The sequence below is a fragment of the Amphiura filiformis genome, chromosome 17 (assembly GCF_039555335.1).
Source record: "Amphiura filiformis chromosome 17, Afil_fr2py, whole genome shotgun sequence".
Lineage (NCBI taxonomy): Eukaryota > Metazoa > Echinodermata > Ophiuroidea > Amphilepidida > Amphiuridae > Amphiura > Amphiura filiformis.
This window is the reverse complement of record NC_092644.1, coordinates 35,532,798-35,603,897: the sequence shown is the minus strand read 5'-3', so window position 1 is coordinate 35,603,897 and position 71,100 is coordinate 35,532,798. Positions and strand designations below refer to the sequence as shown.

Sequence of the window (71,100 nt, the reverse complement as noted above, 5' to 3'; positions counted from 1 at the left end):
GGCCTGATAGACGGCACCCGAAATCATGCGATTGTCCAATCAGATTATCTGTCTACAAACTAGACCACTCCCACTGACTAAGAATACATGACAACTTTGAGATACGGAACTACATTCACAAAATGTAAATAAACAAATTCATCAGGTTCGGTAGAGTATAAGCCTTAGTGGCAGTTGAGATTGGATTAAGCACTTCCTTTCTCTTGACCCAAAGGCTGACAGTAAAATTGTTATTGATTGTTGGGAGTGGCCTTCTTTTCCTTGTTCTTTGTCTTCATATCTGTTTCTCACTTCTCTGTCCATACAGGCCAGCATGCTTATAGGCTTTTTAGCCCGGCTTGAGCATTTTCACGGAGCGACCGTTTAAACAAACAAACAAACAAACAAATGCAGCAAATCTGATCAAGCCTTTGTCGACACTTGATGAGGTTAATGAGGAGTGATTGCAGCTATTGGCAACCGACGCTAGAAGGATTTTTTTTTTTTCTTGTGGGGATTTTCTTGACCTATGCTGCCGAACTCATGAAAATGTGCGATAATTGATGCTGTCCATCATTTCTGTTCATATTTATACGCCCCTGTTTCTTATTTCTACAGCCTCCTCAAATTATCCAGCTTTTATATATTATACCTTGCTCCGTGCCAATGACCTGGCTCAGCTTCCCCAATCCAATGACGTGATTCCCCAGGGGGGTTTGGTTTTGGTAGGGACGTGCCGCTGAGATTTTGGAAGTAGACCCATAAATATACCAATTTGTCAAGAAATTTGGACCCATTGATATACCAAAAGTCAAAATTTTCGGCCGAATTTACCCAAAATTGTCTTAGTTTTTACAAATTTTCCCAAAATTTTGGGAAAATTTTGGCTAGATTAAGGAAAAATTGGGCTGTTTTCCGAAAAATTGAGAAAATTTTGAAAAAGGACCCATTCATATACCAAAATAGGCTTTGAAAAAGGGTCATTGATATACCAGAAGGCTGAAAATGCTACCCATGTTTGCGGCACGTCCCCGTATGGTCATTTGTACTGAGTACCCCCCCCCCCGGGCGTGATTCTTGGTCTTTGTTTATTCTATCACAACCATTTTACCGTCAGAGATTTTTCACCAACTTTCCTATGCTTACACTACACAGCCGTTTTTGCCAAACGTTTGTCAAACAATTTCGTAAACACCCGTAAACGTTTGGCAAACGTTTTGATCGCTAAATGTTTGTCAAACGTTTGGCGAAAGCGGCTATGTACATATCCATGTAATCATCTACCATGAATTTTTTTTTCCGATTTAGACCTGAAATATCTTCATCCGGAGGTACTCTGCCTCCGTCTCATGTTACGCCACTGTTTTAGTTTGTTTTATTGTCGTTTGCATTCGTGGTTTTTTTTTATTGTATTGTGTAATTTAACTATGTGTAATGTTTGACACACGTAAAGCCTTCTTTGACACATACCTGACATACGAGTTCATACCAGCTGTAAAGCTCTGTAAATAGCTCCCATTGTTCAGTAATATCATGATCAAAATGTATAAGCCTACACCTTGCTAAATGACATCAGATGAGAAATTGCCTGATTTGTGGAACAATTATTCCCGACTTGAGCACATTTTAAAGCCCGACAATAATACACAATCAAGTATTTGTAGTCACCACATACTTGTAGTCAAATGCTGACGCATTGAAATGTTATTTTCTTTTTGCCCTGATTCTGCTTTTCACATCACTCAATGAATGCCCAATTATGTTCGATAAACTGTTTTTCGAGTAGATTTATAAAAATAATTACATATTATAATAAAATATGTATGTTATAGACTACATAAAAAATTTTTTCCTTAATATTATTATATTTTACTACTAGTTGCGACAATGTCATTAAACAATTGGACACATTTTTAATCTTTCGTTCGACTACATTTTGCATTAATCAGGTGGTAATATACATTTCAGACATTTTCTTGTAAATATATTGCCACTTATTTTTACCATGTTTACCGGGCTTCGACCAATTATGTGGCAAATAATTAAAAGAAGATAATATTAAATGATTGATACCATGATATCACAAACAGAAGACACTGAAAAAACTTAATTCCCAATACAGAGTTTGAATAATCAGAATCATGTCACTGCAAAAACCTTTGACCCAATTCCAAACTCAGCCGTACATCTGTCCTCCCAATCAAGTCAATAAATACCCCTACCAGCTGCCTTATTGATACTTTCAAAAACCTGGATCAGCGCCTGTTGCAACCAATAATTGTTAAACTAAACGTCTGTACATTACGCTCTAAAAATAAAATAAGAGGCAATTCGCTTACACTGTTTTTCAATATCTCTCAACAATTAGATGAAATCTGGCAAATGAACTAAAATCTCGTAATTCTATTTTTTTTTTCAGTTTTCCCGATAAATACATATAATTATTAAAATGTTCGAGTCTTACTTTGCTTTCTTTTACTGCTCATTAGTTACGAATTTGTGTATCACTAGTATCACTTGTACATGCGACCACCTTATCATGTATTTCACAAATCAATAAACAACAATTAAAATCAGTCACGTTAATCATGAAGTGACCATTATAAAGGCTCACATTTGACTCATTGACTCTATAACGTCAAATATTATGTATATACATAGTTATGGGCAACATGGGCACTACCACGTGACAGACAAATCGGTATTAATTTGGCTTTAAAGGTTTTTAAAAATATCTCCGAAATATCTACTGTGTGTCCCTGCTTTTTGTAGAGGAAATCAATACGATGCCTAATAATACAAAATACACCCAGCTATCGGAAACACAAGGCGTGGCCACATTGACATGATTGACAGCCTGGCAAATCGGTATAGTATCCGTGAACAACTTAAACATTTAATTTAAAAACATTTAATATCTACCATTACACAATAAAACTATCTACTGTCACATTTTGAATTGCCCAGATAATGGGGAAATCAGCATACTTCGTCTATAATGCGACACATATACACGTTAATTACTATCTGCATCACATGGCGGTATCAGTGATGACAGATGACGCGGTGCCGCTACCAGCATCAAATGTTGGCTCCCGCTTCGGCTTCACACACTTGTGGATGCCCAAGAATCGTGCAAAGTTCCGTCGGTAATGAATGTTCGTAACCGCATACAAAAACGGATTGATAGTAGAGTTACACCACAACATGTAATTTACAACAGCCCAAAGTCTAGCGGAGACACAATCGTCACAAATGGCAGCTGTGTAGATGGTAACCGCGAAATATGGGAGCCAACAAATTAAAACACACCTACAATAATAGCAAGAGTTATAGCTGCCTTACGATGGCGATTGTATTCCTTTTATGATCGTCTTTTACCTTCGGTTTCTGTGATGTTTGATTTGCGACTAATGAGGAGACTGACAAAGAAATATTAGAAACTCCACTGCTTCCATTGTCTTCATTCATTAAGTTTTTATTGGACTGTTCCGTGACAGGGGGTGGTTGCGGGTTTGGGGACGGGCTTGGGGACGGGTTGGTAGGGGACTTCACCATACCTTTAGAACGTCGCTTTATGTTTATATATACTATTAAATTTAAAACAGAAATGACGATGAAAGGTATGATGAATTGTATAAACAATATAGCGATATTGAACGGTGCGTTGTAGATGAACTCCATCTCGCAATTCCAGGAGTAGTCAATCACAGATTCTCCCGCGATATGTTCCCAAGTGACTGCCACGACAGCGTAAAATGAAAAGCTAAAGATCCAGCAAAACGCTATCATGGTCTTCACTTGTCGTTTTGTTTGAAAATCGCGATACCTCAACTTTTTTGTCACCAACCAAAAACGATCCAAACTTATCAAAGTGATCAGGAGTACAGACATATAAGTTGCGGTGAAATCGATTACAAGCCAAATCTGGCAGAAAATTTTACCGTACGGCCAAATGTTAAGGAGTACCCAAGAAGTGTCGATAGGGAGAGAGGTGAACCCAATTATACAATCTGTAATGCTGAGGTTCAGTATAAACAAATTGGACACCGTATTTCTTATTTTAGGATCTGTTGCAAAAGCTATCATGACGAAGATATTACCTACGATGGTGACGATGACAATTGCCCCCAAGACTATGGATATCCAGGTTATGTCTTCTACATCGAATGTCTCCCTGTTGAATGGCTCCATGGTTGCTGTGACAGAAAACGACGTCATCTCAATATCCACTGAGTTGTCTGTAAAAGTAGCAGCAAAATGTGAATCCTGGTTGACACGTCCTACAGAGTTGAGTTGAGCCCCGGAGTTGACCTTACAATGCTCCTTCCCAAAGGTTACTTGAAAAGGCTACAGTAACGCAATTGTTGGACTACTGAAATGCCTATGTTGTTTGTTCATTGAATAAGATTAGTGTTCTTTTGATGCCAATAATTTCTCAACAATATGCACCCCAGCAGCAGTGAGTTAACATTGACAATATGTATCCATGTAAATTTACCCCGATGAAAAATGTTTAGGTGTGACGGACCGTGTGACGATCAGGCTTGAATCTAATTTACACACTTCAAGTGGCGATGAAGTCACAATCAAGTAATATTGAAGTCGCGTCGTTATGATCACGTGGGTGATGATCACGTGCATCTATCAGTAGTGTTTCTATCCTCGGTAACATTGCACATGCAAACAAGCATTATTAATGTTACAATGTCTCGTACAAAGATTCTTGTCATTTGATTGACCAATTCGTCGGCTTCAATCCATAGTGAAGCGTCAACGCCAGGTAAATAATGATTTTAGTGTCAGGCTATACTCCCTGTATCGAACCACATGTATCTACTATCACACCATTAATTGCCAGCTAAAAGTACGTAGTTGCATTTCCATTTCGCTCCTAATCAATGATTACTACCTTGTTGTTAGTAACGATCGACAAAACAATAAAATAAGTAGAGTCTCCTTGTCTCTATAGAATTCCTGAACGATCAGACCACATGGTTGCAATGAGATAAATGTCAAGTGACCGCTCGCGCTCTTGTCCTTTCCTTTGCTCACACATTTCAGACAGTTGCTTGTATATAATTGATAATACAAATTCTATCAAAATGATTGATACCATATGATTTCCCAAAATTATGAGAAGACGCTGAAAAAATTTAATTCCAAATACAGAGTTTTAATCCATGCACATTGAATAATTAGAATATTATGTCACTGCAACACATTTTGAAGGGTTTTAAAAAATCTTTTAAAATGGTGCAATGGCGATTTTGACCCCAATGCCAAATTCAGCCGTAAAGTCAACACCCCTACCAGCAGCCTTATTGGTACTTTGAAAAACCTGGATCAGCTCCTGTTGCAACCATCACCCGGCTGTCATTATAGCTAGAGACAGTATATGGCACACACAGGGCGGATTTACCTTTATGGGGGCCCTGGACCAGGTCAAAATTTAGAGACCCCAAACTCACCGTAAGGAAAGCATGTGCAATAAAATAACCAAGTTTTGCTTTCGACAGTGGCTGCGGGAGCATTCAAATTCAGAGGGAGACGAACATAGATTTTACTCATTGCGAGCAAAGCGCGCGAAAAAAAAATCAATTTCAGACTATTTTAACTTTGCTTTCTTCTACTGTTTCATTACAGTTACGAGTTTGTGTATCGCAACTACATACGACCACCTGATTGATTGATTGATTGATTGATTGATTGATTGATTGATTGATTGATTGATTGTTTGATTGATTGAGTGGGTAACTGCTTGATTGCTTGATTGATTGATTGACTCTATTTGGTTCCATACAAAACAGAGCATTATAAAAATAGGAAATACATAAATATACAAGTTTAAAATACATTATATATAACACTAGACAAAATAACAATAAAAATATACTAGATCGACAGTGGCTGCGGGAGCATTCGAATTTAGAGGGAGACGAACATAGATTTTACTCATTGAGTGCAAAGCGCGCGAAAAAAAATCTATTTCAGACTATTTTAACCCAAAATGAAGGTGAATTTTGCTATATAATGGGCCAAGTCGCGCGAAGCCCCCAAAATGTTACAATTTTAGCCCAAAACATGGTGGTTTGGGGCTAAAAGGGAATATGCACAGGTCAATTTTGGGGGCCCTGGGCCCGGGCCCAACTCTCCCAATGGTAAATCCGACCCTGGGCACACATGGGTCAATGAGTTACAAAACAATGACCTTGTGTGGAATTTAGTTCCCAAGATATGAGTTTTGCCTGAGGCAAATATTTGTGGTTAAATGTTGATCCCTCACTACAAGAGTTATTACCGTCGATTTGGTTGAAAAAGGAGGTGAGACATGATCAAATCTCTCCAGGTAACAAAACGTAATGAATACATTCAGTCTTGCCAAGATGTTGATACAGTTTGTTGTCTACCAGCCAATTGCTGCAAGACTAAAGAACTTGACCTAATTTTTGTGAAATGACACTAAGATCTTTATGAGAAAATAGGATTGTACTGTCGTCTGCATACAACATCCATTTACAGTCTGGTTCTACACTTATTATATCATTTATATAACATAAAAATAAGAGTGGCCCCAGTATGCTACCCTGGGGCACCCACATGATGTATTAAGAGATTGAGAATCAGCATAGTTAATTTTAACTATTTGCTGCCTATTTGAAAGATGTGAATGAAACCAGTCAACTCAACTCCCATTGCATTTAATTTCTCACATAAGATTTGATGGTTGAACGTTGTCAAAAGTTTTTTGGAGACCAATCATGCCAGTATATAAACCACGGGACGATTGGTGTTTGATATGGTCCATCAAATGGATGACACAATAATCTGTTGAAAACTTGCTTCTGAAACCTGATTGGTGTTCATACAGAATTTTGTTTGATGTCAAAAAATCTTGAACGTAAACTGATTTTTCAAGAATTTTACACTTAAGATACTTAATGGTCTGTAATATCTTACATCTGTATTTTTGTTTCTTTTTATAAAGAGGAGTAACCTTAGCCAATTTTAGCTCGGGTAGGGATAGTGTTGGTCATAATGGATAAATTAACAATATGAGATATAGGGACCTTCAAAACTGAGGCACAATCCCTTAAAAATGGAACGTTATCAAGCCCAGTACTTTTATTTGGGTTAAGAATAAGCAGCTCCTTTTCAATAAACTCTTCACCAACACACCTCAAGGAGAATGAGCCGACAGATTTGTCATGATAAAAATTCTGAAAAACGGCAGAGGTGGTAGTGAACAGATCATGTGTACTCTCAGACATGCATGTAGTAAAAGTGCAATAACTTTGCAATTATTCGCGCAAGACATATAAAAGTATACATTTTTATGAAGGCAAGACATCAATAAATCTTAATATAAATACAGATTTGGGGTAAAAACAACAATTATGAAGAAAATCACAAAAAAGAGAGTTTTTGGCAATATTTGTTTAGGTACATCATAACTAAAAACACTCTTTCCAAAATATTTTATTTTGTTTTTGGGCGAAAAATGCAAAGCATTTTTCGTCCTTATTGCGATGGGTTTTGGCATACTCATTTCCTCACAGCGTTGCAGAATAAAAATAAAATAATCGTGCTGTCTATGTAATCAGGAAACTACAGAGGCGATAGTGTACATTTAAATTTGTCATTACTACTTCATGTTGATATTCAAACAGTGCTATAAAGTTGTCTTACCAAGGCATGTGTTTGTATTAAAAGAAATAATTGTTTTACAACTTGGATGAACTAGAATTACTTTTATGCAAATCCGAAAATTGCAACAGATATTTTTCATTTCTTTAAGATTTAGCGGTATTGCCAGATTGTACGTACAGTTGGGCTACATTAATAGCCTCATTATAGTTTTATTGATACTGGCAAAATACTTGCCTGTATGTGCTTGTTGTTCTGCTATAGCATATAGAATCTGTTAATGAAACTATAAGCAAACAGTCAATTAATTTATGTCAACATGTCCATTTCACGAGGCTGTGTTTATATAACTGAATTCATTTATACAAACACAACCTTGAGTAAATTAAAGAGAGTACTTAAGGGATCTGGAATGGGTGTTTCGATAGTATTTTTTGTGGGACATGAGAGCACATCAGACATATGGAATTGCATTCCTAATACGAAGAATGTCTTTCTGATATCAAATAATTTTCATTTTTTGAAAATCACGATGTAATACAAATTTTATGACAAATTATTAAAATTTGATATTTTTCATATTTTTGATATATAACAGTCCTCGAAGTAAATTTTATAAATCTAATGACATTTTCTTAAAGTGTATGTAGCTGGGAGGAAAAGCCGGTCAATTGAACATTTTTGACCTTTTCATATTGAAAATATGGACTTTTTTTTCCCAAAATGACCTAATTTTTTTTGGGGGGGGAAAGATCCATATCTTCAATACGAAAGGTCAAAATTTTCAATTGATCGTCGGCTTTTTCATCCCACCTACATACAGTAAAAATCATCATTTGCGAAAAAAAAAAATCAAAATTATTTTATATCAAAAGGACATTCTTCGTATTCAGAATGCAATAATTCAACATGTCTGATGTGCTCTAATGTCCCACAATAAATACTGTCCAAACGTTCATACCCCATCCCTTAAATGGGGAAACTTAGGCAGGCGATAAAGAGAAAATATATTTACTTTAGCACTTATAGATCCTGTCAATTGAGACTTAATGTCTGTTAAGTGAGGGCTGTTATTTGAACAGTTAAGGGATTAGTTAATAATATTATTCTAATAGGTTCCAGGTGGTGGTCGCAGTGCATTCTCTAAATTCAGTTAATTTCCACCGTCAACCGTATATTGAATGGGATTATTTTGAAATTGTAAAACGCTTGAAATATCACAAACAAATAGGCCTATGTTAATAAATAATATAAATACAAGCTAAAACCGTTGGGGTTCGATAATGAACCCCACAAAATTAACCGAGTATATTGGAAAATGCCATACGGCCGGGCGGTGTCACAAGTTACCGGCTCTATCATGCCACTCGCCGCCTGATAGGTTTCTACCTCTTACAAATGTTATTCGGGTCAAATTTATTGTCAGAACACGGAGATAAAATAGCATTGAAATAGAAATAGATGTATCAAGGACGTTTATACATTAATAAGTAGATGTATCGAGCATGTTACGTTTATGAGCATTAAGACATAGATGTAACAAATTGTTATACCTTTATGAACATTAATAAATAGATGTATAGAGGATGTTACGCTTATGAACATGATTTTCAACATTGTTAACAATATTGCTAGTATGTCAATAAATGAAAGTTCTGTAATTTGTTGAAATTCTTCAATACTAAATTATTTTGAATGTCATCAAATTGTAAATCTCGAGTCACATTTTTGATGTATTAACAACTAGCTATGTAGCAAAGACGTTAACTTCATGTACAAAACATTAACGCTCTTATTTTGTAAACATTGTATACCCATTAGCAAGTAGATGTATATAGTATAACATTCGTTTGTAAACACTTTATTTCATAAACATAGGATACCCAAAGCTACTTATTATGCTAACAATGAACGTTCGTTGACTGTTAGGCTAAGTAAACGTTACAGGATAATATGTATTCAAATTCTGCCTCAAGGTTCCTGCTTAAATTTTATTTGGCCCACGTTTTGCCAGTAAATAGGCTGTCATGAATTATCCAGTGTATTTTTATTATACGTGCCCGGTCTTATCACTTGGTACACAACAGCTCACCAATCTGAAAGCCTGTTTTAATCACAATGGTCAGAATTAAATAGCCAAAATGACCGGGCAAAATGATTAGACAAATAGGCTACACTGTCCATACACTGAGTAGTGCAAGATCATATAGGCTAAGTACCGTAGTCCTTGTCATTTGAGGTACGTAAAACATACTCATTATGATCGATGCGAATTATAGAAACAGTTCAAACAATAAGATTAACTACACCTTTATCTTGACACTTCCTCATTTGTTCGCCCTGTTCCTTTTTAAAGGAATTTTTATTAGCTCAATCTTGAGGCTCCATTCCAAAAACTTTTTTTTTATTTTTTGATATTGGCCTTATTTTTGAGATATTGACCATATAAGGCATCAAATTGAACTTTTAAAATTCACAAACGCCTATTTGCACAAAATGATGCCTAAAATCGGAAATAGACCAAAATATAAAAAAAAATGAGAAAACCGTTTCTTGAGTCGATCATGCTTTTTACGATGATCATATTTGCTTACCTATAGATGCTGTATTTATTGAGTTATCGTGTACCTAAATCGTCATTTTACCGAGAAAATGAACATTGAAATAATGGCCGTTGAAGTTTGAAGTGGTCACATTTTGCACTTTAATCGAATCTCACAGGAGAATGCGGCAGTTTTTATTTTGCTACCTTACATTACATAAACATTGGGTAAATCCACGGCCCCTTGAGAAGTTTGAGCGAAATCCATTCATAACTTGATATTTAAACCGGGGGAAAGAACTTGAAAAATCCCACATTTTATCAGCTAAAACGGAGCCATTTGACCACTAGGTTTTTGTGCTTCCGCGGTGTTTCCATAAGATGCGCCGCGCATGCAGATAAGCGTCGCGTATGCGTAGCGTATTTGTGCGTTAACAAATTGCGCAATACGCAACGCGATGCGTTGTTGCCCGCGTGTACCCTGCTGGTACAACAAAGATTTTCTTTCCTTTTCAATTTCAAACACGAGTGGAATAGTGAAATAAAATCCTTAAAATATTGCAGTTGGAGTTTACAAATCTGGATTTTCATTCCTTGTATTTATAAAAAACATAACAAAGTACAAACATATCAAAAAACTCAATTTTGCGAAAGAAACAATGTCTAGAGTACACAGCTGCCTTAATTTTAAAACATTTATTATTTACCTTTATGCAATAAAACTATCTACTGTCACATTTTGAATTGGAAAATCGGCATACTTTGTTTATATTGCGAAACATATACACGTTACTATCCGCATCACATGGCGGTATCAGTGATGCCAGACGACGTGGTACCCACATCAAACGTCGGCTCCCGCTTCGGCTTCACACACTTGTGGATGCCCAAGAATCGTGCAAAGTTCCGTCGGTAATGAATGTTCGTAACCGCATACAAAAATGGATTGATAGTAGAGTTACACCACAACATGTAATTAACAACAGCCCAAAGTCTAACGGAGACACAATCGTCACAAATGGCAGATGTGTAGATGGTAACCGCGAAATATGGGAGCCAACAGATTAAAAACACGCCTACAATCATAGCAAGAGTTATAGCTGCCTTACGATGGCGATTGTTTTCCTTTTATGATCATCTTTTACCTTCGGTTTCGGTAATATTTGATTTGTGACTGATGAGGAGACTGACAAAGATATAGTAGAAACTCCATTGCTTCCATTGTCTACATTCATTAAGCTTTTATTGGATTGCTCCGTGGCAGGGGTTGGTTGCGGTTTTTGAGACGGGTTGGTAGGAGGCTTCACCATACCTTTAGAACGTCGCTCTATGCTTATATACACTATTAAATTTAAAATAGATGAAGGGTATGATCCCGGGTATGATGAATTGTATAAACAATATAGCGATATTGAACGGTCCGTGGTAGATGAACTCTATCTCGCAATTCCACGAGTAGTCAATCACAGATTCTCCCGCGATATGTTCCCAAGCGACTGTACAGTCGCTCGCGACGGTGTAAAATGAGAAGCTAAATATCCAGCAAAATGCTATCATAGTCTTCACTTGTCGTCTTATTTGGAAATCGCTATACCTCAACTTTTTTGTCACCAACCAAAAACGATCCAAACTGATCAAAGTAATCAGGAGTACAGACATATAAGTTGCGGTGAAATCGATGACAAGCCAAATCTGGCAGAAAATTTCACCGTATGGCCAATTGCCAAGGAATACCCAAGGAGTATCGATAGGGAGAATGGCGAACCCAATTATACAATCTGTAATGCTGAGATTCAGTATAAACAAATTCGACACCGTATTTTTGATTTTAGGATCTCGTGCGAAAGCTATCATGACGAAGATATTAACCCACGATGGTAACGATGACAATTGCCCCCAAGACTATGGATATCCAGGTTATGTCTTCTATATCGAATGGCTCCCAGGACTATGAGGAGCTATTGGAATTGTAGTCATCGATGGATGGTTCCATGGTTGCTGAGACAGAAGACGACGCCATCTTAATATCCATTTTGTTGTCTAAGGTATCCGCACAATGTGAATCCTGATTGATACGCCCTTCAGAAGTAGCATAAGTGCAGATGAAAGTTTAGTTGAGCACCGGAGTTGATCTTGCAATGTTCCTTCCCAACGGTTACTTGAAAAAGCTACAGTAACGCAGTTGTTAGACGACTACCGTAAAATGGGGTAACTTTGGGCACTTTTGAGAGTTTTTAAACCACTGTTTCCAAACAAAACCAATTATATTTCTAATTATCTCTTTTTTGTGACATTATGGCTCCCTTCTTCACCTTGAAGTTGAAAAAAAAATTTAAATAATTTTTTAAGGGTGCCCTAGGGGTTAAAAATAGCCTGCCCAAAGTTACCCCGCATTTGGGGCAACTTTGGACAGAGCATACATTCCATGAAGAAAAAAATATCAAAAAAATTGATCTCCGCTGAATATAGGCAAGTTGTTGTTTTTGTGACATTTGATACCTTGCAAATTTAATCAAACACACGTTCTTGCTCACAAATGTCGATTTTTATTTTTTCTGAAAAAAATGCTCATTTTTGGTCAAAAATCCTGATTTTTTCGTAAATTTCGAGGAAATTGGACATGAGTGAGTATTAATTCTTCCAAATATATTTCTTAACAAATTGACACCAAATATGACTAAAAACAATATTGCTGTACGAAAATATGAACATTTAAAAAAATATATTCGACTGACCAAAGTTACCCCGCTGACCGAAGTTACCCCATTTTACGGTACTGAAATTCCTATATCGGTTTGTGTTCATTGAGTTAGGTTAGTGTTAAATTTGGTCAACACTATAAAATTTATTGAATGAAATAGCCAAACAGCATTTTACGAGTACCCGGTTTCTAATTTGCTGTGTGCGTAAAAACAGAGAGAAACGGCTACATATTGTGCTACTTACCGGACACAAGTATTCTATTTATATAGACCTAATATGAAAATTCTGATTGCGGTTGCATGTTTTACTCACAAAAGTCACCGTATCAGTGTGGATTCGCTATTTTTGTGTCAGTTCCTGCAGAACTAACACCTTCTAGTACAGGTTTGACGATCACGTGACAATTCGAATCATCATATCGAAATATCACGTGATCTGTAAAAATGTCAATATCGATATCAATATTATTTGCAGCAACGAAACGTAACAGCTGATCATGTACTATAATTAAAGACAAAGATAAAAAGACTAGTTTGCGTCTGACGTCACTGTCAATCAAATTCTCTACGATCCTTGATTGGCTAATAGCGCGTATAAGGAAGGTCGATTCATCTGGCTGGTGCCGATCGGAGAAAAGGAATAGCAGTGAATGGCTAAAATTACGTACTCTTACAAGGCAAAAAGCAACTTTTCTAGGCATTGTGGACATGATGCCTTCGGTTAAGAAAGTTTCCTACTATTAAGACCTAACTTTTGAGATGGTTTGTATGTTGGATGGTGCAAAATTAACAATAACTTGAAGGCGCCCGGTTTTACCGCCGTGTTCAGCAACTGATATCATCACGACACTTGTAAACAAACCGTGCTCGGAGTTTGATTGACAGATGACGTCAGACGCAAACTAGTCTTTTTATCTTTGTCTTTCATTATAGACTGTCTATTTCAATACAAGTATCGGGAGCATAGCCGTGCGCGTGCGCAGAATCTAGTCTCAATTCTAATGTAAATCGGGACAAACCGTATCGTCAATTTAGTCCCAAACCAATTCGCCCACATGCCAATTCGAACCCTGTATAATCATGATAATTGATGTACAAAAAAGTTGGCAAAATTTAACTTTTTCGCGATTTTCTCCATATTTAGATGCCTTGATGTCTTGCATTCGGTCACAAATCATTTCGTTGTACTTTTTGCACTTAACCCTCTATCTTTTTAACCAAATACCCTAGAGAGTCGTGCGATATGTCAAACTTTTCATCTGGTCATAAGGAACAAAAAAAAAAGTCAGTGGTCGCATATCTGTAGGATCATTGGTTAATGAGATATAGTCACTTTTTTTTTTAATTTTGTGCACTTAACCCTCTACCTTTTTAACCAAATATCCTAGAGAGTCGTGCCATATGTCGAACTTTTCCTCTGGTCATTAGGAACAAAAAAGTCGGTGGTCGCATATCTGTAGGATCATTGGTTAATGAGATAAAGTCACTTTTTTAAAATTTTGTGCACTTAACCCTCTATCTTTTTAACCAAATGTCCTAGAGAGTCGTGCCATATGTCGAACTTTTCCTCTCGTCATAAGGAACAAAAAAGTCAGTGGTCGCATATCTATAGGATCATTCGTTAATAAGATATAGTCACTTTTTACCTAGCTGGGGGGTTTACACCCCCCAGCTAGGTATTGTAATCGTTCGGTTCTTCCGCTGGAAACAAACCACTGTAATCTTCCCGTTTTCTTCCGCTGGCAACTAAGTGAAATTGCACATGTTCTTCAGTGCTCATCTATCAGGGCACAGTTCTTGAACCCCAATATATTTGTATATTCATTGAATAACCTTTGACAATAATGGGTACAAAAACTCATACCCTGTTCTCAAAATGCATTTATCATCTGTTCGTCATCCAAGCCCAGGGAATGTGTGTATGAGAGGATTGATGGCTAATATGATTTTGGAAGGGCTCAGTGGGAATTGAAAGGTTATTGCAAAAAACTTGAATAATAGTGACAGTGATTGGTGTACACTCTAAATTAGAAAGACTTAAAATCTTAGTTGAGACTTGTAAATTTTTAAGTCTTTAAGATTTATTTTACGCGGGGTTTGATTTAAATTTTACTTTTGGGATTGGGAAAAAGAAAATCTATTTTTAAATCTTTCGAAACACTTAAACATTAAACCAATCACAACACGATGGTGCGTGCACGTGATCAAATCAAAACGTTTTCCTGGACTGCTCAGCCGCCATCTTTCTTTTGCGATTTCGTGTGGTGGCGAGCGAATGAATGAAGTGATATGGACGAATTTGTTTTGCAGAATGGCATCCCAAATGCTGTAATTGCCAATGTCAGTGACTATATCTTCCAGTAAAAAGCTTACATTGTTGTGCACGAAGGGCCAATGTGAACATTATCTTCAATCGCCGAGGTAGTAGTCTGTGCTTCTGCTGTATGAGCTTACCTATACACATAATATAATTTATAAATGGGTAAGCTTATTTCCATGAAGGATCACGCTCGGCCACTGCAGTGACACTGGAATTATCATGGCACTGCAGACAATTGCTTGAACTTTATGAAAGAAGTAGTCTTGACTTGGTATTACTGCCGTGAATAGACGCATTACTTGATAAGAAGTCGCACAGACTTGTATTTAATATCGATATTTAAATCCCCATAAAGATTTATATTATTTTGAAATAAATCCCAGATATGCTTAAAAGTAAATCTTAAAGGACTTGAATATTAAATCCAATGGACTTGCTGTCACTTGTATTTTTAATCTTTCAAGGATTTGACATTTTAAGTCTAAGGATAGTCTTATTTTTTAATCAAAAGGTTTTGTCACTGATTACAGTCCGTCCTGGAATTAAAAATTAAATCTTTTAAACTTGAAAATAAGTTTTTGAAGTATTAACATTTGCTCTTTGTAGATTTAAATTTTAAATCTGAAAGGTTTTTTTTTAATCCCTGTGGGACTGAAATTTATAAAACTTTGTAAAGACTTATTTTAATCCTATATTGATTGGTCCCTAACTAAGTTTTGAAAGTAAGTTTTTTGGATTTGAATTCAAATCCCTGTAATTTAGAGTGTAGTAAGCAATAGTTAAAATAATGCCATTCAAGGTTAAATGTCAATGTAGTGGAAATAATGAGTGGGTCGATCCAGATGGGACAATACTTCCATAGGGAATGGCAATGATGAATTGCCTGCACCTGGTTCATGGCAAATTTGTATGGCACGCCACACCAGACAAAAAACGGCGAGACTAAAAAAAATGACGTCCAGTTTAAAAAATGACGCCGAGAAAAAAAAATGACGTTTAGAATGAATTGATAACGTCGAGTTTTATAATACGACGTTGAGTTCAAAACGATGACGTTGAGATTGTAAAACCAACGTCGAGTTTGTAACGCCGAGTTTCTTCGTGTCCAGATTTTTTTCGCGTCGAGAAGCGCCCTCTATAGTTTCTGATAGGCCATGTTGACATGGTACAAATAGCTAGTCATTTTCAATATCTGCAATGACGGAAATAAAAGAATGTATGGTGAGTGTGGCAAATCTTATGAGTGAGATTCAGAGGACAGACATTGATTCCGAGGTTAATTCCGTGGAAAGACTAGGAAGAATGGTAGAAGAGCATTTGTGTAATTAAGTTACGACCTTTCTAGCTAGCTGTATTCGCTACTTGCATGGTTCCGCCATTATGCACTATGTGCGGGAGAGCCTCGAACTGGCAGCATACATGAAAGGAAGAATTATGTAACCTTACACAGAACGTTATGACTAGTTCAATTCCCATTCATGTATGCTGCCAGTTCGAGGCTCTCCCGCACATAGTGCATAATGGCGGAACCGTGCAAGTAGCGAATACTTGCCGTAGTCAGTTCAATGGAATGAATCTTATGTCGTGTGAAATTTAAATTGCAGCATAACATGATATACAGGGTGTCCCAGAAATACCCTGGTGAATGAATTTGGACATAAGTTTAGAAATAGGCATCGAAAAAAAATGTAAAATTATATTTTGATTCGGTTGACTGCTTGCAAAGAAATGAGCGATTACATAATCATGATAATGCCCGCATCAGTGCAATTCACGGGGGAAGTGACGCGTATGTAGGGCTGTTAAGACCCCATTTTTCATGCAGCGCCGCTGTCACCCAAAGACCCCATCTGTTTTTTATTATCACATGCTCTGTCACCCAAATACTCCTTATTTTTTCCTTTCGATCTGTCACCCCAAACTTCACTATCTATGATTCAACCATGGACTTATACAAACACGCATAGCAATTACTTACAATGAAACATGAACAATATACTGCCAAAAAATCACAGTTGCTATCTTTATCATTGTTGTTTCTTTAATCAATATATTGCATGGTTTATAATAATTATTGAGATAAATATATACAGAAAGATTACAAAACTATAGAGGGCGCTTCTCGGCGCGAAAAAATCTGGACGCGAAAAAAATCTGGACGCGAAAAAACTCGGCCCGTTACAAACTTGGTGTGGGTTTTACAATCTCAACGTCATCGTTTTGAACTCAACGTTGTATTTTAAAACTTGATGTTATTATTTCATTCTCGACGTTATCATTTCATTCTCAACGTTATTTTGTTATTCTCGACGTTATTTTTTTATTCTCGGCGTCATTTTTAAAACTGGACGTCATTTTTTAAGTCTCGCCGTTTTTTGTCCGGTGTAGCGTGCCATAAATTTGAAGACAAATTTGATCTGTGACTGCTACCTTATGGTCAAACCTTTGACATTTTGGGGTTACAGAAATGTCAAAATAGTTTGCAAGAAAATACAACATGTTCTATTTTCCTTTCAAATTTTACAATACCAAGGGACTCATCAGTGAATTATAGAACAAGAATGTGGGTATAAATGCAGGGACTTTCACAGAAACTATTGACCTAGTCATGATATAATATCAGTATAGGTATATTATACTGTAAATTATTCTCTGTGTGAAGTTGCTCTGTTGTTCATCGTATTCAACATGTCTAAAAATAAAACAATTAAAACTACCTGTGATCTAATTGATTTCTATCGAGATGAAGAGGTACTTTGGAATATTCAAAGTGAAGAATACAAAGATAAAGGGAAGCGGTCAGTAGCTTTTAATCGGATAGCACTTAAGCTTGGAGTGAGTGGTGAGTAGTGAACTAAATCTTTATGAATACAAGCCAACTTGTTTATTAAAAACAATTTATAGTGGGACATGCACATTTTACTTGAAAAAACTCATTTCGTTAAGTTGACAAGTTGTACTTATTATACAAGATGTGTTTTACCCTCACTTTGGACAATGCTTAATCATGTTAATAGGCTTCATTTAGTAGACCTGTACTTTTAATGCACTTTTGGTGTGCTCCTCGCCTTTGTTCCGGCAATGAATAGTTTGTCTTGAGTCTTTGTAGGTGGAAGGGGGGAGGGTCATAAAAATTTTCGACCCAAGATAGGGGGGGGGGGGTCGTAAAAATTTTTGCCCGCGATAGGGGGTCATAAAAAAATTTACTCCGGTCACCGACATATTCATGACCCCCCCCCTCCGCCGAAGAAAATGATATCCCACAAACCCTAACCCGCAAAACACAGGGTGTACAGGGTAAGCCAGAATTATACCTGGTAAATAATAATAATTCCTATTCGTGTTTAAGTCGAAGACACCATGTTTATCATCACCGTTCACCATCTTTATTGACCACTGCTCGTTTACTAAACTGCTCCTGTTTACTCTACTAGCTCCTGCTAGTTTTGAATAAGATAAACACACTATCTGTGGTCATCTTGTGACTCCCTACATTTTGGTCATCAAAAGTATTATCCACCCCCGTATTTTTCTTTCCGAAAATGTATGACCCCCTGTATATTTGGGACCCCTTCCGAAGAAAATGATAGCCCCTAAGGGGTATATGGGGCTCAAACTCAGTGACAACCAACCTCACAACCAGGGGAACAATTTGCAGGGGTCAGGTCAAAGATCATGCAGAGGTCAAATCTTAGAAATGCTGCATTTTCTGGCCATATGTAAGGGGTACGGGGCTCAAATTCAGTGACAATAAACTTGGTGACAAGAGTAACATTTTGGAACATTTTGCAGGGGTCAGGTCAAAGGACATCATTCTGGGGCCAAATCTTAGAATTGTGTTATCTGGACATCTGTAAGAAGTACAGGGCTCAAACTCCGTGACAACTAGGGGGGAACTTGATTATGGAACATCTTGCAGGGGTCAGGTCAAAGGTCATCTGGGGTCAAATCTTAGAATTGCATTTTCTGGAAAAGGAGTACAGGACTCAAAACTCGGTGACAACAAACCTCATGACCAGGTCAGATACCTCCACAACACCAACATGCCCCAGCTAGGTTTGTGGTCTATGACCATCATTTGCCTCTAGTTTAATTTTGTGCACTTAACCCTCTATCTTTTTAACCAAATGTCCTAGAGAGTCGTGCCATATGTCGAACTTTTCCTCTGGTCATTAGGAACAAAAAAGTCAGTGGTCGCATATCTGTAGGATCATTGGTTAATGAAATATAGTCACTTTTTTTTTAATTTTGTGCACTTAACCCTCTATCTTTTTAACCAAATACCCTAGAGAGTCGTGTCATATGTCGAACTTTTCCTCTGGTCATAAGGAACAAAAAAGTCAGTGGTCACATATCTGTAGGATCATTGGTTAATGAGATATAGTGACTTTTTTGTACTTTTTGCACTTAAACCTCTTTTTTTTACTTCTGGATATCGTTTGGAGACAAATGATTTTTTATTTTAAAGCTTATGATATATATTTTCTAAACATGAAATAAAACAAAATTGACCGAGATCCGACTTTACAGCCGTTTCGTGGTGGACTGTCAGGGGCGTAAATCCGTTTGTGAAAGTGGGGGGACACACTGACAGAGGGGGAAATCAATAAATACAGTAAAAATGGCCGCGAAGCGGCCATCGCGTCGCGCGTGTGCGACGCAGGGGGGTGTGTGAGGGGGGATGTGCCCCCCTCAGAAGTAAGAAACTTTTGCAAAATGAATACCTAATTGAAGCGATTTGATGGCCCATTTTGGCACTATTAGTGTGTAAAATTTTAGTTTAAAAAAGCCAAAATTTTTTGAAATGATGATCCATGAAGCCTTTCGTGGAAAAGTTTTCCCTATTATTGTAGGCCTATAAATTACATAAATTGGCAAATGTGGAAAGCAGAAGTGAAAATGGCTACTTGTTTACCCACTACGCAGGGTGTCTAATTAGTGTGTAAAATTTTAGTTTAAAAAAGCCAAAAATTTGTGAAATGACGGTCCATGAAGCCTTTCGTGGAAAAGTTTTCCCTATTTGAGATTTGAAATTCACAAGTTACTAAAGCATGCATGGATTGATGTTGAAATCAGCATGCCATGAGTCCATCTTAATACTGACTTTTTTTGGTGATAAAATGTGACAGGCCCCTGCATATAGACGGGCCCGCAGGAATTTTCACTCGCTTATGGGCCGTGGACCCGCCTTCACGCAATGCCTAAAATAACCACAGGCCTATATATAACCGACTGTGCGGTTTTTGTAGGCATGGGCAGTGATGGGCATACTCAATTACATGCAATTTAACCTTTCTCTTCTTTTTTTCTCCCTTTTCTCTTCTCTTTTCTCCCTTTTTCTCTTCTCTTTTCCTTTTTTTTTTAGGGGTGGGGACCAAAAAGTGGGGGGGACATTTGATATTGTGTCCCCCCCACTTTAAAAAGTGAGGGGGACGTGTCCCCCTGTCCCCCACCCGATTTACGCCCTTGTGGACTGTCACATATATTCATTAACATTAAATCGTTTATCATTGTTTATCCCTTCTGTCAACATCGAATTGGTTTGTGGCTGACTTAGCTTGGGGCCAAATGGCATATGGTCAAGTCAACTGTGGCCGAATTGGTTTGGGTCCGAATCGACCTGCTTCCATGCTGAATAACAGAAAATGATGAAAATTTACGTACTTTTACAAGGCAAAAAGCAACTTTTCTGGGCATTGTTGACATGGTGCCTTCGCAAAAGAAAGTTTCCTACTATAAAGACCTAACTTTTGAGATGGTTTGTATGTTTGAAGTTGCAAAATTAACATTCAGGCGCCCGGTTCATATAAGCTTATATACCGCCGCGTTCAGAAAGTCATCATCATGAGGACACTCACACCACGTGCTCTATATTATTAGTCCATGATAAATATCGAATGATCTTCGATTCATCTTCGCCCTGTGAAAAATTTGAAGAATAAGCTAGAATTGAAGCCTGACGTTGCGCCAAAACAGGCTTATGTAGGCCTAAGTGTAATCATAAATGAATTACCACGGCACTAAATGTTCCTGTCAGTCCTGCAGTGCAAAACTTCTCATGCAATTCCATCTTTAACATCACATTCAAATTATAATTACATTGTAAATTGGAACTGACACCAATTTTTTCAGGAATATCTTGTTTCTCCATCTTCAGCAAGAGTCCTCCAAAGCTGGACACTATGAAGATTATTTAACACAAATTGCAAACTATTCCTTAAAGGAGTATTTCGTGATCCTAGCATCCTCTTTTTATGACATTTTTCAGTTAAAATTCCGATTTTGCGTTTGCGAGTTATGCATGATTATGTGTATTACACTGCTCCATAGATAGTGTGTTGTAATTTCGTTCTGGTATACCAGAACGAATTTCAAATTTCACGATATCTTTGCTAAACGAATGAATCTTCCAGAAATGTTTTGTACATAAACATCATGCAGCCAGAGGTTTCCAGTACTATAAAAATCTCAACTTTTTGGAGAAAAGTGGGGGAATGATGCTGTGGATCACGAGATGCCCTTTTAAATACATAGGGCCTGCACTTTGGCTCGTTTTTTGCAGGTTTACATGGTCCAATAATCACAAGATGACTGACATGTGGTAACAAAGGAAGCAGTCACTGCAATTTGATTATGTCCCATATGATTGGCCATTCAAGACACCCCTGTGAATATACTATAGCGGCCTTTTCAAAATATAATACCTGTTTGCTTGACTGCATTGACAATACCGGGAACAATACACACAGTATATGCATTGGACAAACTTTTTACAATAAGCATGATAAGTGATGATGTGACCTCCAGATTTATACATCGTTCGTCTCGCACAGTGACGACATTTGATTGAATGGACTGCGCCGTGATTACGGTGAAGGACACCGGTTCAAATCCTTTGTTTGGAGCCAATCGATAAAAGCATGCAGGGCCTCTATACCCTATACCCATGCACAGTTTATCCCTTACATAACCTATGTCTTGAATACGCTGGCAAAGTTATGTAATAATCGGATTAATACTATATAGCAGTAGGTAAAAACAAGTTTTGAATAATCCGCGCTACAAAGTCCCATTCAGTGATCCCAGCGAAAGTGAAAAAAAAACGTGTATAAATTTTTAATGAAAAACAAATGGCAAAAAAACAACAACAGGAAAACGACAGTATTGACGAAGTTGAAGCCCCATTCAAATACATGTAGCTAATTTATATACTGTCAGTACCGGTATATAAATTACAGACTCACGTAAATGCATTATTTTTTTGTCTTAGACACACGGCTTTCGGCTGAACCACTACACTAGCAAGCTATGTTAGCACATCTATGACAATGACGAAACGTACAAAATCAGCCATAGGCCTTTTATGACCTTTGACATTCTTTTGTGGCGAGTGACATGGTCTTTCAATTCACGCCGAGTGTCCTTGACAGGTTCGACTATGCTTCAGTGGTCATGAAAGAATTCAAAAGATAACCTCTGCCCCAATAATCCCAGGCAATTATCTGAAACTGCTCCTCGGATCATAAGAACTCAGTCCTCAAATGATAGTCATAATAATGTCCAAAATATAAAAATTACTGACTATCATTGAAGACTGAGTTCCGCAGTCTAGTATCCAAAATCTGAATTTTGATGATTTTTACGATCGTCGGGATGAAAAAAAATAATCAAAAAATCACTGAATGGGCCTTTAGTTCCCTACTCTCCTTACCCTGACAATATAAATCAAAGAAAAATAAAGAAAAAAATAAATAAAACAAGAAAAGAAAAAAAAAAAGACAAAGAAAACGCATTCTGAATACGAAGAATGTCTTTCTGATATCAAATAAATTTCATTGTTTGGAATTCACGATATAATACAAATTTTATGACAAATTATTAAAATTTGATATTTTTCACATTTTTGATATATACGGTGTACGGAAAGTAAATACCCCCCCTGGTGCTGTATGGCAAATGCATTACTGGAGGCAAGATGTTTGTATACCATAACCACACAATCTAAGATGGTAACTGAAATGTTTTAGCATATCTCAGCGTTTACAGCATCAAATTTGATAACATTTTCGCAATTTTACAGCAGTTTTCCTGAGGAGGTGAAATTTAAAGGTCTTTGGAGCTCAGCAGACCATAAAAATGGCGCCCAAGATGAAGTTCAAAATGGCTGACAAAATATGTTTTCTCAAACAGAAATGGGTCAGAGCGGCATTAAGACAGCTTTTAAATATGTCTTTGGAGGCTATGCAATTAAAACGTTTGTACCCAAACTATGCCATTCATAGGGTTCAAATTCAAAATGGCGTCCAAAATGAGGTCCAAAATGGCCAAGAATATGCATTTTTTCCGACAAAAATGGTCCAGAGCGACATTAAGACAGCATTAATATATTAGAGGGTACAAAAGAAACAGTTGTATTTGAACACGATGGCGACAACAATATCAGATCAGAAAAGCAAAAAAACTAAAGTATTGTCAAGTTTCTACGATTTTCCATCACTTTTTAACCTTAAATATGTAGGGGGGTATTTACTTTCCGTACACGGTATATAACAGTCCTCGAAGTAAATATCATAAATCTAATGATATATTCTTAAACAGTCCCTGGCATACCATACATGTATAGGCCTATGTATAGTACATTAGTCTGCTTTATCTGTTTTGTGCTGTTTAAGCAAATTTAAACATAATTTCCATACAATGTAAGCTTTTACTGTCAGATATGTCCCCTTTTAATTTTAAGCAGAAATTGGAATTTACTACTACTAGCGCCAATGAATGTTATACGATTGTAAAGCGGTACGATCCTCTGGGTGTGTGTGTGGGGGGTGTGCGTATGTGTGTCCTGCACGCGTATTTTTCTGCAACTATAACGGGACGCAATACGATACCAGTATGTTATAAGAATCAAACTTACAAGAAAGATGGCTCTTGTCAAATCCTACAATTCTGTCAGAGAAAATATGCATATTTGCATTAAATTTTTATTAATTGACATAATTGATTAATTAATAAATATTTTATTTAATGATTTACCATAATTCCAAACATGTCAAACAATATGTCAAATTAAAGCTAATGAAATGCTTTATAAATTGGTAAGAGCACATTTTGCAGAATGCATTTAGTATTTTAGTTACATGATTCCAAACATTCTATTCCAATTTTTTGCTACACACGCATAGGAGCTGTACTTTTAGAATCCGCGCCTAATCAATAATAATAGTCTTTCACTCCATTGTCAAAGTACTGTGCTCCCTGTAGCATTATAGTGACCAGGTCGCGATATTTTTCCTAGTCAACATTTGCATCACATAATACATTTACATGATATAGGCCTATATGAGGCTGGATTGAGCTGTGTTCAGTTTTATACGGCGGATTTATTGCCATAATTATTACCTCTTACTTAAAGGAGGATTTCGTGATCCTAGCATCCTCTTTTTATGACATTTGTCAGTAGATATCCACGAAAAAAGCTTATTTCCAAAATTTCAGTTGATTCCTATTTTGCGTTTGCGAGTTATGCATGATTATGTGTATTACACTGCTCCATAGACAATGTGTTGTAATTTCGTTCTGGTGCACCAGAACGAAATTCAAATTTGGCAATATTTTTGTTAAACGAATTAATCTGCAAGAAATATTTGGTACATAAACATTATGTAGCCAGAGGTATCCAGTGGTGTAAAAATCTCAACTTTTTTGGGAAAAGTGGGGGATGAGGCTGTGGATCACGAAATGCCCCTTTAACAAAAGAAAAACAAATTTATTCCAATTAAAATTCTACCAGGGTTCGAACCCACAACCTTTTATTTAACAGTCGAGATCGAATACCACTACGCTGTGAGTGCTTCTGCCAGAAATGCGTTTGTTCATCATACTTATTGATTACGGAATAAATCGCAAACACACGATATATATCTGATATATTATATTACTTGTCTATTAGTAATAAATACGTATATAATCTGCAATCAATAATGAACCTTGCCTCCGACTATGCGGTTCCTATGCAAATGTTGACTAGTCCTAGAGTGTGATGGTTTTGTAGCAGATGACAGTGCTCATTCAAGCCTGTCAAGGTCAGTTAGTAGCCACTTGCTGAATGGATGGCCATTATCAGCTATCAAAGAGATGCCTTGTGCAGCTGCCAATCACAGTAGAGGTTTGATAACATTTTGTTAAAACCCAAATGTGATATAAGGACAAAGCTGTGCATGTTGGTACTTAATTGTTTGGATTCTTATGTTGAAATTCCCTTGTATTAATATTTTTGTGTGTAGTGTATATTGTTCATAAATTATATAGCTTTTAAATTTTGGGCATTTTTGCTCTGTTGCACTGTACCATTATGGAATTTGAGCAAATCAATTACCGACACAAGCAGGTATACAGTGTATTATTTTATTTTTATTTCGTATCTCAGGAGCACAGCTCACTTGGTAAGGCGTCAGAATTTGGTACACGAGCGCTTCGAACTTTAAATCGGAAGGTGGTGAGTTCGAGCCTCATCACGGTCACCAAAAACCAAATATTGTTCGAACTTTTCATATTTGTTTTTCTTTTATTGTTTCTTTTCTTTGTCTTTTTTTTTTCTTCTTGTTTTATTTAATTTTTCTTTATTTTTCTTTGATTCATATTGCCAGGGTAAGGAGTGGAGGGAACTAACGGCCCATTCAGTGATTTTTTCATCTGGACGATCGTAAAAATCATCAAAATTCAGATTTTGTACAATGATATAGTCAGTAATAATCTTTTGATCATTATTATGACTATCATCATCCGAAGAGCAGTTTCAGACAATTGCTTGGGATTGTTGGGGCAGAGGTTATCTTTTGAATTCTTTCATGACCGCTGAAGCAGAGTCAAACCTGTCAAGGACACTCGGCGTGAATTGAACTGATTTAATTTATATACTGACAGTATATATAAATTAGCTACATGTAGGCCTATTTGAATGGGGCTTCAACTTCGTCGATACTGCCGTTTTCTTGGGTTTTTTGCCATTTTTTTCATTAAAAAAATTTATAAAAGTAACAATTTGATTTTTTTTTTCACTTTCGCTGGGATCACTGAATGGGGCTTTGCAACGCGATATATTCAAAACTTGTATTCACCTACTGTTATAGCATTAATCCGATTATTACACAACTTCGCCAGCGTATTCAAGACATCCAATGCAAATAATCACCTAGATTATGACGTTCATACCGTAAATATGGCGGAGTACTCAAATTCATTCAACAAAAGCATGATTACAAGCTATTGCAATCTACCGCGACAGCTCGTCTCACACACATAACAAATGCACTATAGGATCAAATAGGTTGACGACAACGTTTGATTGAATGCACTGCATTGCGCCATGATTACGGTGAAGGACACCGGTTCAAATCCTTTGTATGGAGCTAATCAATAATTTCACGCACATCCTCTATTATTGCCCAATTATTGCCCGGGATGATTGCACACTGTAAAAGAGCTATTGTTATAATGTTTGATGAAATCGTGTTTAACTATTTGCTTAAGAAAGGCACAATACAGATAAAGCAGACAGATTTACTACATGTGGTACATGTATATACATATAGGGAATGTGTTCGAGTATTACCTAATTATAATAGGGGCGTATCCAAAAATGAATTCACACCCCTTTCAAATGTCGAGCCAAAGTGCAGGCCCTATGGCCGGCACATCTTTACCAAGTATATTGGCTGGAATATATTGATCACTTCTCTTTGAGAACCAGGGTGCAGAAAATCGACATTACTATATTTACATAACGATTTGGTTTTTCATCCAGCATAAATGCGTTTGCTTACACACAAATGACTTAGCTAATCGTCGATCCATCCTCGCGATGCAGCGTCCCAGTTTATACCACTTGTTGTTTTAAATAAGTTCTGTAAGGGGGTGTCAATGCTGGTCCTATTATTGGCCATTTGATCATCTCCCGCATAATTGTATTATTTTATGTTTCCATGTGTAATTTCAACGTATTTCGCATTTTGTTTTATTATGGAAATAAAGATTCATCTATTCATTCATTCAAGCTCATTCAGAGGCCCTTCAGTTTCTCAGTCAATCAGATCAGATTCATAGCTGTTCAGTAGCTGAACATAATTGCAGGATTCCCGACCTTACATAATTGGCTCTTACTAACGTTGTTCCTTGTTATGCAAATGAGACAGTTTATGCTTCCGTAGCTTCTACACAGAGATTTCGAAGCTATATTTTTGTTATTTCCCTATTTCACGTGCATCAAGGCCGTTTCTACAGCGCGTAAACAGCGCGTAGTGCTGCGTCCCTGCTGCAGATATGCGTGCCTTCAAAGTCGGCACAATTTGGCGTCCGCGTCGGTACTTTGTACTTCAGACTAGACTGAATGTACGACGAATCAGTCTGGAGTTATTGGCAAAAATGTCAAAGGTTGGAATTTTGGCTCCATAGAGGTCAAACAAGTTCCCAAATTTTGATGAAAATGGTCTTAAAATGTCTATAATGTTAAAATCATTCAGAAAAGAAATAGTTTGCACTATCTACGATGTTTCGTTACTATGTTACGAGTTATTGCACATTGAGTCCAATTACGGTTGACGTATTTTCCCGCGTTACCTATGTAGCGAAATAGTGAAAACTATTCTTTTTCTGAATTATTATAAGCAGTCAAACATTTTCAGAGCATTTTGTTTTTAATCAAAATCGGATAAACTTTATGTGTATGACCCCTATGGAGCCCAAATTTCAACCTTTTGACCCTTTTGCTAAAAATTGCAGACTGATTTGTCGTAGATAGGTCAAACAATATATTTTCTGAATCCTTGTGACCTGAGGAAAATTTTGGTATAACTTTAAACCATATCGGAGCAATTTTGAGTTTTGACCCCTGTATAACCTTTGACCTCATATTTCTTTTATTGCTCAAGAGTGCCCACTATAGGCACCTGTAATTGTTGACATCTCAGCATGTTAGACGTCAACTTTAAACAAGAAAATGTTAGTCATACACAACTTTACACAAAGGGAGAAGAACAAAAGGCATCTACTCGACTATTTCACATTTGCCTAAGCTTATCGCGCGCAAAAGAAAAACACATGGTCACGCCATGTTCATGCGATGCGACGCAGCTTTCTCACCTAACTTATGAGGTATGCCGATCGATATTCATAACGTGATTCCATTAACCTGGTCAATCAGGGCTTTGATTCTGATACGTAGTATAGAGACTCTATTTTTTTCTCCAACCTAAATATACATCAGATTGACAAAGGGTACCAGAAACCTCAACCTGATTTACCTCTGGTACCCTCTGTCAATCTGATTTAAATATTATTTATTTTTCCTTTATTTCATGTTCATCATGTGCGCTCTCTTGAGGTTTCTACAATCTGCAACTTTCAGTCGGTAAATTATGTAAAAGATGGCGCTAGACGATTATTACTTTTCAATTAATATCGGAATATAGCTATCCTCCATCACAAGTCACAAGCTATACATTTCGGCATAGATTCTCAATGAGAATCTATGATTTCGGCCAAAGTGTTGACCTTAAATTAAATTGCTTTTAATTTTGATGTAGGTGCACTATCCGTAAAATATCGCTTTACATTTTGTGCTGTATCTAGTCATAGCCTTCGTATCACAATCAATATATATTTGATTTCATCATTTGGATTTACAAATTAATATGTTGCATTTTCACCAAACCAAAATACATTTGGCAAGGATAGGAGTCGGCATATATTATAATGGCAAAATTGGGAGAGACAAAAAGGCAAAGTGGTGAAAGGCTTTCGAACTTCTTTCGGGCAAGCAGGAAACGAAAGTAATATCATTAAATTCCATTTAGCTCGTTCACAATTTGCTCCTTTCCCAAAATTCATTATAAATTCAAACTCGCGCTCATGCAGTGGGGTATATCCTCCCCCCCCCCCGGGGGGGGGGGGGGGGTGGAGGCACATACAAAAATTGAGGTGGTAGGTCTTTTTTTGGAGCTGAAGGCACCAGTCAGAGGTATATAAGATGACTTTCTGGGGAGAAAAATGGAACGAAATGGTCCAAACTTGCCCATAAAAGGCCTTAAACATTTTGTTTGCTGGGCATTTATTACCACGTTGGCTGTCTTTGCCTCTAATCATGTATCCTCTGCGTGGCCAACTGGCCATTCCATTAAGGGCTGGGGTATGAACTTTTGGACAGTATTTATTTTGGGACATTAGAGCACATCAGACATATCGAATTGCATTCTGAATACGAAGAATGTCATTCTGATATCAAATAATTTTGATTTGTTGAAATTCGCAATTTAATACACATTTTATGGCAAATCATTAAAATTGATATTTTTGATATTTAACAGTACTTGAAGTAAACTTTATAAATCTGATGATTTATACTTAAAGTGTATGTAGGTGGGATGAAAAGCCGACGATCAATTGAAAATTTTGACCTTTCGTATAGAAGATATGGATTTTTTTCCAAAAACACCAAAAAAAATTAGGTCTTTTTGGGAAAAAAATCCATATCTTCAATATGAAAGGTAAAAATTTTCAATTGACCGTCGGCTTTTCCTCCCTGCTACATGCACTTTAAGAATATATCATTAGATTTATATAATTTACTTCGAGGACTGTTATATATCAAAAATTTGAAAAATATCAAATTTTTATAATTTGTCATAAAATTTGTATTATATTATGATTTTCAAAAATGAAAATTATTTGATATCAGAAAGACATGCTTCGTATTCAGAATGCAATTCGATAGGTCTGAGGTGCTCTCATGTCCCACAAAAAATACTGTCGAAAAGCAATAAACGCTCATTTTAGATCCCTTAAGCGAAGAGTCGTTTTATCATCTTGTCGTCAGCTCATGATATACTAATGTTGTTCCTACCCTGGGATATCCTTTAATGCTGACTTCGTTTCTGATGAATGAAGACCATCTCTTTCTAACCATATAGTTGTTGTCTACGTTTCGATAGGAAGCACAGCACTGGAGCTATGTAATGATTCACTGAAGATCTTATTCTTCAGTTTCTTTTTATTCACTTTTCCTCCCCCATTTAACGTGTTTCGTTTTCAATGCAGATATTTTGGCCAATTATATGAGCTTATAGGTTGTGATGGTGTGTAACTTTGACAGCCTACTCATCATGACTGTTGTCTTCTTGATGTTAATCTGTTGAGCCATGCCTTTCTAGTTTCCTGGATCATTTTCTCAAGTTCATAAGGTTTTATTGTGTTAAATGTTCACCATCTACAATTCCCATCGCCAACCCATATTCGAGATGACGTAAATGCCCTGTCTTCAGGAATTTGAAGGCATTTCGTTGTAGTGTTCACCGAGTTTCACCAAATTGATTTTATTTTCTAGGATTTTTATAAAAAGCTTTTTAAAATAAGACGGATGTAGCCTACGCAATATACTTCCTTTCATGATTCGACACACAAATGCATTCAGCATAAGTAATTTAGTGCATCTAAATTTATGCACAGGTGATTTATCGAAATGGCCATCGTCTTTATCTTTTTCATCATCTCGAGTGTATTAAAGACTTGAGACAGTGATCATATACATGGGTCATTTCCCACTCTGTTCGCAACCATTTAGCTTTTAGTCACGGCTGTTTGATGTATATATAATTGGCTTCATTATTAACTAAATGCAAACTATAGATGGCGCTATTTATCCTAAATCATATTTCTTTGTTTGCAAGGGTTAGGTAATCAATACCGCCATTAAAACAGCTGGAATAGGTGAAACAAGCAACAAGGACATTTTATAAACATATTTTATCAAACAATAAAAGGAATTATTTGTATTAAAAGCTTGAAAGGGTAATTTCCAGTAACTAAATAGCGCCACCAATTTTGTCATTAATAGATACATTTTATATCCGAAAAAGCTTTAAAAAATACTATAAAAGTGAATAATTTTGTAAAAGAGGGGAAATTGAAGTTGAGAACGACTCAAAAGCATCTGTATACATTAGCACGATATCACTTTTAGCTGTTTAAGCCTAAAATTTGGTTATACATGGTGTTTTGTTTGAAAAACTAATAAATGATCCCATCAAACAACCGTGTAGTAGAGGTGCTAATGGGAGTGTGGATTTCAAATAAAAAACAAAACAATTGAGAAATTAGCTTCTTTTGTTATGCATAGTAGCGCTAAAAGTCGATCGATACAATGTTGAAATCTGCACAATTCAGAGATACATCTTTTTGCTATGAAATTAATTTTCTCGGTCAAATACAAAGCAATATTTTTCCTTCAGTAATGTCAGTTAAAAACCTAGTGCTTGGATATACAATTTTTTTTAAAATCCTGGTGTTAAAATTAGGCATGAAATTGTGTCTTTTAGTGTAAGATTTTTGAATTTTATAGGCCATAACTTCGCCCGCAAGCTTTTTTAGGAAATCATGTTTTAGCGTTTCAAACTGATATAATTCGCTAAAGAAAGATATTTCCTACCTCTGTAAGGCACATCTTGTGGGTCTATATATTATAGTTTTGTCAGAATATCCGTTTTGATTTCACCTTTTTCCACTTGCGACTGCCAAAATATCCAATACGTACTTTCTGTACATTACATCTGTATATTTCTATTGTTGATTTTGATAAAATTTCGGAATTGAAAAATGGTGCAATCAAAACCGTAATTCTGACAAAACTATGACATAATAGCCCATATGATGTGCTTTAGAAAGTTGGGAAATATCTTTCGTTAGCGAATTATGTTACTTTGAAAAGCAAAAACGTTAATCCCAGAAAAAGCTCGCGGGGCAAAATGAAGCATGTGAAAATCGAAAATCTTACACTAGAAGCCTAAATTTCACATCCAAGTTTAACACCAGGGTTTGAAAAAAAATATACAGTACCAAGTAAATTTATTATAGTTGTCTTCTGACATTTTATTTACCGAAGAAATGAAAAGAAATGTTTAACAATAGGCATCGACTGACTACCGTTCCGCCTGTAAATTCCAGTCAAGGTTGTAAGAGGAAAGCGCTCCACAGACTCCGAGTATTGTACGTACAATATTGTATGCAACATATCTACGTTATTTAATCTATTGCCATTCTATTTCCAGTAATGTTTAAGTTCTAACGAATGTTTGATGACGAAAAATCGATAATATGTTACATATAATATCTAGTAGAAATATATTATCGATTTTACGTCATCAAACATTCGTTAGAACTTAAACATTACTGGAAATAGAATGGCAATAGATTAAACAACGTAGATATGTTGCATACAATATTTTATGTACAATAAAAAGTCTGAATACTGCTGAATCGTTACCTCATAACTTTAGCAGCAGATAAATAATGGGCTTAGAATTACAATCACAAATTTGTGTTTTCTAGATAATGACTTTTAAAAGATCATACAAAACGATAGAAAACACGCTAATAGGAATTATTTATTTCTAAAACAAAACACATTAACGGAAGCGCCGTATTTAACATTAGCTTTGGACATTTAATTATTTTATTGATTTTTCACCCGGGAAAAGTCGAGTGGAAAATAAAGAAAATAATTAAATATCCAAAGCTAACGCTAAATACGGCGCCTCCGCCTAATAAAGTAGGGCCTGATAACCTTGGCATGTTATTTGACAAACTTAAAATGCCATCTTCAAATCTCAAAATCACCAATTTGTTAGCTGATGTTAGCTAGAACCTTGAAAATGATTCCATAACGATTCATGTTAGCTAGTTTTGTTTGTAAATGACTTACAAATACATGCTTAGATTGTTCTGGTTAAAATATGTGAAATGAGCTACAACAACATTACACCTAGAACACAACAATGAACAGAATATTATGCTGTAAGTTACTGAACAATCCGGCCTGTGTGGAGTGGGTGTAGGAGTAACTAGTTTAAACCTTTTTGCTATACCTTTCCTTTCTTTTTTTATGGACCCCTTTTAAAAGGTCCCTTTGTCTTTGCTTTTACGGTCCCACTATAAGGTATTTGTTCTTTTTCTTTAGGCCTACTATAATTTTACAGGTCCACTAAAACCCCGTGCCAGGGGTGACGTACCTTACCCTGCCTTGTTGGTGGTACTGCCCAGGAAACACAAAACGCTTTAAAAAACGTTTATGTCGGGTTATATAAAGGGTATAAAACTTTTTAATAACATGCAGAGTGCCAACAACCCAACATGTTTATTTATTTGCTGCCAAGATTGAACATGTTGATTCAAGTACAAGTGAAAGAGTATGTAAAATCACAGCCTTCGGGTACGTGATTTCACAAACAGGTCTGTGAATTCAGGAGACTGTCAAATTACAGTGCCCCCGGACTAAATAACGTGATTGCGCCTGTCTATAATTTTAATGACAATCCATCGAAGCACACCATCGAAGCTTGCCAGACAACCAGGTCTGATTTGTGCAAACTTTTAAAAACCTTGACAAAGTCGAAGTGGATACTACAGTATTTTTCTTTATTGTATTCAAATCTCAATCTTTATTTTTAAAATCAATATCAGATAAAGTCTGATTGTTTCTTACTGAAGTGACCACTTCTCCAATAATTCTTGTAATGCCGCATGGCATCCAACTTTCTCTAAAGCATCACGAATTTCCCTTCTAGTGGCGGCGCGTCCAGTTCTCTGGCGCCAAAAAGTAAGAATCCGTCTCTCTTTCAACCTGACATTGTCGCTACCAGCACTGATTCTCTCTTTCTCCACATCCCGAATACGCAGACCAAGCTTGAGGTAGAGATCGTCGTAGTAACGAACATCCATTACTTCCACGACATCAGCAATGTCCTGGTCAGATACTGTCTGGTCTAGTGCTAGTTAAAATCAAAATCGAATAGAACCAACTCAAAGTATTGAATTATAGGTGAATTGCATTGAACTCAAATCGGCAAAAATGGCAAATAAAATCTTCGGAAAAAATACATCCCTCATCACCAGGGGTAGCGCTAGAACTAAACACTCCGCAGGGACCCCCGAACTTGCAGAAAATTAAAAATTAGGGGGTCCGGAGTAGAGTTTGGCGAGTCCGAGTTGCACAAATGCAGCATAAATAGTATGTCTGCAATAGCGCTAGGTTGAAAACCTGGGGGTCTGCAGGGACCCCTGAACTTGCACACATCTAACGAAGGCATACTTGTTGCACACACCCCCTCTGGATTTTGCAATAAAAACGTCCGATGTCTATAATTTAGATGCCAAAACAAAAATCGACCAAAACCTTGAAAATCGCACATTTTTGGTCATATCGGTCAAAATTTCCCTCAAAATTGGATTTAGCCCAAAAAGTACAGAAACATTGTATGCAGTATTCATTGCCGGAAATGACAGGAAAACACTATTTATAATTATGCCCATATGAAATATCTTTCAAAATTATTATGCATTAACCTATCCTAACTAACCACGGCTGTTTTTTAAGCGGAAAGTATTGCCGGTTAATTACTTGGAGCCATTTGGAGGACTGTTTAGCGTTTCAGGTCATTATGGTGAATTAACACGTGTACTATTCTAAAAGCTGATGCCATCTAGATGAAGATTCCTGGAGAGTTTATTGGGGATGTAAATCCCAAGCAATTTGACACCAGAAACTCTTTAAATACGTTGGTTGTTCTTGTAAAACTGGAGATCGAGTTAAGTAAAGTTGATTTCATTTCATTTCATTTCATTCGGTACATACAAATACAAACTAAAATACAGTTACAGTACTATTTTTACAAAATAAAATAAATTGCACATCAAGATTGCAGAATATGAAGTAAAACGAATTACAAACCAACACAGGTACCAAGGATAGCCCAAAAAGCCTTGGGAAAAGCTTATTTCCATTGGGGTCCTTTAAGTTTTTTTCAAGAAGATGACATAACTTTGGTCACTTGCCATGCTTGTGTTGAATCGGAATTATACATGTCGTCTTGAAAATCACCTACCTACAACATTTGTTCCTACTGGATCTGATGGAATAGCTATTTCACCTGTTGAAAAGAATTTAAAAAAGTAAATAAATAATAGTACCGGGTGTCCCAAAAGTAACTTAACATTGTGAATTTACCATAACTTGCGTTGGGTTAATAGTGTTGTTACAAAAATGCGCAGTATGTAGATAATTCTTTTCGAAATGTTATGATAGCAAACATGCCTATGTAGTCATGACCCTTTGGCATGAAATTAACGGATATCTACCGTACCGTAAAACCCACTTTTATAAACGCAAAATAAGTCTCGTCATTTGAGACGTGATAACACGATATAACGTGTTATCGTTTTAAAATCTGTTTCGTTTAATTTTGCTGTGTTTGTTTGATTGTTTGTTTGTTTGCTTGTTTGTTTTCAATGCGTAATCTTCATTTTCTGTTTTATCTGGATTTTATATGGAAACTGCTTAAGATCTTTTCTGAGGATTCGATGAACAGTTGTACGCGGTACTCTGTTCTCCATTGAAAGTCGACGCATTGAAAGTCGACGTACTGATCGCCTTGGGCTTTTCGCCACCGCTCTTCGTATGACATCGATGTTTGTAGCCGACCTTCCTATTCTTCCACGTACTGACCGAGGTAGATCATGAACAGATCCAGTTGATAGGAATTTCTGCACTAGTTGCTGGATTGTATTCGGCTGTTCCTTAAACTTTGCTTGAGTGAGTTTGTCCGACTTTGTCTCGGCAAAGAACCATACGATCTGAATCCGTTGATCTATAGGAAATTCATCTTCACTTCTACTGTTTTAAAGTAAAGTTTAATATTGTCAATATATCCTAATTGTAATCTAAAACAGCACTCACGCTTACGCTAAGCCATGTAATCCATGAATGTTCATACCTATGTAGCGTGCGCAGTGAGTGAACCAACTCTATTGTTCAGGGAAGCACATCATTCATGTTCTTGAACAAAGAACACATGAGCTTGCTTTTGTGGGTTTGATACGCACATATGTACAGTCGCACAGTAAGGTCAAAGGGTCATCAATAATGCTGTTGTTGGTATCAGAATAATTCTAAAAGATCAATCTATGTGAATATGTTCTCCATTTTGGTATGAAGTAGGAAATGTTTGAGCTATGGCCAAATCACAATGTTAAGTTACTTTTGGGACACGCTGTATATGAATAACTCATTTTTGAAAATTTGCCAGAAGAGTCTATTTTGACAGAACACGTCACATATAATAAATAAATAAATAAATAAATAAATAAATAAATAAATAAATAAATAAATAAATAAATAAATAAATAAATAAATAAATAAATAATTTCGACTATGTCTTTTAGCAAGTATTAATAGAGAGCTTGCGAAATGACGTTACTTTAACTTTAACTTTAACGTCTAGAGGATTATAGAGGATTATGTATTCAAAACCAGCTTGCGAAATGACGTTACTTTAACTTTAACTTTAAGGGCTGGGGTATGAACGTTTGGACAGTATTTATTTTGGGACATTAGAGCACATCAGACATATCGAATTGCATTCTGAATACGAAGAATGTCATTCTGATATCAAATAATTTTGAATTTTTGAAATTCGCAATTTAATACACATTTTATGGCAAATCATTAAAATTGATATTTTGATATTTAACAGTACTTGAAGTAAACTTTATAAATCTGATGATTTATACTTAAAGTGTATGTAGGTGGGATGAAAAGCCGACAATCAATTGAAAATTTTAACCTTTCGTATTGAAGATATGGATTTTTTTCCCAAAAAAACAAAAAAAAAATTAGGGTCTTTTTGGGAAAAAATCCATATGTTCAATATGAAAGGTCAAAATTTTCAATTGTCCGTCGGCTTTTCCTCCCTGCTACATACACTTTAAGAATATATCATTAGATTTATATAATTTACTTCGAGGACTGTTATATATCAAAATTCGAAAAATATCAAATTTTTATAATTTGTCATAAAATTGTATTATATTGTGATTTTCACAAAATGAAAATTATTTGATATCAGAAAGACATGCTTCGTATTCAGAATACAATTCGATAGGTCTGAGGTGCTCTCATGTGCCACAAAAAATACTGTCGAAACGCAATAAACGCTCATTTTAGATCCCTTAACGTCTAGAGGATTATAGAGGATTATGTATTCAAAACCAAAGCTCTCTAATATCAATGAAGTTACTGCTACGTCGGTCGTATCACATTTCTCCCTTGCAGTTACTATTTTCGATATGACAACCTCAGCGTGTATACACATCATCAAATTTCTCACAATAATAAATAAATAAATAAATAAATAAATAAATAAATAAATAAATAAATAAATAAATAAATAAATAAATAAATAAATAAATAAATAAATAAATAAATATATAGAGAGATAAATAAGATAGATTCAATAAATAAATTAATATCATGCACGATGATGATGATGAGCAGGAGGAGGAGGAAGAGGAGGAGGAAAAGGAGGAGGATGAATGGTAAAAACATACCGGAATCATATTTTGCTTCTATTTTCTTGACTTCTTGATACAGTTCATCATCGAGCTTACATAAAACATCCATCAATTCAATATAAGCACTCTTTCCTTTCCGCTTAATCAATTTCAACATCTGGTCCACTCTATCTGCTGACGTTGGATAATGTTTAATGGCTTCCTCATCATTATCGTTGGTAACATGCCTTGATTTCAGGTCTCGGAGAACTTCATTTATGTCAAGGCTGTCACAAAGAAGTTTTGTTGCTCCGTCCAAAATAATTTGAATCCGGGTGAGATCCTTTTCCATATTTCGTTTAATAGTGGCAATCTAGAAGGAAATTGTCGTTTTCAGTATCCTCTATTCTGTAATATAGATTACAAAGGGCTTAATCATAGTGGACATTGCTAACAGAGGTGCCGCCTACGTGTCCCGGTGGTTAAAGTCTATGATTCTAGTGCAAGAGGTCCCCGGTTCAATTTCCGGTGATGGCAACTATTTATAGCAAGGTAACGCCTGTATGGCTGTCTGCACACCATACTCTGGGCAAAATAGTGTCTGATATTGAATGATTCACCTAGATAAGATATCCAAAAACACATAATGTGGCATGCCACATATTAATTATAGAAAATACTCCGAAACTGATTTATAAAAGCTGACATAATATATATTGGCGGCCATGTTGAATAGCCGCGGGAAATACTAAAATGTTTCATTGGGTAGTGGTCAACATAAAGAATTAATACTATTACAGAGATATTACTAATTAACGTAGAATGTTTTATCAGAAATTATGAAATAATTGAACGTTAGTGTTGTTGATATTTTGTATAGTTTTGAGGTAAAGTCGTTAAATATGGATAATGATATGAATGTGGGCTCGAATAAATTGAATTGTGTCCTTACCTGTATCAGATGTATTAACCTTACATGAACAATGTTAACGTCTTTTTAACATATTAAATGTATAAAAGACACGGAAATAATAGTACATACCAACTCGGTAGTCCTTCCAACGATCTATTTACTAAATGCATAAATTATTATGTTGCGAAAAGCAAATATCATAATTCACCTTTGACATCGATCAAAGTCCATCATGTGCTAAATGAATCACAGATATGAATTGACGTGACGGTTTGCTACGGTTTGACAGTTGAAATCCGTGCACTCCCTATTTTATAAGACATGACCTTAATCTTCCACACAGGGAGAGTGAATTTGAAGATTAAGGTCATACCCAGTTGTAGGCCGGTATTCACAAAACATTGCAAAAGGAGACTAACTTTGATCCTATTTGTTATTTACTAAGCTTATTCAGTTAGGACGCGGGACTACCGATTGTTATTGTTCTGCAAGGCTCACTCAGTCATTTAATAAGGCAATACAAACGATCGAATTTGGTATTCAAATGAACAAAATTTTGAGTTACACCTTTTCAGTGTAAAATTATTTTTCTCGGCCAAATGAAAAGCAATAATTTTCATTTTTTCAGTAAATGTCAGGAAAAACTGTAATGCTTGATACTGTATTTTTTTTTCAAATCTTAGTGTTAAACTTAGTCGTGAAATTCAGTCATTTAGTGTAAGATTTTCGATTTTGATAGGCTTCAACTCTTTTAGCTTTTCAAAGTAATATAGTTCGCTAAAGAAGGATTTTTCCCAACTTTCTAACGCACATCACCGTGAGCGATATATCATAGTTTTGTCAGAATTTCCGTTTTGATTCCATAATTTTTGACTACCAGCTGAAAAATTTTCAAATCCGCGCGTGAAATCTTAGGCTAATACTAGCATTGTGGATCGATATCTCTGGGTGCCCGGCCTGGATACAGTGTTGCCAGAACTTCAATATAGCAAAGAAATTACCTAGTGTTTCAATTGTCATGAAGGTGACTGGGTATAGTGCCTTTTGTTTGTGTTTGTTTGAAATTGCTTAAACCCACCGAAAGTCATAATGAAGCAGCCAAAACAATACAAATTTAAACATGGAAGTTTATAACAACCTATTATAATGACCTAAAGGAAAAATCATTTATGGCAACAATGAGCCTTGCATTGTAAGTCATGGTTAAAATGTGTTGAGTACCCACCCCACCCCCATAGGCCTACATAATATTATATACCGTATAGCCTACATTTAGAAAGTAGGTCCTATAGCGCTAAATTATGACAAATAGGCCTACACAAACCCGAACGCAAGTCTGAAGGGTGTAATGAAAATGCCAACCCGCGATGGGGGGGGGGGTGTCATTCAAAATTCACCTGGAGATAGGAGGGACAGAAAATTAAAATCCCCTCTAATAACACGCGAATTTGTCTAGGTTTGGACAGTGGATTTTCCCAAGGACCTCATCCTAGGTAAATAAACAAACAAACAAACAAACAGACAAAATGGTTTTCATAATCATGGAATCCATAGCCCTATAAATTGAAATTGCAGGCTATCACGGGAGCAAATTTCCAAAATTCACCTCATTTACCAGAATTGGGGATTTGGGCTACCAAATCGCTGGTCAGGCAATCCTGGTTTTCAATGGAAAAGGGACCTGGTTGACAACAATTGAAATATCGATTATTTCTGCTGGTTGTTCTCGAGATAAAGTACTGAGTCTGACATTTTCGGAGCATGAAGGGAAAAAGGGTAAAATAAAAACGGAAATTCTGACAAAACTATAATATATAGACCCACACGATGTGCTTTACAGAGGTGGGAAATATCTTTCTTTAGCAAACTATATTAGTTTGAGACGCTAAAAATGAATTCCGTAAAAAGCTCACGGGCGAACTAAAGGCCTATAAAAATCAAAATATCACACTAAAAGACAAAATATGATGCTTGAATTTTAACACCAGGATTTTAAAAAAATGTATATCCAAGCACTATGTCTTTAACTGACATTACTGAAGAAAAAAATATTGCTTTATATTTGACCGAGAAAATAAATTTCATAGCAAAAGGTGTATCTCTGAATTGTGCTGATTTTAACATGTATCGATCGACTTTTAGCGCGACTATGCATTTCTAAAGAATTGGTAGTCCCGCGTCCTAACTGTATTCCTGGACTAAAATGATGCAAATACGGCACCAAATTTAGTCCACTGAAAGGGCAGGTTTAAATCGTGGACTAATGCTGGTTTCATACTACCCTGCCGCTTGCCGCTGAGCGGCGTGGCGCACGTGCATTGCAGACAAACGGACACAATAAAGGCTTGTCATTGGTTGAAACGCCATGCCGCTTGCCGCAGCGGCAAGCGGCAGGAAAGTATGCTAGAGGCTTAAGTATTGAGTAATGATAGGGATAATCCAGGACTAAAGTTAGTCTCCTTTTCTGAATACCGGCCGTTCAGTTTAATTTGGCGAGTGACCCAATTAATAACCTGATAGCCCAATTAATGGTGTATCAGGGGTAAGTTAGGGGGTGGGGGAAAAGATAAAATAATATTGCGATTTGCATCATTCTGACACCACCGAAGCGCGTGAAAATTTGGAATTTTACCCTATTTTACGCCTCTGCATCTGATAGCCCCACTTTACCTCCACCAACTTTCTTTTTCATGAGCTATTACGATGTCATTTTGCTTGTATGTGTAATATCCCAACCACTGGAGAAAACTCTAAACTTGTAATAAGACACTGTTTTTTATAGAAATTATTAAAAAAATACTTTTTTTGAAGTCTTTGGAAGACAGATTACACACACACACACACAATTAGGTAGAATTCCCGGGTAGAATTCCAGCGTGGTTTTACTAAAACTCTCACTAAACATGAATAATTTTTTCCTGTAAGCTTATAATTCTTCAGTGTTTTTTGGAAACTTCAGGCATATGCATATCTTGAACACGAAACGTCAAATGTTCATATGATGATCGGCTTTTCATCCCAGCTACATACACTTTCAGTACATATCATTGGATTTAGAAAGACGTTACCTGGTTGCGGTGAGAAACGACGTTTTTGGTGTTTTTTTAATATATTTTGCCGAAACAGATCCACAGGATTTTTCAACGCAGCGCAGTACGAGCATGGCTTTAGGTCAGCGTTTCGTATTTCCCGGTCATGCGAGTGGGTATATGCATTTCCCTACTAGGTGTTGTGCTGTAGATATCCAGAGTGTTGAGCTTGTATTATCACGTCTGATTCATGAAACTCATATTAAATTGTTGGACAGTACTTGGGCTTACAGGTATTAAGGTAGCAGTTGTGTTCACCCCTGTATATCCTAAATAACGACAAGTATGTCCAAATTAAAACAAGCAGCTAATACCTGTACTCTTTAGCTCTGATTTAAGACCTTATTTGTTGAAATTTGTTGAGAATGAAAGAAACGGTAATCTAAAACGTAAGGAAGAAACGAAACCAAAAGCTGCACTTTTGTCTTCTAATCAATGAAAGCACGACGCTAGTTTTAACGTGCTAATCAATGGAAGCACAGCGCTAGTTCTCTTGTTCGCGAATGCTTTGTGTACAAATCTATAGGGCTTGCAATGGAGCAAACTGCAACTTTTAAATTGGCATCTCCCTTGGGTGTTTGGATCGTCGTGGTTTTATTTCTAGAACAATTTCAACAAATGACGTCTTAAATTCGAGCTAAAAGATGCAGCTATTGGTGGCTGTTTCCAATTATGACATAGCTGTCTTTGTTTAGGATATACAGGAGTGAACATAACTGGTACCTTAATTTTTGGCTTACTGTATTTCTGTAAGGTGAAGGTTTTGGAAGAAAGAGTAAAAAGAACAGCAACAAAGATCATTTTGATCACTGTAAATAAAGTACAATAACTAGCGTTCTTCTTCCGTAGCATATAATTAATAATTATAATTTAATTTAATTTAATTATAATTATAATTATAATTATAATTTAATGATCATCAACCAAATCGGGGCATACACTCCACGGCACCACATATGACCTAGAATATTCAGGTTAATCACAATTTGACGGGAAAGTAAATAGAATTTGGCACAAACATCAGTAAGTACACAATAAAATTCTTCTTCTTTTAATAGTAGCAATTAATTTAATCATCACCCATATCGCGGTACTATATAAGGAACTAGAATATTGATATCTATGCTCACTCGACACAGGTTATACCAGTTTTGCAGGTATATATTTTTCCATAGTTGCAAAATGACAAACCTGTTACCGTTTTTTATTTTAGAAATTATTTGTTTTTTTCTTCATAACTCGGTGTTACAGGCTCGATTCTGCAAGTGATGATTAACACCCAGATATAGTATGTTCAGAGAAACATCTTAACTTTTGAATTATAGTGTGGCACCAAATAAGAACATCATAGCTCATCAACATACTAAAATGAAAATGCTAAATCATTGTTTCATCTTTTGTACAGGTATTGTGAATGTATAAGTACATGTTTATGTTGCATGTAACCAAACGTCTTTGTACTTTCTACCAACCATGGTTTACTAACTTTGAAATCGAAACGTTGAACTTAATTATTACTTTAAATTGATGACAAAATAGAATGTGGAAAAAATAGAACCATAAATTGGTTCGCTTCTACTTCGGTAATGCCGTCAACAATGCAATTTCGCGGTTGATAAACAAAATTTTGATAAACAAATCCCCCGTTTCGCTTCTGCTTTGGACACCCAACACTATATTACAAAAATGTATGTTTAAAGTAATATTTTTTTTTTCAAACTAAAATTATACACAATGATAGTACCAAAATGGTCCGCATAATGGCTTCAATATTGGGCCTTCAGTTTGCAAAAGTTTCTCACTTCTGTTGTTTTTAATATAAATCATTATAGCTATCACAGGCGTAGATCCCGAGAGGATTTCCCCAATATTTTAATAGAGGGTGGTACATACAGTCATCCCTCCATGTTGACGCCTGTACAGAGCCGTTAGCCAGGGGGCGACGCACCCCCCAAATGCAAAGGTATACATAAAGTCCCAAAATTCTAGTCACAAAACGCCCCCGCCCCCTTTGAAAAAAGTCCACTTTTTCAAAGTCAGCACCCCCACAAAAATCCTGGCTACGGGCCTGCGCCTGTATGTGGTTTTCTGACCAAATTAGCCTCATAATTGGCCATACTTGTATATGTGATGCATTGCATGCTTTATTAAATAAATTCCAAATTATACAATTTTGATGCAATTCACCTTATTTCACAGACTCTTACTAGGGCTCGAAAGAACGATTGTGCACGCTATCAACCTTTTATATTGCAATTATTTTATATAAATAAATCGAAATTAATGTAATATATGTGTCAAATCAACAAGGGTGCCAATTCAAAATGAGAATTGGCACAGTTTTCATAACAATGGAGCTAATGAAATTATGCTGCTTTTTACATTCCATTTTTCACATGACATCCTTGACATACTGAGTACATTCACAATATCTGATTGAACAAATTCATCAGGATCGGTAGAGTAACCTCAGTAAACAAGTTCGTTATATCTGATTAAGCAAATGCACTTCTGTAGTACGTTTCATCAAACACGATTACCTTTGTCAACACTTGATGCGTAACTGCGGCTACTGACAATTGACGCTAGAGTGATTTCCAACGGGAAATTAAGATTTGCTAGTTGTTGTTTTTCCTGTTGCAGAAACTCATAGATAAAATTAGATAATTGAGACTGTCCTTAGTAGTGTCCTTAATAGTTTTCTTATTTCTACAGCCTGCTGCACCACAGTTTGGAGGGGCTTTTAAACTTTGGCAAATTCAGTCGTATATCTTTCCTCGCACACAATACTCAATTAAACGGCAGCCTTATGGATGCTTTCACCTGGATCAGCGCCTGTTGCACCAATGATTGTTAAACTTATGTACATACAGCTTTTTGTTTCGTGTAATTTGGATGGTTTCAATGATGCTTTGGATGCTTTCTTATAAGTGGCAACAGAAGGTACCTATCCTTGGGGGACACTTCAATATGATGAAATGGATATAGATATTCGGTGAGAGCAAAATATAAAAACAAATGGGGTCATTGGTTGAGAGGATGATTTTTGGCATTCGGTGAGAGCAAAATGTACAAGGGTCATTGGGCGAAATCTAAATTATGCGGGAATTGACCTTTTTAAATGTGGTCTTTGAATGAGAGCTAAAAGAAGCCTCGAAAATTTCTAGTTCTAAATAACTTGCTGTTAAAATGGAAAAATAAGGATCTTTGGGATCAGATCGAAAGTAATAATAAGGGGTCTTTGGGTGACAGAACATGTGCTCATAACAAAATATGGGGTCTTTGGGTGACAGCGATTCTGAAAATGGGGCGGGGTCTTAGCGGCCTTATATTCACGTCACCTCCAAAGTAGGAGTGCTCCGGGGATACATATAATAGAGTTTGCGGTGACATGTACTAGAGTGTCACTAAATTTGGCCCCTACCTATAAATAAAATACGAGACCACTAGCTTACACTGTTATTTAACATGTTAAATATCTCTTGACAATCGGATTAGATCTGGTAACTAGAATCTCGTAATTTTAATTGTTCACCCGAGTTTTGCCAATAAATACATACAATTATTTATATATTCGAGTCTTACTTTGCTTTGCTTTCCACTGCTCATGAAATATCGCAACTACATATACAATCGCCTTTCACAAATCACAACAAAACAACAATTGAAATATCTATTTTTTCACGTTAATCATGAAGTGACCATAAGGATCAAAGTTTTTAAACACAATTGTTTTAATATGAAAGAATTAGAGTTGTCACCCCCCCCCTTAATCCCCACCGCTCACCCCATTCGTTGTACAATTTTTTAACCTTTTCCATACTTTTCCGCCCTTTTTAAATAAATAATTCTTCTTGCCGCAACTTCTGCCCAGCCCTTTCTTCTTTAATAATTCTTCTTGCTGCCCCTTCTTCTTCCGCTGCCCCTTCTTTTTTGCCGCCCCTACTTTTACCCTTGGGGCGCTCGCCATCCCCCCCCCCAAAAAAAAAATAATTAAAAAACAACACGCGCGTGGTGAACCACTTTAGCTTAAAACATTAAAGTGGCATTTCGTGATCCACAACCTCATCACCCCACTTTTCTCAAAGAAAATAATAAATCGTTTACCAAAATATCGACAAATTAGAATTACGTTCTGGTTAACTAGAAGTAAATTATATACAACACCATGCCCTATGGAGCAGTCTAATACACATAAACTCACAAACGCAAAATCGGAATCAACGGACATTTTGGGAATAAAAAAGATTACTAACTGCGTGTTTGTTTTTAATATCAACTTTTACACAGTAAAACTATTTACTATCACATTTTGAATTGTCCAGGTAATGGGGAAATCAGCATGCTTCGTTTATAATGCGACACATAATACAAGTTACTACCCACATCACATGGCGCTATCAGTGATGACAGATGACACGGTGCCGGTACCAACAGACGTCGGCTCCCGCTTCGGCTTCACACACTTGTGGATGCCCAAGAATCGTGCAAAGTTCCGTCGGTAATGAATGTTCGTAACCGCATACAAAAACGGATTGATAGTAGAGTTACACCACAACATGTAATTTACCACAGCCCAAAGTCTCTCGGAGACACAATCGTCACAAATGGCAGCTGTGTAAATGGTAACCGCGAAGTATGGGAGCCAACAAATTAAAAACACACCTACAATAATAGCAAGAGTTATAGCTGCCTTACGATGGCGATTGTATTCCTTTTTATGATCATCTTCTACCTTCTTTACCTTCGGTTTCTGTGATATTTTATTCGCGACTGATGAGAACACTGACAAAGAAATGGTAGAAGGTCCTATGCTTCCTTTGTCGCCATGCGCCGTGACAGGGGTTGGTGGCGGTTTGGGGGACGGGTTGGTAGGAGGCTTCACCATACCTTTAGAACGTCGCTTTATGTTTATATATACTATTAGATTCAAAATAGAAATGGCGATGAGGGGTATGATGAATTCTATAAACAGTATAGCGATATTGAAAGGTCCATGGTAGATGAACTCAATCTCGCAATTCCACGAGTAGTCTATCACAGATTTTCCCGCGATCGGTTCCCAAGCGTATGTCACGACAGCGTAAAATGAGAAGCTAAAGATCCAACAAAATGCTATCATGGTCTTCACTTGTCGACGTGTTTGGAAATCGCGATACCTTAACTTTTTTTTCACCAACAAAAAACGATCCAAACTGATCAAAGAGATCATGAGTACAGACATATAACCTGCGGTGAAATCGATTACAATCCAAATCTGACAGAAAATTTTACCATACGGCCAATCGCCAAGGAATACCCAAGAGGTGTCTATAGGGAGAACGGATAACCCAATTATACAATCTGTAATGCTGAGATTCAGTATAAACAAATTCGACACCGTATTTCTGATTTTAGGATCTTGTGCGAAAGCTATCATGACGAAGATATTACCTACGATGGTAACGATGACAATTGCGCCCATGACTATGGATATCCAGATTATGTCTTTTACTTCGAATGGCTCCCAGTAATATGAGGAGTATGAGGAGTATGAGGAGCTATTGGAATCGTAGTCATCGACGGATGGTTCCATGGTTGCTGTGACAGAAGACGACGCCATCTCAATGTCCACTTAGTTGTCTGCAAAAGTAGTAGCGTTGAAAAGTGACAGTAACGCAATTTTTGGATGAATACTGAAATAGTTGATTCCTTTGTCGGAATGTGTTAAATTTGATACCAGAAATTGCTCACCATTATTCTCCCCAGCAGCAGTGAGTGAACATTGAAAACAAGTATGCATTAAATGCCCCCGATGAAAAAAAATAATAAAGCCTACAATCAAGTAATATTGAAGTCGCGTATTCGTTCAATTCGTTCAATGGATATAATACTCTCAAGCGATGAAATATGGACTGTTCCATTCAACTCGGCAGCACCTCGTTGAATGGAACAGTCCATAATTAGATCATATTTTACCTCAAGAAACTATTTTTATCAGTGCACTGGATTCTCAAACTGCCCAAGGCAAGATTATTATTATAGCCAATTACTGATGATGTTAATGAACCGAGTAATGAACAACCAACCAACATCAAACACTGAACTAGCAAGTCTAGCGTTATCATCTACTTGCGCATCCTTACACCTTGTCTTTCCTCGCGGAGGTTCTCGATCACCTCGGTCAAGCATCGTTTGGGTTTTATTATATTAAAATGAATCTTTTAGAACGAGCGTCAAAAACCAACCACGTGGTATTAATAGTTTGTTATTTAACTGATTGCCGGCGTGGAATATGAAGGTCATGTCTATTGTACAGTTTAATTTGGTGTTAACCTAATTAATAGCCTGATAGTTCAATGGATAATCAGGGACAAAGTTGCTTGTACGTGTGAGGGGGGGGGGGCAATATAAAATAATTTCCGGCGGGCATTATTTTACACCCTCTGATAGGCCCACTTAACACTTTACCCCAACTTACTTCCATTCAAAACATTTTCAACCTCGATACACCTGAGCACACAATTGTCCAAGCTAACAGTGAATTGTCTCTACACAGTCTTTCGTTACACTAGACGGTTGAGTGCATAGAATCATAAGAGCTGTGTGAGCTTCTAGCTGGAAAATATGCCTATGTGATTGTTTTTTCTCAAAACCTCAAGTGTTCCCTTCATCCAATCAGAAATGTTTTTATATCGAACGAAAGCTAACACTTCCCCCTAAAACACTTTTTTCATTAGGTCAATAGATAACACAATTCAATGTATACCAGGCGAATGTGGTAAATCTAGAGCTATCCCAGCACGATTTTTGACCAAAATGTAGGTTTTAAAAGTCAAAACCAAAACTGGTCCTTAAAATATTTTCAAATTTTATGTCATTAAATAAAAGAGCACACTTATATTATCCATAATACTAGCCTCAATAGAATGAGCAATACTCTTTAAATTGCCAATCTTGTGCAAAACATTCCTGTTTTGTCATACGGTTGTAAATTCAATGAACTATCACTTTGCCAAAGAGCGCTTACACATTGATGTGGTAGAACATTTACCATTGTGATAAAATAGGACTACCCATTGTAACAGTGTAAATCGTACAAGTACTAACAAGTCGACAACATACTCTGCATCTGTAAATGTTCTTCTGAAATAAAATATTTTCCACTTTTTTAAATTCACAAAATTTAATGGCAACTTACTTTAAAAAAATTACTTTTTGACATTGAAGTCCGGAAAATAATCTCCTTTGGAAGACAAGTAGCACACACCCGATTAGGTAGAACTCCCGCGTGGTCATGGTGGTTTTCTTAAAAACCACGATTGCTGTCAGTAAATATGAGTACTTTTTTCCCTGTAAGCTTATAATTTGTCAGTGTTTTTGGAAATTTTAGGCATATCTTGAACACGAAACGTCAAATTGTTCATATGATTTAAAAAGACGTACCTGGATGCGGCAAAAAACGACATTTTTGAAGAAAATACTAAAATTATTTGACGGTTTAGTAAATTTATTAGTTGTAATAATCAAATACCAACAACTTTCTTTTAAGATGGCTGCTAATTTGCCTAAAATTGTCAAAACAATAGGCAATTATTTGGCCATTGCTTCCTTTTGTCGTGGTTTTTCAGAGCTTGTTCTATACTTTTTATGTAATACATAATTATACAAAATTTAAGGAAGCAAGTTTTCAACATAGGATTTTCAACTTTTTAGAGTCATAACTAAACTAGACTTTTATTCAGGGGGAAGATGCTTGTATATAGGTGTAATATAAACATTTAATGCATTTTGAAAAAATATTGGCCAAACAAAGTGTTTACCACGCTGAGTTTCTGAATTAGCGGGTGATTGGAACCGAATTGTAGGTACTGGTCCATGTGTGTCTGTTTTCGATACACAGACACAGTAAGGGAGCCATCAACTTCCACGGACACTAGACAGTCAAGAAAAGCGAGTTTGTTGTCCGACAAACCTTCCTGCGTGAACTTGATATGAGGATCTATTTGATTGATGTGGTTGAATAACCTGCCAAGTTCATTAGATTTAATTATGATGAATGTATCATCCACGTAACGATACCATCTAGAGGGCGCTATACCAGGAAACGTTGACAAAGCAATGCGTTCAAATCTTTCCATATACAGGTTAGAAATTAACGGTGACACAGGCGATCCCATATGGAACATTAACATCCATGACATTGTTGGTAAAAATTGCCGCTGTATGTAAAGTAGGTGTTGTCTAGGCAGGGACTAAGTAAATCACATAATTGATCAGGCGTCAAGGCTGTCCGCTCATGAAGTGTGGTGTCCTGAGTCAAAACTTCGCGAACCGCTGAGACTGCGTCCTTCGGAGGAATGCTCGTAAAAGGGCAGTAACATCGAAAGATGTTATAGTCTCATCCGGTGCCAACGATAGGCCTTGGATTTTATCCAAAAAATCCTTAGAGTTCAGATTATGGTGGTCCGATAGGCCAACCACAGGACCCAAAACTCTAGCCAAATACTTGGCGAAGTTATAAGTAACTGAGCCGATACTGCTCACGATCGGACGTAAGGGAATGGTGTCCTTGTGAACCTTCGGGAGGCCGTAAAAACCCGGGATGGTTTCGGATGTCGGGTACAGCTGATGTTTTAACTTGAAATCAAGTGACCTATTTTTCTCAAGTTCACCAAGTTTAGAACCACTTTATACCACTCGTTGGATCTTTTCTGAGAGGAGTGTAAGTTTTAGCATCGTCTAACAGTGCTTTAGCCTTCTGATCATAGTCTTTACTATTTAAAACCACAGTGCAACGGCCCTTATCAGCCGGAAGGATAGTGATGTTTTCATCCTTCTTTAAGCTTTCTAGCGCACTAAAGTAATTTTTGCTCAGATTATATTGAGGTGGTTTGGCACTTTTAATACTGGCACTCACTCGCGAACGTAATTCTTCCGCTTTATCTGGCCCGATAGCAACTCCTCTGATCGCCGATTCAGTAGCAGTGATAATGTCAGTGACCTGAATTCGCTTAGATGCAACCGCGAAATTTAGTCCCTTTTCAAGTTAACTTTGCTCACGTACCGAGAGTTTTCTGTCCGATAAATTCCTCACCCATCTATCTTTGATGTTATGATCAATTAAGTTCTCCTTTTGTCTCCAATTCCTATCCTTATTGGCACGTGAAACCGCTGTAAGCCTGCCGAATTCTCTACCTGTCTAGATTTTGTTGTTTCGTGTTGTGCTAACTGCGCATGCTCAGTGAACTGCGTAACCCTGTTGTTTATCTCCGTTGGCAACCGAGCACCCAACTCGCGGGAAATGTCAGATTTCTTGTTGTTTAAATTTTTGATCGTAAAATTAACCTGTCTAACTCTCTCGTTTAACAATTTGCGTTCAGCACTGTGAATGATCTTCTCAACACGCGATCCCTTGATATTAGAACCGAGTTTCGCGCTACGGGGTATATCAGCCTGTAAAAACCGGAGGCCGTTGAATCGTAAATGGTTGCGATAATTCGCTACTTTCCTCGCCGTTTTCTCAAGGTCCTTTGTTAGTTTTAGGCAATCCTTGCTGTATTCCTTACGAATCAAACTGTGTAGACTCTCATTCATCTGGGTATGTTGAAATTAAGATTTAATTTAAATCTGGTCAACCAGACATACCTATTTTTGACGGACGAACCGACGTTGGACTGAAACCTTCAGTCTTCAGCTGGGTTGTGATGCAAATGACCTTGAGTACCGGACACTCAATATTGACCCCTGGGGAACTGATGCATTGATGGAAGAAGTACTTAATGACTAGCCAGATAAGACAACTTTGATGGAACGATCTGTCAGGTAACTCCTAATCCAGGTGAGCAGCTTGCCGGATACTCCTTTTGAGCAGATGCCGTTATGCCAGACCTTGTCAAATGCTCCTTTGACGTTCAGGGCAATCAGGCGCACTTCATTACCTCTCTCCAGGGATTTGGACTACTGGGTCTGAATGGTGAGCTGGGCTGTAGTGTGGCATACTTTTAAACTGTCTATCTGATATAGATTTCCAAGGAGATACTGAAGTTGAAAGTTGATTCTGTATAACAGCCTCCATGACTCTACTGATTGATGCAGAACAGAGAAATTGGCGGTACACAGATGGATTAGACTTAGAATCTCTCTTATAAATAGGGATGACACATGCAGTCTTCAATTGGCTTGGGAAAACTTCCTTGGAGAAGCAAAGCTCAAACAGCAGGCTGAGTGGTCTTACAAATTCTACGCTGGACGCCTTCAGGACTCTTGCAGGGATTTCATCAGGACGAGTAGCTTTTGCTGGTTGCAGATTCCTAAGAAGCTTCCTAACATCTTTGACCTTCAAAGCTATCTTTTCCATTGGGCACGTTGCTGTATGCTGAACTTCAGGAGCATATTCTTCTGCACTGGCAAAGTGACATTTAGCGGCGGCAAAGGTCTGGCAAAATTTTTCAGCTTTGTCATTTGATGTAGTGTACACTTGACGCCCATTCTTCAGCACTGGTATAATCAACTCTGATTGACTTACCAGACAGAGTGTTAACAGTTCCACGATTTTTTGCTGCTGAGGCTGCCATCTGAGAGTGATTTCCTCAACTTGTTTTATACCTCCTTCTGACTATCTTTTCTGCATGATTATACCCCTTTCTAACTTTTGTAAACTTATCCTTGTTTTCCTTAGTGTTGTTCTTTTATAGCTTTCTGAATAAGTTGGTTTCTGGTCGATTGCAGTGGTCATCAAACCATACCTTGTCACCAGTCTTCTTGAAAAGAAGCTTTGCTGGTATGAAAATCTCCATTGCATCAATGATAATAGTGGCGATGTCGCTGCAAGCTTCCTCTGGGTCATCAGATTGGAGTGCAAGAGACCAGTCTGCAGATACAAGAAACCTCTCATTTCCCGGTAGTCGGTCTTATCGTACTGTGACGTACTGCCACACTGCCATCTCTGCACAGCGGCACTATTAGTTTAAAATGAAATGGACTTTCGAAAATCTAGATGCAGGTGGCATCTAGATCAGTGATGACCAAGTCAAGAATCTGGTCTTCCCGGGTAGGTTCTTTGACAAATTGTTGTTGGATGTAGGTCTGTCTATAGTTATTCAGTCAGCACCATCATTCACAGTAGCATCCAAGAAGGTTTCTACGATAACAATAATGGATGCGAGGTGCATATAAAACCATTGTGATAAAAATAGGACTACCATTGTAACAGTGAAAATCGTAAAATATACAAACAAGTCGAGAGTTTTTTCTCTCTCGATATATAACAATTTTATGGCAAATTATAAAAAAATTACTTTTATGACATTGAAGTCCGAAAAATAAACACACGATTGCTGTCGGTATAATATTTTTTTTCATGTAAGCTTTTTTTTGTAAGTGTTTTTGGAATCTTCAGGTATATATTGAACACGAAACGTCAAATGTTTCATATGATTATCGGCTTTTCATCCCAGCTACATACACTTTTAGTACATAGCATCGAATGTATATAGAAAGACGTACCTGGTTACGGCAAAAAACGAAATTTTTGATATATTATTGGACAGTATTTGTACTTATAGGTTTATTTGTTATGCAAGTTGATAAAAGTTTCTGCAATAACGATCATTTTGATCACTCTATAAATAAAGTACTACAGTACTGATGTTCTTCTTCCGTAGCATATAATTTAATGATCAACTAACCAAAGCGGGGCACCACACCCCATGGCACCACACAGATACTAGAATATTCAGGTTAATGACAATTTGACGGGAAAATAAAATAGAATTTTGTCATAAACATATCATCAGTAACTATATACACAACGCAATGACATATTTCTGCAACAAAAATCATATTGTTATTGATTGCAACACTCGTCTTTAGTAGCATTTAATTTAATCATCAACCATATCTGATAATGTTCACGACACAGGTTACACCAAAAACTTTTGTAGGTGTGTACTTTTCCATAGTTGCAAAAAAAATGACGAACCTGTTATACTCGGGAGCTAGAACCACTTACTTTGCACCCCACAGGACCAAACCAAACCAACTTTTTTAGGTTCATGAGATGACCCTACAACATAATCAGTGGAATGTGTATCTTATTAATATTTTAAAGTAGTTTACTTTCTTTGCAAAGTTGAAATGGAAAATAAACTTCTACCACTGATGCTAAAGATAATTTGTTTTTAATTCGCGTTTTCATAAAAGCACATTTCTCACTCAAGAGTTATTAATCATTGGAAGAAAACGGTAAAAGAAGAAAGAAACATAGACACCAATAGCAGAATAGGGAAACACGCGAATTGCTTCGGATTTCGATCACAGTTGTTGACACGAATAATACAATTTGGCTGTATGTATGTTGAGGAAAGTGTTGAACAATTAGAGAATAAAAATAGGATTTTGTCTTTTGCCTATCCAATATCGTGTCATAATGGATGGGCTGGCCAGCCGGTATCCACTACGATAAAAATATTGGCCAGCCCATCCATTATGACACGATATTGGATAGGCAAAAGACAAAATCCTATCTTTTATTCTCATTCTTATTCAGTTTTAATGTAATTTTTGCGAGAAAAACTGCCTTTTTCAGAAAAATAAAGTTACTTTTGTGAGGATATCCCCGTTGTTTTAAATGAACGAAACCATCACGAACATCTAAGCCGCCGAATCGCGTTCTTAGTTCTCGCTCGTGTATTACGGGAACGCATTATCGCGCGATCATTGAAGAGCAACAAGCGTGCCGCCGTTGCGTGGCGGCGCGCGCCCTGACTAGTATCACTATCAACTATTGTGAGATATTATACACCAGAAAACCAATCAAATTACATGAATTCTTTACAAGACGCACCCATTGAATAAGAATTTCCAATAGTTCTAAAGTGTGTTAATAATTAAAAACAAATTTGTATGATGATGTAGTTCAGTTCTTTTACTAATATATGACTCTGTTGTCAATTTATTTTCTCTTTCGTGACACATTCTCAAAGAAATTTTTTAAACTCAGTCTTATATGTCAAAGATATTTGTATGCAGTGCTTTATTAAATAAAGAAAAATAATGATTATATTAATAATTACCCGGGCCGTGGACGTCATAGTTTTCGCACAATTCGATTAATTTATACAATTGTCATGCAATTCGCCTTATTTTGCAGACTTTTACTAGGGCTCGTGTGAAAGAACGATTCTGCACGCGACCAACATTTTATATTTCAATTATCTTAAAGAAATAGAAATTAATGTAATATATATTTCATGCACTGTTAACCTTAACACGGGTGCCAATTCAAAATGATAAGTGTCGAGGTTTTCATGACAATGAAGCTAATAAAATTATGCTGCTTTTTGGATTCCATTTATCACATGACATCCTTGACATACAGAGTGCATTCACAATATCTGATTGAACAAATCCATCAGGATCGGTAGAGTATAACCTGAGCAAACAAGTTCGCTGTATCTGATCATGAAAATACACTTGTGTACGTTTCAGCAAACACGATTTCCTTTGTCAACACTTGATGAAGAGTAACTAAGCTTCTGGCAATCGACGCTAGAGGGATTTCCAGCGCAAAATTAAGATTTGCTAGTTGTTTGTTCCTGTTGCAGAAACTCGAACATGTGAGATAATTGAGAGTATCCGTCATATCTGAAGAACGTCTCTTGAAGCTTCTTCATAGTTTTCTTATTGCTACAGCCTCCTGCAACTCAGTTTGGAGTGGCTTTTCAAAATGGGTGATTTTGGCCCCAATCCCAAATTCAGCCGTACATCTTTCCTCTCACTCAAGTCAACACCCCTACCAGCAGCCTGGATCAGCGCCTGTTGCAACCAAAGATCGCTAAACTTTTGTACATGCAGCCTGTTTCTTGTACTCGGATGGTTTCCTTGATGCTTTGGAAGCTTTCTTTATAAGCCAGTGGCAACAAAAGGTACCTATCTCGGAGGCCCTTTCAATATGAACATGATGAAATGGATATACCAAGCAAACACAAAAACGTTTTAAAAACGTTTTAAATAAGTTATATTTTGGCTTTTGGTTTAGGTAAAAACGTTTTAATAACATTAAAATGTCGGGTTATATAAAGGTCATGATAACGATTTAAAACGTTTTGTATAAAAACACACTACAACAATATTTTTAAATGTTTTCAAAAAATGTTATTGTAAACTATTTTTGCAAACATTTTTGCCAAATATTGTGTCAATACTTAAATAACATTATGTTAAAATATTTGAACCCAGCAAACACAGAAATGTTCTTAAAATGTATTTTTCAAAACCTTTTAATAACATTTAAATGTCAGGTTATATAAAGGTCATGAAAACGTTTTAAAACGTTATTGAAAATATTTTGGGCAAACATTTTTCGCAAAATATTTTTTCAACCCCAAAATAACATTTTGTTTAGAATGTTTTGTATCAAGTTTTCAAGAATGTTTTTGGAATGTTATTAAAACGTTTTTATACCCTTTATATAACCCGACATTTAAACGTTTTCTGACAACCTTTTATAACCTTTTGCGAATGATGTCGAAAACGTTTTGTATTTGCTGGGTAGGTATTAGATGAGAGCAAAATATAAAAACAAATATGGGGTGATTGGTTGAGAGCATGATTTTTGGCATTCGGTGAGAACAAAATGTACAAAATATAGTGTCATTAGGTGAGATCTAAATTAGGGAGGCACTGACTTTTTTAATGGCTTAAAATGGTGTTGCTATTTCAAAAGAATGAACAAAATCAATGATAGATGACTTGTTGATGTTCAAGTGGAAAGATAAGGGTCTTTGGTTTGACAGATCGAAAGAAAAAATACATTCCCATAACACAATTGGGTTTCTAGCCTTGGTATGTCTGCCTTCTGTACACATGTGGTACAGTTGACAATACCATGCATTGGAATTGTGTGCAAATATCTGGTATTTTCATCCTTTTATTTAACATTCAAAACATTGCGACTTGGGAATACAATTAATGCAGTGAGACAATATTTAGCTGCAATTTTAAAATTATAATTTTGTGTGTGAGGTAATGGGGACTTTGCCTTTAAAATTAGGTTATATTGATCCAATTTCCCAATCATAGTGCATTGTGGGAATCTATCTAAGCCTCCTCTGGGTGACAGAGCAGGTGCTCATAACAAAATATGGGTTTTTTGGGTGATAGCGATGCTGAAAATGGGGGTCTTAACGGCCCTACATACACGTCACCTCCACAGTGGGAGTGCCTCCCGGGTGTACCTACATAGGGATTGTGGTAACATGTACTAGAGTCACTACATTTTGCTCCTACCTATATAAAAACAATAAGAGACACCAATCTTTAATATATCTCGACAATCAGATTAGATCTGGTACTATAATTTCGTCGAGTTTTGCCGATAAATACATTCATATATTTATATGTTCGAGTCCTACTTTCATGACTTTGTATTTTTCTACTGCTTATGAAAGTTTGTGTATCGCAACTTCACAAATCACAACCAAACAACAATTGAAATATCTACTATTGTCACGTTAATCATAAAGTGACCATTATGACGGCTTATATTCCCGAAATCATTAACTCTTATAACATTATAACGTCAAATATTATGTACATAGTTATAGGTAACATTCGGCGATACGCTACCCCATGACAGACGAATCGGTATCTTCAGCATTTCGTGATCACCTACACTTTTCTCAAGAAAAAATAAAGGTTGAGGTTGTTATACCACTGGAATCCTCTGGCTCCATAATGTTTATGTACAAAGTATTTCTCGCAGATTAACTCGTTTAGTAAAATATTGTCATGACGACTCGTTATGGTTAACCAGAACGAAATTACAGCACCGTGTCCTATGGAGGAGACTATGAATACACATAATCATGCATACGCAAAATCGGAATTAACTGACATTTTGGGAATAGCTTTTTTCGTGAATATTTACGAATAAATGTTATAAAAAAGATTGCTAGCATCATGAAATACTCTTTTAATATCTACCTTTACACAGCATAACTATCTACTGTCACATGTTGAATTGTCAAGATAATGGGAAAAAACCAGCATGCTTCGTTTCAGCATGCTTCGTTTATAATGCGAAACATAAACGTTACTATCCGCATTACATGGCGCTATTAGTGATGACAGTTGACGCAGTTCCGGTACCTACATCAGACGTCGGCTCCCGCTTGTGCGTCGCACATTTGTGGATGCCCAAGAATCGTTCAAAGTTCCGTCGGTAATGAATGTTCGTAACCGCATACAAAAGCGGATTGATAGTAGAGTTACACCACAACATGTAATTAACAACAGCCCAAACTCTATCAGAGACACAATCGTCACAAATGGCAGATGTGTAGACGGTAATCGCGAAGTATGGGAGCCAACAAATTAAAAACACGCCTACAATAATAGCAAGAGTTATAGCTGCCTTACGATGGCGATTGTATTCCTTTTTATGATCATCTTTTACCTTCGGTTTCTGTGATATTTTATTTGCGACTGATGCGGACACTGACAAAGAAATGGTAGAAGTTTCAATGCTTCCTTTGTCTCCATGCTCTGTGACAGGTTTTGGGGACGGGTTGGTAGGAGGCTTCACCATACCTTTAGAACGTCGCTTTATGTTTATATATACTATTGAATTTAAAATAGAAATGGCGATGAAGGGTAGGATGAATTGTATGAACAGTATAGCAATATTAAAAGGTCCGTGGTAGATGAACTCCATCTCGCAATTCCACGAGTAGTCAATCACAGATTCTCCCGCGATCGGTTCCCAAGCAAATGTCACGACTGCATAAAATGAGAAGCTAAAGATCCAGCAAGATGCTATCATGGTCTTCACTTGACGACGTGTTTGGAAATCGCGATACCTTAACTTTTTTGTCACCAACCAAAAACGATCCAAACTGATTAAAGAGATCATGAGTACAGACACATAGCTTGCGGTGAAATCGATTAGAAGCCAAATCTGACAGAAAATTTTACCATACGGCCAATCGCCAAGGAATACCCAAGAAGTTGCGATAGGGAGAATGGATAGCCCAATTATACAATCTGTAATGCTGAGACTCAGTATAAACAAATTCGACACCGTATTTCTGATTTTAGGATCTTGTGCAAAAGCTATCATGACGAAGATATTACCCACGATGGTAATGATTACAATTACGCCCATGACTATGGATATCCAGGTTATGTCTTCTACATCGAATGGTTCCCAGTAGTAGGAGTAGGAGTATGCAGAGTATGAGGAGTATGAGGAGCTATTGGAATTGTAGTCATCGACTGATGCTTCCATGGTTGCTGTGACAGAAGACGACGCCATCTCAATATCCGCTTAGTTGTCTGCAAGTAGTAGCAAAATGTGAATCCTAATTGATAGTTTGGTTCCGCTCCTTCCACACAAACAGTGTAGCCAATAGTATCTAATTGGCTAAAAGGGCGACTATGTAAATTTGGTTTAATATTGAAAATAAGTATGCATGTAAATGTACCCCGATGAAAAATGTTTAGTTGTGACGACCATGTGAGGTCGTGCTTGATTTTAATCTACACACTTCAGGCGGCGTGTTGAAATTATAACACAGTAGTAAATGATATCACATTGGTAATATTAAATCAAGTAATGTTGAAGTCGCGTCGGTACGATCACGTGGATGTTGATCACGTGTAAAACACTTCACCAAGTATTGCCGGGGATATATTACTCATACACGGAGAACCGACGAAGGTGTGGAAAATAGACATTATTATATATGTATCTACTATTTGATTTTTCATCCAGCATAAAAGCATGTGTTTGTACCCAGTTAATACCAGTTGCTGGTTTAAATTAGTTCTGTAATAAGGGGGTTATCAATGCTGGCCTTATTGACCTTTTGACCATCTCCTTTATAATTGTCATGGTATTATTTATAATATTTCGATGTGTAATTTAAATGTATTTTGCCCTTGAATTAATTTCGAGGCCCTGCCGTTTCTTACTCAATGAAGCAGAGTTTATAATCAGAGAAATAAGCACAGATAAACTAATTTCAACAGTAGCTGAACATAATTGCAGGATTCCCGACCTTTTAGGAATAATTTGAGAGAGGAGAAGAATTCTCACCTAAGGCAAGCCCTTAGATCTCGGCCGCCAGCACAGCGCCGACAACTCACCCATAAAACAGGGGCGTGGCCAGCCACATTCCTCCGGGTGAGCAAGGTTATGGAAATAATTGATAATAATGTCGATTTTCCACAACCTGGTTCTTAGTGTATAATGTGGCCGTATTTCTAAGGCGCGCTTTGCAATGTGTTACACAATCTGTATACAGGGTATCCCAAAACAAAATTACAGAGTGAATAAAATTGGACGTAAGTCGAGAAATATACATCAAAATCAAAACATTTAAAATGTAGCACATAGCCTATTTTATTGTGCATCACATTAGAAAATTTATTTGATTCAGTTGACTGGTTGCGAAGAAATTAACGATTACATAATGCGCGCATCAATGCAGTTCATTCCAAGTTTGATCAGCAGGCGCTTTTACATACTCACCTCTTCCTAAAGTTTGTGTATCTCATTAAAATTATCTATTTTATAATCCGATGGTGCTATGTTAGTCATGCTTTCACTGAAAATAAATAATAGTTTGTCCGAAAAACTTTGATTTCTGCAATTGGAAGCTTTCCAACTTTAATTCCTTAGGTTCAAATATGCAAATATGTTATATTTTAACTTTCCAAAGAACATTTGGGCGAAGAATGACAATGATCAAGTGCTTATAGTTTTACGTGTGATTTTGGATACCATGCAACATTAATGTTTTGGATTACAATTTTTTGAAATATTCCAAAAACATTAATGTGGGTGAGAATTTTTTTAAGCCAGCTGGAATTCTTTTTACAATAATTCTTTATGCAACATTATAACAACATTAACGTTTTTGTTGTTGTTGTTGTTGTTGTTGTTGTTGTTGTTGTTGTTGTTGTTGTTGGTGGTGGTGGTGGTGGTGTTTTACACACAGGGAATTAAACACACAGGAGTACATGTAATATCTAGAATGCTATAATCAGTAAAACACCAAACCATACGCCATGCTTGGGTTTGATGCTCTTTCAAACAGCACTCCATACGTCTGATTCGTGTTAATATCATAAAACATAATCGACGTTTGAGCGAGGCGGTGGTTTGAACTTGAGCAATTTCCTGCGTCGATCAAGAGCCCTCACGAGGAATAACAAGGTGTAGGCATGAGGCAGTGGCGAATTTAAGCTGTCAGCAAGTCAGCAATTAACAACTTGACAAGGCCCCCTTGCCTTTTTGGCCTGTGGGCCGCAGCCTCTCTTTTTTTTTGTATTAAAACAAAGTAATTTAATTGATGTATTAAACTTACATAATAGTCTTGAAAGACTATGTAATCGTTAGCAAGGCGTGGGGTTGGGGTGCTGCACTCTCCCCTTTCGGGGCGCATGCATTAGACGCATCAACATCAGCACTCGTGCATTATTTTGTCTAATATATCTCCCAACAAGTAATACGCGTTCATTAACCTACAACATGCATAAGTGCGCAATACCGTATTTGTTTGTCTTTTAACATGTCTTAAGTGACTAAGAGAACAGTATTTACCATGATAAAATCATTGACATGCACATGTATTTAATTTTTACAGCTGTATGTGAAATATTTATTTATCTTTTAATCTCTTTTAAGTGGAAAAAGAGAATCATCATTCCTGCATCATGATAAAACAGTAAAAACAGTCAGAAACATTTTGTCTTGTGTAATTGATGCATTCTTTTGATTTCACGAAGGAACTCTTGAAAACTTGATGCTATCACTGTTACATGTAAAGCCCTCTTCCCTAGTAAAAGTGGCACAATTGTGATTTTACCCTTTCGTCTTTAACTAAACATATATTGAGATTAAAACAAGCAAACTGAACAGAACAAACGGCACTTGAGAGCTAAGACTACGCCCTTGACGTTGATGTAAGCATTATGTCACAACGGTATTTTCTAATTGCCAGAGAGGGCGCTTTTCACTTGTACATTTTTTAGACAGGCTGTATATGCATCTGGCCCCATCAAATGTAGTTTTCAAGAAAACGGAAAATGGGCTGCACATCTGTACTGCATATTTTAAGCCCGGACATATTGTCACTGCACGGATTTTTAGTCTCACTGCAGGCACGCCCCTGAATTGAACTCCTTAATATTGGGCCCGGGCTATTTTGCTGACAGGGCCCTTTTCCTTAAATCCGCCACTGGGAGTAGGGATGCGCAAGTAGATAATAATATAGAATTTGAAGTTGCTTGGTTGATTGTTCATTACTCGGGTTCATTATCGTCAATAACTATTGGCTATTACATATAACCTTGCTTTTGGCAGTTTGTCACTTAAATTACATTCACAAGTTCACCCGCACTTTGGAGAATCCGGGTATCATTGTTAATGTTAACCAATGTCTGTGATATAGAGTGCATGCAATCAAAAGGCAGTTTCGTATTTGTATAGACGGGTTGATTTTATCATGCATATACTTTCTAACATAACATGTTTAATTTTACCGAGTATAAAATTATTACAATAACTGCACAGGACGATATTATTTTAATAACTGTTAACTATTTTATTTTAGCAAAAACTAAGTTACCGTCATAGACATACCACCTAGACCTGTAACTGCCCATCCCTAACCGTGGCAGTAGGTGAAGCCACGTATCCAAGGTGATTTTGGTCGGGTGGTCGGACGCGGAGAAATAAGCGTTCATCATGTCTGGAACGAAAAACGCGATCGTTTGCGTGATTGCTGCGCCGTTATCGCCCGCGTCAAATGCAACGTGTTCTGTAGACGCGAACATGTCTGCTTGTTTGCGTCCGGGTTGCGTCCTTGTCAAAATCGTTGCTAAGCAGTGTTGACTTCACTACGCAAACCAAAGTTATAGGTCTAGGTTCTTGTTTGTCTGGGGTTACCGTCATAAAAGCTCCCCATTTTATAAAATGAACGAAACTTGTTTACAACTTCACGCATTCTGTTGTGCGTTCTGCTAGCACGTGCGCGTATTCCGCACTAGTCTACGCATACAACACGATACATACGCGAACCTCTACAAGCGTGTTACTCGCACAGAGGAGTAAGATAAAACAGAGCGCGTACCACCAGTCAAAGTCCCCGTGTATTGTATGCTACCAGTTTTCGCATATTCATGAGGGCCGATTGTTCGTTTATTCGCGCCTGACAATCACGCCAGCGCTGCGTGCCTTCGCGTATACACGATAGAGCGTTGCGTACTTTCGCGATTACGCGATAGACCGTGAAAATACGCGGTAATTGCCTAGCAGTCTCGCCTGTCGCATTTCATGGAACAATCGGCCCTCATTATCGGATGAGGCGGAGACTTTGACTGGTGGTACGCGCTCTGTTTTATCTTACTCCTCTGTGGTTACTCGTTATCAACACTCAATGATGGCGTGGGGTCGTCAACGGCCTGATAAACGGCACCCGAAATCATGGAATTGTCCAATCAGAATTATGTGTCTACGAACTAGACCACTCCCACTGACTAAGAATATAACTTCATCATCGCAGCTTGAAGTGTGTGTATTGAATAGATACAAACCCGAACTCACACCGATACATACATACTTAATTGAAATGTTCGCTCAATGCTGAGTTAAGTAATTTCTAAATTCAATGAACAACAATGTGCATAGGAATCTACAATTATTGTCGTTTATTCAATCAATCTTCAGGAATTGATAATGTAAGCTCAACTCAATTAAACTTTCATCTGCACTTAGGCTACTAGCACGGTTGTTTGATGCATATAGAATTGCCTTCATTATTAACTAAATGCAAACTATAGATGGCGCTATTTATCCTAAATCATATTTCTTTATTTGCAAGGGGTATGTGATTAATACTACCATTAAAACAGCTGGAATAGGTGAAACAAGCAACAAGGAAATTTTATCAACATATTCATCAAACAATAAAAGGAATTATCTGTATTAAGGGGTGGGGTATGAACGTTTGGACAGTATTTATTTTGGGACATTAGAGCACATCAGACATATCGAATTGCATTCTGAATACGAAGAATGTCATTCTGATATCAAATAATTTTGATTTTTTGAAATTCGCAATTTAATACACATTTTATGGCAAATCATTAAAATTGATATTTTGATATTTAACAGTACTCGAAGTAAACTTTATAAATCTGATGATTTATACTTAAAATGTATGTAGGTGGGATGAAAAGCCGACGATCAATTGAAAATTTTAACCTTCCGTATTGAAGATATGAATTTTTTTCCCAAAACACCCAAAAAATTAGGTCTTTTTGGGAAAAAATCCATATTTTCAATATGAAAGGTCAACATTTTCAATTGACCGTCGGCTTTTCCTCCTAGCTACATACACTTTAAGAATATATCATTAGATTTATATAATTTACTTCGAGGATTGTTATATATCAAAAATTTGAAAAATATCACATTTTTATAATTTGTCATAAAATTTTATTATATTGTGATTTTCAAAAATTAAAATTATTTGATATCAGAAAGACATGCTTCGTATTCAGAATGCAATTCGATAGGTCTGAGGTGCTCTCATGTCCCACAAAAAATACTGTCGAAAAGCAATAAACGCTCATTCTAGATCCCTTAAAAGCATGAAAGAGTAATTTCCAGTAACTAAATAGCGCCACCAATTTTGTCATTAATAGATACACATATCTGAAAAAGCTATGCTATAAAAGTGAATAATTTTGTAAAAGAGGGGAAATTAATGTTGAGAATGAGCATCTGTATACATTAGCATGATATCACATTTAGCTGTTTAAGCCTAACATTTGGTGTACATGATGTTTTGATTGAAAAACGAATAGATGATCCCATCAAACAACCGTACTAGAACACAATCACATTCGCTACTATATACGTTTGCTGACAAACTCAGTGGACATTCAGATAGCGTCATCTTCTGTAATAGCAACCATGAAATCATCCGTAGATGATTACAATTCCGACAGCTCTTCATACTACTGGGAGCCATTCGAAGTAGAAGATAAGCTGGATATCCATAATATAGGGTGCTATTATCTACTAGCTTTATTGTTCTTTCCAGTAGCGTAGCCAGCGGGGGGCAGGGGGGGCAGAGTGCCCCCCTGACAAAAAAATGAAAGAAAAAGTGCCCCTCTGACAAAAAAATGAAAGAGAAAATCAGGAGGGCAAAGGAAAAGAAAAAGGGCAAGGAGTCCCTTTTCTAGCAAAATTCAGGGCCAAAATAGTGTAAAATACAAACAATTTTCGCGCTACGCGCGCACATTGTAACAATAAAGCCCTTTTTTAGCCGGATAATGGGCGAAAATAGTGTAAAATACCATTTTGTTACGCACATCATCCCAGTAAGGCCCTTTTCGGGAAGCTCGAAGACATACAGTCTCTATGAATTGTATGATGCAACTGCAATTCTTTTCGTCTGTGCCCCCAACATTTTATTTTGCCCCCCCTGACCAAGAAAGCTGGCAACGCCCCTGGTTCTTTCGATCATCTCCTTCATAATTGTCCTTGTATTATTCATTATTCATTATGTTTCGATGTGTTTGCCTATTATTATAAATTTATTGTCAATAAAATAGATTCAAGTTAACAATTAGAGAAATAAACACTGACAAATTTATCTCAACATTACCTGAACATAATTTATGTTCAGCTACTGTTGAGATAAATAATTGCAGAACATAATTGCAGGATTCCCGACCTTATAGGTCACCTCACATTAGGTAAACCCTTAGATCTTGACCGCCAGCACAGCGCATTAGACCGCTCTGCCACCTCACCCACAAAACAGGGGCGTAGCCAGCCACGTTCCTCAGGGTGGGCAAGGTCATAGAAATAATTAATAACAATGTCGATTTTCCACAACCTGGTTCCCAGTGTATCAACAATATATTCCCTCAAACCCATTATACATGCTAAAGAATGTGGCCGTATTCTTAAGGAGGTTTTTGCACTCTGTTAGATAATCTGTATATTGTCCCGCTATGGTCGATTCTTGCTGAAAGATTTTTTGCAGTAAAACATGTAATCACGATCCTTTCAGCTTTTAATTTCCTGTTAATTCTTAAAAAATGGAACACTTGTGTCAGCTGCATGACACAATATGAACAGCCGTTACAAAGAATTAGAAACCGTACATGTAATCAAAATGCTATAAACAGTAAAACACCAAATCATGTTAGTACCGCATGCTTGGTTTTGACGCTCTTTCTAAAGAACTTCATAAATTTGATTCGTGTTAAAATAATGAAATATAATCGACGCTTGACCTAGGTGGTGGTTTGAAGTTGCGGAACAATTTCCTGAGTCGATCAAGATCCTTCACAAGGAATGACAAGGTATAGGGATGCGCAAGTTGATGATAATACCAGTTCAGTGTTTGAAGTTCTTTGGTTGGTTGTTCATGACTCGGGTTCATTTTCATCAATAGTTATTGATTATTACATATAACCTTGCTTTTAGCAGTTTGGCACTTAAATTGCATTTACTAGTTCACTCACAGTAGGAGAATCCTGGTATAAAAAGTAGTTAATGTTAACCATTATCTGTGATCGAGTGTATGGAATCAAAAGGAAGTCACGTATTTGTACAGACGGATTGATTTTATCATTTTTTTATGCATTTATATATTGCGTAATATTACCGAGGATTAAATTATTACAATAGATGCACGAGTTGATAACGATGCCTATTCAATTACTTTATAGTATATACTTGCTACACTCCTCCCCACGCCATACATAAATTTTCCCAGCCACATTTCCCTAATATGATTTTTTAAAGTAAATTAAGTTCGGTAGAGGTGGGGCTTGTGTATACGCCGTGCCGCTATCATGGATACAGTATCGGCATACTTCCAGCGCATTAGCTCGGCTACCTCACTTGTTGGTAGCGATCTTGAAATTTGAACATATAATCGCAACATACCACGTGACAACCAGAGACAGAAAACGTACTATATTTTGGAAGTGTATCTGCCTAAAAACATTAATGTGTATTATAACGCTAAATATTTCAGAAAATAAAAGATTAGATTACCATAAAAATGAAACAATAATCTTTGGCGGGGTCTAATGTAATTTTCACATAGAATTTTCAACATCTTTTTTGTCTTCTTTTTCACTAAATAAAAATATATTTTGGCGTATATTAAATTAAAATAAAATTCTCTGCCTCCTAAACCACATAAACTGTAGCACGCTTGGGTATCACGAATCGTTATATGATGTACAGTTAATATTCATATATTTTTTATACATACAAAAATATTTCATTGAAACCTCTCACTCGGCTGTTTCAAAAAGGTAATCAGGCTTCCATAGAATGTGCAATAAATTAGAATTACATTTTTTCTTATTTTAACAGCATTCTAGAAACATTTGGAGTTTCGCGCAGAGAGGAGTGCCCTTGTTATAACATCACCATCGCAGCTTGAAGTGTGTATTGATTAGATTCCAACATACTAACTTGATTTACTGAATAAAAATTTAAATAGGAACCTATCATTACAGTCGTCATCCTAACATTGCAATTGTAGTTTATTCAATCATTCTTTAGGAAGTGATATTGTAAGCTCAAGTCGACAGTACTGAATTTTCATCTGCACTTAGGCTACTATCTATAGGACGCAATCAGGATTGGCATTTCACAACTACGTTTGCCAACAAACTCAGTGGATATTGAGATGGCGTCGTCTTCTGTCACAGCAACCATGGAACCATCCGTCGATGACTACAATTCCGACAGCTCCTCATACTGGGAGCCATTCGATGTAGAAGACATAACCTGGATATCCATAGTCTTGGGTGCTATTGTCATCATCACCATCGTTGGTAATGTCTTCGTCATGATAGCTTTCGCACGAGATTCTAAAATCAGGAATACGGTATCGAATTTGTTTATACTGAATCTCAGCATTGCCGATTGTATCGTTGGCCTGTCCGTTCTCCCTATCGACACTTCGTGGGTATTCCTTGGCACTTGGCCCTACGGTAAAATGTTCTGCCAGATTTGGATTGTAATTGATTACACAACAGCCTATATGTCTGTACTCATGATCACTTTGATCAGTTTGGATCGTTTTTGGTTGGTGACAAAAAAGTTAAGGTATCGCGATTTCCAAACAAGACGACAAGTGAAGATCATGATAGCATCTTGCTGGATCTTTAGCTTCTCATTTTATGCTGTCGTGACATTCGTTTGGGAACCGATCGTGGGAGAATCTGTGATTGACTACTCGGAGGATTGCGAACTTGAGTCCATCTACAACGCACCGTTCACTATCGTTCTCATGTTTATGGAATTCATCATACCCCTCATCGTCATTTCTATTTTAAATTCAATAGTATATATAAACATAAAGCGACGTTCTAAAGGTATGGTGAAGCCTCCTACCAACCTCTCCCCCAAACCGTCACCAACACCTGTCACGGAGCATGGAGACAATTGTAGCATTGGAGCTTCTACCATTTCTTTGTCAGTGTCCTCATTAGTCGCGGATGGAAAATCACAGAAACCGAAGATAAAAGATGATCATAAAACGGAATACAATCGCCATCGTAAGGCGGTATAACTCTTGCTATTATTGTAGGTGTGTTTTTAACCTGTTGGCTGCCATATTACGTGGTTACCATCTACACAGCTGCCATTTGTGAAGATTGCGTCTCCGAAAGACTTTGGACTATCGTCAATTATATGTTGTGGTGTAACTCTACTATAAATCCGTTGTTGTATGCGGTTACGAACATTCATTACCGACGGAACTTTGCTCGGTTCTTGGGTGTCCACAAGTGTGTAAAGCCGAAGCTTCTTGTGGATACCGGCGTCACGTCTGTCACTTGATGACTTGATTTGCTGCCGATGCCTATTGGCGTGTATGTTTCGCATTATTATAGACGAATCTTGCTGATTTCTGCATTATCTGGGAAACTCAAAATGTGACAGTAGAGAGTTTATTGTGTATTAAGTTAATATTTTATCGCTTTAAAGAAGTCATGTGCAAGACTGCAACATTAATATTATCATGAGTATCATGAAATAATATAAATACTTACATGTTTATTGGCAAAAGGATTATAATCTTTTAGTGCTATGGCGAGATCTAATTGGATTCTCAAAAGATATTAGAGAACAGTGTTTATAAGCTAAAGAGTTCTTATTGTATTTTAAAGGGTAGATTGTTGACGAATTATTCACTTGTTTTATTTACTATGTATTATTATTATTATTATTATTATTATTATTATTATTATTTATTATTATTATTATTATTATTATTATAAATAAACATGTCGGGTTTTAGTGGGAATAATTATATAAAAAGCCCGGTAAACCAGGTAAATTAGTGGCAATATATTTACTAGAAATGTCTGGACTGTTTGAGCAGCTGGAACAGCAACCTGATAAATACATCACGTAGGCCAACAATGGACTAATTGTTGTAATCTTGTAGTACAATGTATTAATATGTAGGGAAAAATATCATATGATTTGTATTGAATAAATGTGCATATTTTATGATATATGATTTTAAAATCACACGAAAAATAATGTACCAAACATAATTGAACAGTTTATATTGATTGAGTAATGTGAAAAGCAGAAATAGCGACATATGTTTTGTTCAACTTATGCGTCAGTATTTGAGTGCAATTTTGTGGTGACAAAATGTTTGATTGTGGTATATTTGTATCGCTGTTATGTTGACCAACCATTCGTAGTGAATATATTGTCATGAAATTTGTGATGAAAGCGCTTCATTTGGCAAAGCTTAGGCTTCTAAATTATTTAGAGTGGATCAACCTATTTACCATGTTTACAGCTGTTGTGTAAAAACTGCTTTTAATTCGGGAGCAGCGTGGTAAGCTGTGGTACATTGGGTAATGTGTTTGCCTTTGATGAAAGAGGCTCTCCACGTGAAATATGGAAAAGGTGGGGCAGATGACCCATAACCCAAAACACCTCATTACAGTCGGTTCCGATCAGGGTAAAAATACGCCCAATTGTTGGCTACACTTGTCCTGCTGACAACACTTGTCCTGTAAAAATGCCCCGACTAGCTATCTACGGCGACCCTCTTCACCAGGTCACCCCCTTCACCAGACCACTTGTTCCTGACCGAAGTCTCGTCAGTGTTATCTCCCAGATTTCAGCTGTTATGCCTGGTAACGTAACACAATCATGATCAACTTGCATAATTATAAGAAACAAAGCATACAAACAACAATAAAACAAACGAAAAAGTGTCATGACAGGAGACAAAGGCGGAGTGCCTGCTGATGAAAATATTATAAGGCTTTATCGGAAGAGACCTAAACTGGAAGTTCATGGTTGATAATTGCATATGTAGTGTAACCCATTAAAGTACACTGAAAACATAAATTGGTCAGTATGACTAACTTAAAATTAGTCCAGATGGTGCCCATTTTGTTAGTCAAGCAGGAATGACTAACATGTGCGACTAGCTTTGCCTAGTCATGCAAGCAGGAATAGCTTGACTAGCTTGGACGTTAGTCAAGCATGCATTACTAACCTAGGCTAGTCGCATGACTAGTAAACAACTAACTTTAAGTTAGTCAGGATGGTGCCCATTTTGACTATTCTAACGTTGGTCAAGCAGTTCTAAGCTAGTCAGACAGCTGCTGGACTAACCTGCTTGACTAGTGTGCTGCAAACCACGTTATTGGTAAAAAAAATTGGAAAAAAGAGACAAATGTGGCTTTTTATCTTGCCTGGTGGGATACATTCTCATTTGCGTTTTGAAACTGATATATTACTTAAAATTCTCTTACCTGGTAATCATGATAGCATCAGGAAATTACCACTTAGCACTTACCTTCTTTGGGAATTGAACCCGGACCTGGAGATTATAAACTTCTATCCTCAACACTAGACCATGGAGGCACTTAGAAATAGTGAATCTTATTATCCATACTTACCATGTTTAGTATGCTTACCTTAGATTCTCAACTCTGCAATCGCGTGTGAAATCGCAATATACATTAAAAACCATTAAAAAGCTCTTAAAAGATGTGTGTTAAAAAGTACAAACAACATGAAGAGTTAGGCCTACTAAATAAAAAAAGAAAACAAAATGAGGACAAACAGGCTGTACGAGTATGTGGGTTATACTTAGTCACAAAATGAAACCGGGAATAAAATAGGCTAAAGAAGGAAAGAAAGAAACTCTTCAGGAAATGTAAGGGGAAAAAAAGCTATAATAAGATCAGGAAGTTTAAATAAAAAAGCTATTAAACTGAAGACAGAATTAAATAAATAACATGAAAACGGGAAATCACAAGCTATGCAGCAAATAAAAAAAGAAGCTAAAAGGGAAATGTAAGAAAGGACAGATTTAGAAAATAACGGGAACAGGATTGAATAAATAAAAAAAACATGGTAACGGAAAATCGCAAGCTTAGCAGCAGAATTTTTTTTTTAATGGAACAAAATTGGCCCGTGTAGAAAAAACTAAAAAGAAAGAAAGAAGTTAACATGGAAACGTAGG

The 71,100-nt window shown here is 36.7% G+C and overlaps 3 protein-coding genes across 3 annotated transcripts; 1 reads left to right on the top strand and 2 right to left on the bottom strand.

Annotated features, from left to right (window-relative positions):
- Positions 1–10,969: 10,969 nt before the first annotated feature.
- On the bottom strand, positions 10,970–30,149 carry LOC140137178 (histamine H2 receptor-like). Its single transcript, XM_072158830.1, is given in 4 exon segments — positions 10,970–11,293; positions 11,735–12,034; positions 12,036–12,116; positions 30,087–30,149. Coding segments are annotated over 4 exon segments (768 nt in total).
- Positions 30,150–45,913: 15,764 nt separating this feature from the next.
- LOC140138244 (histamine H3 receptor-like) lies at positions 45,914–47,165 on the bottom strand. The gene has a single exon (XM_072160158.1). The coding sequence runs from the start codon at positions 47,163–47,165 to the stop codon at positions 45,951–45,953; it is 1,215 nt and encodes a 404-aa protein (XP_072016259.1). The 3' UTR covers positions 45,914–45,950.
- Positions 47,166–67,278: 20,113 nt separating this feature from the next.
- Positions 67,279–68,435, top strand: LOC140138243 (histamine H3 receptor-like). The gene is given in 2 exon segments (XM_072160157.1): positions 67,279–68,158; positions 68,161–68,435. Coding segments are annotated over 2 exon segments (1,155 nt in total).
- The last annotated feature ends 2,665 nt before the right edge of the window (positions 68,436–71,100 follow it).

Bases quoted from the DNA above. Each gene is read 5' to 3' on its own strand.
- LOC140138244 (XM_072160158.1), bottom strand. From the start codon at position 47,165: ATGGCGTCGTCTTCTGTCACAGCAACCATGGAACCATCCGTCGATGAC.